Source organism: Castanea sativa, chromosome 12 (assembly GCF_040712315.1).
Source record: "Castanea sativa cultivar Marrone di Chiusa Pesio chromosome 12, ASM4071231v1".
Taxonomy (NCBI): Eukaryota; Viridiplantae; Streptophyta; class Magnoliopsida; order Fagales; family Fagaceae; genus Castanea; species Castanea sativa.
Genome location: NC_134024.1, coordinates 49,875,104 through 49,937,535, shown reverse-complemented (window position 1 = coordinate 49,937,535; position 62,432 = coordinate 49,875,104). Strand labels below are relative to the sequence as shown.

The following is a 62,432-nucleotide window of genomic DNA, read 5'->3' as shown; positions in this document are numbered from 1 at the left end:
ACGTCAGAGAGAGAGAGAGAGAGAGGAGGGAATAGAGAAGATAGCTAGACTGAGAGTAAAAAGACAAGTTGCGTGTGTGAGTAAAAAACATAAAAAGAAAAATGGAAAATCTAAGATTGCGTGTCTGAGTCAATGTATAGATAAAGATGAAAAGTGCAGAGAAAGATGTGATGAAGGATAGAAATAAAGGAGTCAGACAGAAATTAAGATGTGTGGGGATGAGAAAAAACAAGAGAAAAAGAAAAGAAAAGAAATGATAAGAAAGTAAAATATAATAAAATGTTGGAAATAGAGATGGTTTGACTTTGTGCAATGTGCCTAGCCTTGGGTTGCTAGTTTGTTGCGTTAAAAGAAATAATTGGTATTTTAATTAAAATAATACTAGTTTAATTGATTTGATTTGATTAATTTCTATCTTTATAATAAAAGCGTGAATGTGCACACAAACATCCAGTGTATTTGCACTGTGCAGCACTGTAGCTACAACAGTGCTTTAGTTTAATTAGTCACTTTTTTTTTCATTTATTCAACTACCCTTTTTTTTATTCAACTGGCATTGTTGTTGTTGTTGTTTTTCTTTTTTCTTTTTTCCAGTAATCGGTTTGTGTTTTTTTTTCTTTTAAATATTGATGTAAGTTGACATTTATATTGTTATACTGACACAACGAATTTCACAATATTTTCACAATTATTGACGAGTCAATTTCTTACAAGTCGAAATAAAATAATAAAATCAAATATAAGATTGGTTTTTTTTTTTTTCAGTAATCGGTTTGTGTTTTTTTTTCCTTTTAAATATTGATGTAAGCTGATATTTATATTGTTCTATTAACACAAAAAATTTCACAATATTTTCACAATTATTGATGTGTCAATTTCTTACAAGTTGAAATAAAATAATAATATATGAGACTGTAGCCAACCACAACTAAAAATAAATATTTAAAAAAAATGTTACAACACTTATTATTATCACAATATTTTTACAATTGTTGAGATCTCAGTTTCTTATAGATCAAATAAAAAAAAAATGTTAAGTCCACAACATTTTAACATTAATTTCTACAGTGCCTAAAGTTTTTTTTTCCCAGTAATCAGTTTTTTTTTCTTTTAAATATTTATATAAACTGGTATATATATTGTTATATTGACACAAAAAATTTTACAATATTTTCAAAATTATTGAGGTATCAATTTATTACAAGTTGAAATAAAATATGAGATTGTGACCAACCACAATTGAAAATAAATATTTTAAGAAAATGTTACAACACTTATTATTATCACAATATTTTCACAATTGTTGAGATCTCAGTTTCTTATATATCAAATAAAAAAAATATTAAATCTACAACATTTTAGCATTAATTTCACAACAAATCATAGGTAAGCTATTATTGATAGATAGCACTGGAGCTACAGTACTTTTGGTTTATTCAACTACAGTGCCTAATTTTTTTTTTCCCAGTAATCGGTTTGTGTTTTTTTTTTCTTTGAAATATTTATGTAAGCTGGCATATATATTTTTATACTAACACAATAAATTTCATAATATTTTTATAATTATTGACGTGTCAATTTCTTACAAGTCAAAATAAAATAATAAAATATGAGACTGTGACTAACCACAACTGAAAATAAATATTTTGAGAAATGTTACAATACTTATTATTATCACAATATTTTCACAATTGTTGAGATTTCAGTTTCTTATAGATCAAATAATAAAAAAATGCTAAATTCACAACATTTTAACATTAATTTCTACCGTGCCTAAATTTTTTTTTTCCCAGTAATCGGTTTGTGTTTTTTTTTTCTTTTAAATATTTATGTAAGCTGACATATACATTGTTATACTGACATAACAAATTTCACAATATTTTTACATATATTGAAGTATCAATTTCTTACAAGTCAAAATAAAATAATAAAATATGAGACTGTGACCAATCACAATTGAAAATAAATGTTTTAAGAATAACAATAATAATGTTATCAGTTTAAAATCAATAATAACTTGTCATTTAGAATTTGTTCTAAAAATGTTATGAATGCAGCATTTTTCTCAAATAAAATTAAAAATTTCTATTCAGATCCTAAAAATGAAGATATTGTGAAAATATTGTGATATTTTATTGTATCCTTAGACTTCTTCTTTAATATAGTCAAATTGGGTGAGCCAAAATTCATGGTTTCACACACAAAATCTATACTAATTTTCTCACTACTAGGGCAGCACGTGCCTTGCACGTGCAGCCAACACTAGTATATATATAAACACCATACTTTATTATGATTAGTATGTAATATAAGTAGTTCAAAGTTTCCTTCTCTGGACGCTATTGTCTCACTATCACTTAAAGGTAGGGATGGAGTAATGCTGTCTACACCACACCATGGGAAATTTTAAACAAGAAAAAGGGTAAATTTGCAATGACAATAATAGAAAAAAGAAGGCCCATTGATTCCTAGTTCTTGACCTCTTTGGTTCTAATAAACAAGTTGAACATAGGCCCCTAATTGATAAGGGCATTTTCGTCCAGTAAGAAAACAGACCTTCCTCATCTATTGGGATGAACAAACTTCGCTCATGGCTCTTCAACCAGCAACTGTCTACCTCCTAAGTTATCCGTCGGACATCATCCAGTTAAACTGACGTTTGGCCCATATGTAACAACCATCTGATGAAGGACTAAGTATGCCAACAGAGAGACGTCAAAACCCACGAGACCCTTGCATCACGTACTTGCGGACAAAGTATCCATGTCGACGGACAGAAGACCATGTCGACGAATGTGCATGGTAGGTCCCACCAGTTTTTGCTTGTCCGTTGCTCATGAGTCTCTACATAGAAATCACTTGCACGCCATGTTTAAGGACCCAACTATACATTTGTATCTTCCCTATATGGGAAGATAAAACTTAAGATCTTGGGACCTTAAACCCAAGATCTTCTCTACATAAAAAAAATTATTTTTTCAGAAAAATAATTATATGAGTAAGATATTTCCTAAAATATATCTTAAGTTTGATTAAAAATGGTTTCATTCAATTGTCTTTAGGGTTTTATTATTGTATTGTCACCAAACAAATGAATAGCAATAAGTATTACATTACAACATTTTGTATTCCTTGTAATAAGTATTCTTATTCTTATATGTGGCATGTCTTTATGTTAAAACCATTTTTCCTCTCTCTTGTATGTGTGTGCGTGTTTGTTTCTCAAAAAAAAAAAAATTCTTATTCCTATGTAATTACCATTATAGTTTACTAAACGTGCCCTTAGTTGAGAGAAGCTATTTCTATTTACTAGGGGAAAAAAAATTAATAGATTGATATTTAATATTATGAGCAATCTTCGTTAAGAGAGCAATTAGGTGTTAGTATTCCATTGACTTAATAATGATAATCCTTTGCTCATTGTTAGTGGTCAGAAATTTGCTTTTGAGAATCAAATAAAAATATGATTAAATTTTCTTCATGTATATACTATATTCCATTATTCATACTTTCTAGTTATTACTATTGTGAAATGGTTTTATAAAACAATTTAAAATATAAATTAAGTACATTCAATAAATGTACTATAAAAATATAAATATTTATTAAATATGATCAATTATGCCAATATTGCTATAAAAAAAAGATTTGATATTTTTAACTTATCTTTAATCAACAACCATATGCCTTTATAATAAAAAAACAATCATTTTGGTTCTGTTCAAATAAATAATATAAAAGATAAAGCATCTTAATTTAAGTTACAAGTTGTGAAGTGTAATGATTAAAACCTTAATTTGTTTTCTTTTATTTTTTGAGATAATTGTTAAGATAAATAAGTGATCATTATAATTTTATGAATGTCAACTAATTTAAGTAATTGGTATATACAATTTGTCACTAATGATATTTTGACTCTATTTAAACTAATTAAGTAATTGGTATATACAATTTTACAGCAGGGTTAAATTGGAACCATTTAAAGGTGTGAGATTTATAAATTTGAAAACACCTCTAAATTATGAGAGAGAGAGAGAGAGAGAGAGAGAGACACAGAGAGATTCATCCTTTTAAAACTATTGGGGAAAAATGGCCAAGGATCATATGGGTTAGTGACATTCCATCTTTTTATTTATTTTTAAAAAAAATTTCCGGAGTTTTGGAGGTAAAATTTCCTCAACTTACACTTGGAGTTAAAAAAAAGAAAAGTAAATTAATTAACTCATTATTTCATTCATTACTCATTAGTTAGTTAACCATATATTGATTATTAGTGCGTGAGCAATTAAGACAATTGGTCAATGAGCATGTGCATCTGGGCTGTGAAATTATAGATTTTGAGTATGAAATTGGAAGCAAAGCTAAAAGGAGCACCACCACAACCACAACCACAACAACAAAAATCAATCATTTGATTTGATGCGGGGTCAAGTCAATGAAGCATCCAATATATGCATTCAAATATTAATACTAATTATTTACTATTTCTCTTACTAAAAAAAGCTGGCATTTAATAACAACGTATGCGATGGGTTGCTAAACTTGCATTCTAAGCATTCGCCAACACAGTTATTTATTTATTTATTATTATAGCTTTGCTTCAGGGTTTAAAGCCACACAATGATGCCGAAAGTTCATAGATAGAAGAAGAAGAAGAAGAAGAAACTTCTGGTATGGATAATGCATGTGAAACTTATAGTTCTAGCCTCTACTCATAATTAAAAGTCATAGTTCATGGGTATGATTTAGAACCAAAGAACTAATTATGTTCAACTAAAATGGCGATACATTTTATTTAAATTAGCTTGTAACTCCATGCAAATACATGGATACACTTAAAAATATACAATAAAATGCATAATATAATATCTATATATATAATTTAAATATTATTGATAGTCATTTTTATATTTTATCAACTCTTTATAAAATTTTGTAAGGATATTATTAGGTATAAAATGTAAATTGTCTATATTTTTTTTAATTATTATGAAACACTTTTTTTTTTTTTTACGATTCATTTATTCTAAACTCTTTAGTTTTTGTACTTAATAACTCACTTAGATGAATAGTTAAGATGTGGTCTTACATTTGATTCTAAAATTAAAAAATAAAACTATTTAAGAATAAATAATGTAGGACACATGACATAAATTGGAATTCTAATTTGAGTTTTTCTTAACTTCACTTATTATTATATATATAGATAATGGGGGAAAAAAAAGAAGAAGAATTAGTGATAAAGGCTAATTAAGGTGGTCTATCTTGCTTGTCAATTCCAACATCAACCTAGCTAGCTAAAACCAGATACACCTTTTTTTCCTTTTCCCTTAACCACACACGTTCCTCTGAAGGAACCTAATATAAATCACTGCTGTCTTGCTAAATAAAATTCTAATTTTCATTATAGAACAATATGGTAGTAGGCTACTAGCTTTAAGGTCTTGTAGCTTAACTAATATTTACAGTGTTATCGATTAGGACATTCAATGTTGAAATGTTACTCCTCCAATCATCAAGTTACTAAAAAAATTAAATGACAATGCTGGCAAGGACTTGTGCTAGATAGTTTTGTCCAAGTACTTGGTGAAAAAGATTACAATCCAAAATTACTGTTTGATAGTAAATAGAACAAAGCTATTGATCGGTTGATTCAATAAGAAATTGGCAGTTAATTAGCACTCAAGTTAGATCACCTAACTACGATATATATATTTGGAGAAATTACTTATTGAAGTTAATTGTTTTCTGATTCACTTTCATGAATAAGTGATTTGAAAAGTTCAACCAACCCATTTTCAAAGTCTGAAGCGGATTAATATAGGTATTGAAAACGTATTTTAATTTTGTCCATCAATATAGATATAATACTGTTCATTTTATTTTGGATTCTATCATTGGCTCTTATCTCATATATTTCTTTGTTTTAATCTTCCAAACCTAACTATTTACTTCTCTTTTTTAAATCCAAATCATCCTATTCTAAAATAAAAAATAAAAAATAAAAAAATCCAATAGTCTTTAATTTGCTATTATTGAGGAATCCTGATATTGAAAGTTTTGAAGCACCCTTGAGCAACTACCTGTGGCACTCTGCCATCTTAATCGATGATCATTTTTTGTCAATTCTACAATATAACGTATGTGACAATCTGCCTGTTAAATTGTATGCCTAACCTATCACTATATTATTTGTTACTATTTTCTGTACTTATTTATACTTGTACGTCTTTACAAAAATGAAACAAAAGAAAATTCTCAGCAAATGCCGGCCTTTTTCTGTCGACTAATTCATACACCACACAACAAGAACTTTCCATTCAACAATTTATAATTATGGGTTATTGTTTACTATTGGCTCAATCAAAGGCAATCATTCTACGTTTTGAAGAAATTGATCCTACCAAATTTACTGTTATACTTGCATCAATATTATGATTTATGAGAATATATATCATATATACATGTGATACATATATTTTGAATCCATGGGCTATTTGTACTTTGTAGTTTTATAATATGCTTTTAGGGTAACCAAATTTACATCTCCTTTACAATTTCAATTTACAAAATACTAAAAATATAAAGGATTATTTGCCACTGTATTCTAAGTTTTGAATTTTTTTTTCTTATCATAAGTAACAAGATTCGACCCTTGGAACTAAAGGACAAGAGTAGATGTCATTAATTAGATTATAAGGTCACTCAAAGAGTATGAATGAGAAGTACCCTTCAATAACAAAAAATGCTATAAATATAGTGGCGCTTTAGAAACGCCAACATATATAGGTCTAGTTTTTTGTAGTGACAATATTTAAAATGGTAGATTATAATAAGTGCAACATTGCTTTCATATATATGTGATTATCATTGACATTACTTTTAATATTACAACAATCATAATTTACCATTTCAGAAAATAAGTGAAAGATGTTGCTTCAATAATTATTGCATGGAAATTTCAGACATAGAGTAAGAAAGTATGAGATGTAGATAAGGCATTTGCAGACAATGTTAATACTAGGAATGACAATTTTTTCCCGCCCCGCTTAACCCACTCCTCCCCACTTCACCCCGCGCGGGTTTTCCCTACCCCACAAAAGTGGTGGGGCGAAAATGAGGCAAGATTTTAGCCATGCACTATGGGGTGGGGCAGGCATGGGTTTAGACTTTTTAGACCCACCCGTCTCCGCCCCGCCCCGCATTACTAAGGGTTATAATTGTAAAAATTTTATACCCTAAACCCTTACTATTTAAACAATCATATCAATATTAGTTTATTTTATTCTACTGAATGTGGTTCTCTGCTGTTATTAAGTTATATGTTATACTATGAGATTTTTATTTTTATTTTTATTTTTATTTTTTTTATGATTGTCTTGTTAAACTCTTGGATTTATTATTCAATTTTTTTAAAAATTGATTTGATTTTATGGAATAAATTTAGTTGTAATTTCAAGTATATTTGTATTAATAAAATAAGTTTTATAAAAAAAAATTGTACTAGTTATATGTTAAATTAACAAAAAGTAAAGTTTTACGAAGTAGGACGGGGCTTCGCAGGGCCCTAAGGAGCTGGGATGGGATGAGAAAGTTTTTTCCGTCATGTGGGACAGGGCAGGAATGGGGCAAGACAAAGACCCCATCTTTCAGCCCGTCCCGCCTCGTTATCATCCCTAATTAACACCCACCCAACAGTGAACGAACATTCCATTTCCATGGTTCCCTATCCGTACATGTACAACATAGGAAAAACTAATTAATAGTCAGAGCCCCATCACAACGCCATTTACATACAATAAATATCTGACTGACTTGAAACAAACCAGGTACATATAATTTTATATCTGACCGTGTTAACTTTGAGGACCTAGTCGTCAACTACCACTAGATAGAGACAAAATATAAAGAAAGAGAATGTGCGTGTAATTAACTATGTTCTTCTTCATCGTTTATTTCTTCTTCAATATCCTTTTCAATTTTCATTTTCAACAACTACCACAGCAGCCAGAATAGGAAAAATAGCAGCTTTCTTTTTTTTGTTTTTGTTTCTGTTTCAGTAACATATATTTTCATCACTAACCGAAAGCTATAATAATCATTACCACTACCACCACGCTTAATAGTACCATGGCCATCATCATCCATTACATATAGCCTTTCTTTTTCTTACAGCTTCAAACTCAAGAAAAGAAGAACCCCACTTTTACTCATTACTCTCTCAGCAAATTGTCACCACCCCACCCAAATAAACACAATCATTTACTTTATTTCTTGTTACTCTTCTGAACACACGTCCTTTTCTCTTATTCTTTTGTTAAACCATAAACTTTCACTCCAGCCTTTGTGAGATCAGTCTCTTGAGTTTCTGAGGGACAAGAAAAATACTTGAAATTGGTTGCGGGATTCTGAGTTCATGAACATGCAGCGTTTCTGGGTTGGCTTCCTTCTTTTCTGTGGCTTTTTCGTTGTTGGTTTTTGTGACCAAGATGGTACGTTTTGTTCCCCTTGTGTGTATTTTTTTTTTTTAACAAATCTTTTTTTTTATATATAACGAATCTAAAAGTGTATTTAATGTCTCATCATTTAAAATTTTAAAATATCATAATACTCTATATTCTCTCAAATCAAGGACATAAAATCTTAACCATGAAATTGACTGTATTTATTTTTTTTATGGGGCAGAATACTGAGGGGGTGTTTGGTAGAGTAGTTTGAGATGAGTTTTTTGAAATACGTGTGGGTGAAAAAGTGTGTGAAAATGTGTGTAATGTTGTTTAAAATGTAAAAATATGAGTTTGAAATGCTAAACCAAATAGGCCCTTAATTTTACTCTTTGGAAGCAGATTTTTTTTTTTTTTTTGGGGGGAGGGGAGTTTGTCTTGAATTTGTACTACAATGTCATGCATGCACTGCTCTCCATTTGGTTAATATGAAAATTGACAATTTAGTACAAATTTTGCATGTCATTACGCTTAAGGCTTAGCACAATGAGGCATTTTGTTTGATACAGATTTTTGAGATTTGAAAACCATAATTTATCTGGAAATTTGCTTATTTATACAAATGGTACAGGTTTTTTGAGCATATCTTGCGGTGGAAATACTAGTTATATTGATTCATCAAAAATATCATGGGTCCCTGATGGTGCATATGTAAGCACAGGCAACATCACCACCGTGAAGTACATTGAGGGTACCTCCACATCCAATGTCCCAATCCGGTATTTTCCCAATACTCAAGGTCGCCAGTGTTACACATTACCGGTAAATAATGTGTCATCCTTGGTTCTTGTAAGAGCCAAATTTCTGTACCAAAACTATGATGGACTTGGGAAACCCCCTGCATTCTCTGTTTCCCTTGGGAGAGCTATTACTAGCACTATAAATCTCACTACTAATGATCCTTGGACAGAAGAGTTTTTATGGTCAGATAATAAGGAAACACTGTCATTCTGCTTGCTTGCTATACCGGACGGTGGATCTCCTCTCATTTCTTCACTTGAAGTAAGGCCACTTCCTCAAGGAGCCTATGCAAGTGGCATGGGAGATTCCCCCATTAAGTCACTTAGGAAGAGTTATCGAATCAATTGTGGTTATGCCAATGGCTCATTGAGGTATAAACATTCAACCTCAACCTCCTTTTCACATTATATATAGCTTGAATGATTTAAGTAATTTGTTAGAATAATGATTAAATTTTATGTGCCAACAGGGTTTAAGAAATGATTGAATTCACCATTTCTTAATCGCTTACACTTTTAGGACAATCACTATTTTTTATCTAAAACTTTCTGTGATTGGTTTGTAACTTTGTGTTAAAATGTAGGTATCCTTTGGATCCATATGATCGTATATGGGACGCTGATCAAAATTTTACACCCTCTCATGTGTCAACGGGGTTTAATATCCAGCGTAACTTCAATCTGTCTACTCTAAGGGAGAGTCCACCTGCTGCTGTTCTTGAAACTGCGAGAGTTCTGGCAAGAAGGGAAGTGCTGACATACAACCTTCCTCTTGATACACTAGCAGATTACTACATTGTCCTCTATTTTGCTGGGATTGTTCCTGTTTCACCTATGTTCGATTTATTAATCAATGGAGATGTTGTACAATCAAACTATACTGTAAATCTGTCAGAGATTAGTGCTCTATACTTAACGAGGAAAGAGATCACGAGCTTGAACATCACACTAAAGAGTATCACCTACTACCCTCAAATCAATGCAATAGAGGTTTATCGGATAGTTGATATTCCTTTGGAAGCTTCATCAACCACAGGTTCCATCGAGCTTTTCATTGTGTATTACTTGATAAGGTCAATATTCCAGTAGCTAGATCTCTACATCTTTCTTACTCATATATGGTCTGTTAAAACTTTCTTGCAGTTTCAGCACTTCAGGTTATTCAGCAGTTCACTGGTTTAGATCTGGGGTGGCAAGACGATCCGTGCTCTCCTACTCAATGGGATCATATTGGTTGTGAAGGAAGCCTTGTTACATCATTGTATGGACATATTGCACATGAATGTGTTAATTATGGGGATTATTTCTCATCCATGGTCTCATTTATGTGCCTTATTTCAGGGAACTTTCAGACATCAACCTTAGGACAATTAGTCCTACTTTTGGTGACTTGTTGGATCTCAAAACTCTGTAAACTCCTTTAACCTCAGAGAAATGCCTTAAATTAACATTTGGTTTGGTCAGATAGTTTCTTATGATATATTTGTTGTTATGCCCCAGGGATTTGCATAACACATCGCTTACCGGTGTGATACAGAATTTCGGTAACTTGCAAGACCTTGAGAAATTGTAATACCTCCTTGGACTACTCTTAAGTCTTAATCCATTTTTGCTTTATTTAGGAAAAATGAAAATAATCAAGTAATTGGAATTTTCAGGAACCTGAGTTTCAATGAGCTAACATCCTTTGGTTCAGATTTGGAGAACTTGGTTAGCCTTAAAATTCTGTAAGTCGTCTGTTTCTAGACCAATATATGGACTCAAAATGAGATACTGATAGTGCATTCTCTCTCTTCTCCTTTGCTTTTCTTCATTTTTCTACAGGGACTTGCAAAATAATAGCTTACAGGGCATTGTTCCTGACAGCTTGGGAAATTTAGTGAACCTTCACTTATTGTAAGCGAATATTAAGATCAAATAGATTCAATTAGTGATTCCTCTCCATTTCAAAAGAATTCATTTCATGGTTTGGATTAAATAATACATATCTAAAAGTGTATTAAGTGCCATGTCATTCAAAATTTTTAAAAAAGTGGCACACTATACATGGTTAGGTCCAGAAAATAAAATTTTGGTCGTGAGTCCATTTCCAATGGAATGGAGAGGATCCTATTTCTTGCAAGATACTCTGTATCTAATTTTGATAAAAGCATGTGCTTCACTAGATGAGATATCCTATCCTGCATTCTGCAGGAATCTGGAGAATAACAACCTGCAGGGTACCCTCCCGCAGTCTTTGAACAAAGAAAGTTTGGAAGTTAGGTATGGAAAAAGTATTGTTGTCATTTAAACTATTACTTTAGCATTCTGATAAATCAATTTTGTACAGAACATCGGGAAACTTGTGCCTTTCGTTCTCCACAATGACATGCAATGATGTTTCATCCAACCCTTCAATTGAGACACCACAAGTTACTATTTTCACCAAAAAAAAGCCGAGTAGACATAACCGTATAGCAATTATAGCTGGTGCAGCTGGTGGAGCAGTACTTGCTCTTATCTTATCTCTTGCAGTATTCCTGTACATAAAGAAAAATAGAAGTGAAGTTACATATACATCAAGTATGTGAGAGTTACCATTCTTGTTGCGCATTGAAGTTTTTACTTGACTCTTATATGAGCTATATGTTACTCTTAGGGGCAGCAGCAGAGATGCAAAACTGGAATATAGCAACTGATATGCGAAACTGGAATGCAGCAAAAGTCTTTTCCTACAAAGAAATCAAAGCAGCTACAAACAACTTCAAGGAGGTTATAGGCCGTGGTAGTTTTGGATCTGTTTACCTTGGAAAGCTTCGAGATGGAAAGTTAGTAGCCGTGAAAGTGAGGTTTGATAAAAGCCAACTTGGGGCTGATTCTTTTATCAATGAGGTCCACTATCTGAACTCTTCTTTGCATACACTGGATTCATGAGAAAAGTGGATTACGCTTCCTGTTTTATCTATCTTGAGAGTAATGATTCTCTTGCAATGTTACCTAATCTTTTTCAATATTATGGATTGTTTTTAGGTCTATCTATTGTCACAAATTCGTCATCAAAATCTTGTATGTTTGGAAGGATTCTGTCATGAATCAAAGCAGCAAATACTAGTCTATGAGTATCTACCTGGGGGATCATTGGCTGATCACCTTTATGGTATGTTATGCATGATACATATTTGGGACACCTTATTGCTTTTATGAGAATTTCCAGTTTTCATTGTTGATGTTACTTCCAGGTATAAACAGTAAAAAAGCTTCATTAAGTTGGGTTCGCAGACTGAAAATTGCTGTTGATGCTGCAAAAGGTACGTGCTTTTTCTATTATCAAACTGAAAAAAAAGACAACATAGGAAAGCAATCATCTTTGCAGATGGAAGAAACATGAAAGTCTGAGTTTCTATAGTTATATGATAAATTAGAATATAATAATTTCTGGATCTACATATGAAATAATATAGCTTTAACTGACAAAGATATGTTGAACACAAAAATGCTCAGACCATATAGTCAAATTTTACTTTATAGCAGTCGTTTAGTTCTGCATTATGAACAGATATGTGGGCAGCTATTTTATGGTTTTTAGGACGACTTTGTGCTTCTTTGGATCACTTATGTAATATCCTTCATCATTTACATAGTAACCAACTGTTTGATAATAAGTAGACCAAAAGCATTACCATGGAAAACAAGATGATTAGAATATCATAGCAAATTAACTTTATTCTTGTTAATTAATAGAAATCTGTAGAAGTCCTATTTCATTCTTAATATTCCACCATTACTATTGAAGGGGATAAATGGTTCCATTTCTGAGCCTCGTTTCTTTTGAAGGATTGGACTATTTACACAATGGAAGTGAACCGCGTATCATACACCGAGATGTGAAGTGCAGTAATATCCTTTTGGACATGGAAATGAATGCGAAGGTCTGTGACTTTGGCCTCTCTAAACAAATAACCCAGGCAGATGCAACTCATGTGACAACTGTTGTCAAGGGAACTGCTGGCTATCTAGATCCTGAGTAAGTTTTCAAAACAAAAAAAAAAAAAACCATAGACAGAAAGGATATTTATTGGTTCTTGATGATTTTGATGCTTAAAAGGAATGTCATGTGCAGATATTATACTACCCAACAGTTGACCGAGAAAAGTGACGTCTACAGCTTTGGGGTCGTTCTTTTGGAACTCATTTGTGGTAGAGAACCATTGAGCCACTCAGGAACTCCAGACTCATTCAATTTGGTCTTATGGGTAAACTGAAGCTCATCTTGTACTCTATGCCCAGTAATATTTGTCAATTTTCTGCCCCTGCAAGAACAAATGGTTACGATTTCTGAAGTAGCCTTGTTTGCTTACATTTGTAGTAATTCTTGGACTATAGGCTTAAATGGACATGAAAACAACCAGTTGAATATCTAAAATTTTCGTTTAACTTTGCTTGTTTGAACCATAACGAAACAATGATTTGTGCTTCCTCATCAAAGATTAGGAAATGGGAACAACTCCTAGTGAATGTCTAGGTCCTTAGCATAGATATTGATATAGTGTCAGTCTTTGTATTTGCATAATCTCAAATCTGAAAGTTAAGTAGTGAATGCTCCATTCAGAGGATGATATTGATGAGTGTAACATTGACATTGTGTGTTTTTGGATTTGCCAACTGCAGGCCAAGCCCTATTTACAAGCAGGTGCATTTGAGATAGTGGACGAGAGCTTAACAGGAACATTTGAAGTAGAGAGCATGAGAAAGGCAGCCTTCGTTGCAGTGAAGTCAGTAGAGAGAGATGCATCACAAAGGCCACCTATTGCAGAGGTATTGGCAGAGTTGAAAGAAGCCTATAGCATTCAGCTCTCCTATCTAGCATCTTTCGAGCATGGAAGCTGATTACTGGTCAATACAACTTATGAAATATTTATCCTCAAACTAAGACTTCTATTTATTTTTTCTTTACATTTCCTTTTTGAGTATGTAAATAGAATGAAGTCTTCTCAAAGTAAAATCAAGCAGAATTTCCTTGAATGCCAATATTAATAGAGATGTATTAAGGTTTACTATTAGTTACTTTTTGACAATGTTAAGAAGAGACTGTATATAACTGATAATGGCAGCAACTAAAACTTTTTTTTTTCCTGCAAGTTATCCTAGGTTCGACATAGTGGTTAACTGATTTGGCAGGACACAACAACAATTGGCCTGAGATATTCACATATTAAGAAACATACGCATGATGACAAGAATACATACTCGGCAAAATATAAAAAGACAATAATGCACTCCTACACTCACAAGCTCAACAATCATCATCCACTAGTGTCAGCCAGTCTCAGAGTAAAGCATTGTGTTATGAATTCACTCTATTCTCTGCAAAACCGCAAGCCCTTACCTGCTTGTGAGGCCATAAGGTTGCATGTATATGTATAACTACCTGTCTATGTGCCAGCTATCCATAGTGTGTAATGTATACCAAACAACTAAAAATTCCATGACCTCAAAATAAAGTACAATACCATAAGTTGATCATGTTTGTTGCCCCGATGAAGATGAAAATGGTAAGTCCCTTACGGTTCTTCAATTATTACATTGATCTGTTCTCCAAGAAAGTGTATTATATTAAGAAAATCTAAAAGAGAGAATACTGACAATGACACGCATCAATTAGTTGTATGCTAACTTTTTGCTTACAACAAGTGGAGTTAGGGGATTCGAACCCAGGTTCTCCCCACTCAAAGAACTAGATCGTGTTCTTGAGCCACAAGGCTTTCGACTACCTGTATGCTAACTTCGTACATCATTTTGTCACACTAATATTAGGCCATTTTCTCTATATGAATAACCCCAGAGAATTGGATAACAGTATAATTGTTCAACAAAAGGTTGCATTTACCTACAAAATGTGAATTAGAAGTCATATCTCAGTATGTACTAATTGATACCTTCTATCCTCTCTTTCTGGGTGCTACTTGATCGAGAAACAACTATGAGAACTAGGAGGAGTAGCGGCGTCGCAGGATAAGGAATAATGCCGTTGAAGCAGCCACAGCATACGGGAAAACAGTCCAAACTCCCTATATAGTTATAGAGGTTACATCCATTTATTTGTATAATAAGAACTTTTCAATGCAAACAGAAATCTGCTTACCACTGCTGTTGCAACTGTAGCAAGGGCAGCCACAGGATGCTCCCTCAACAAGAATCCAATCCCTAACTGGGCTCAGAAAGCCAAGAGTGAAAAAAACATTAGCTACTGAACTAAAAGCTTGCTATTGAGTTACTTTCATGTTAGTTTTAACTGTCATTAATAGTTACAAAAAGAAGGGAAGATTAAATCCTGAAAATTTGAAACTTGAGCATGTCTGATTTAACAGTGAGTGACTGTGCTTGACTTAAAATGAGCATGCACCCAGCAGGAAAACCTTCACACAGAATGATAGACATTAAACCTATAAAAATCGACTTTTTTTTTTTTTAAAGTTTTAGTCATTTCAGCAAGCGTCAGAAGTTGAGGTAATGACAGCACCTAAGATGTGATTATATCTCCCTTATTAAACATTCATGAAACATCATATGCATTAATGATACAAATTTTAGCCATAGGTGTCATAGTGTGTATATTTTGCTCTAGGATCCAACTTTCAATCAAGAAAACTCTAGAATGCAAATTACGCTAAATGAAAACCTCTAATTCTAAAAGAAAAGCAATAGAAATACAAGAATAGATTGAAAGCATAAGACATTACACACATTAATGACAGTTTTTGATGTATTGATTTTGATAAATTCTAAGAGCAAATGTAATGAATGCAATGAAAAGGACTTTGTAAACAGAACAGAAAAGTTTTCTTTTCTCCAAAGCTGCCTCCATAAATCTTTTAGTCTTCTTCAACCAATGAGACTTCTGGAAAGACCAGCAGAAACTCTTCTTCTCTGAAAAAATTTCAGCAGAGTTTCAGCTCTTTCTGCCAGGACGCACCTGTTTATATAGAGGAAGCTATGAGAGTGTTTTGATTTAACTTTGAATTTTAGAAGTCCAATCATAGAGATCTAGCCACACTTCTATCTTTATCTATAAATCAATCTCTTCTGTAACTAATTCTCTTCTATAGGCAGTGATTATTTCTATATAATAAAAAATCTTCTTGCTTAAAATTTGAGTGTCAGAATATTATCTTTATCAGCCTATTTTGGAGTGGGGAAGGAATGGAGTAGAATGGAATAAATTCAAAGGAATTTTTTTTAATAACATTCAATCTATTCTTTGTTTGGAAGTTTTTTTCTTTTTTTTTTGATAAGTTTTTTTGGAAGTTAAGTAGGAAGGAATGGAATGGCCATAAAGGAATTTTAATTCCCAAAAGTAGGAGGAACACCCGTATTCCTTCACTGAAATTGAGGTGAAATATTGATTTTCCTTCTATTTTGAAGAGAAAAAAAAGTGAAATATGGAGGTTAAAGTAAAATTTTTTTTTTTTTTCATTTTCCTTCTATGTTTTATGAACTCCCAAACACAAAGGAGAAAACACATCATATTCCATTCCATTTCACTCTCTTTTTTTTTTTCCGTACATAGTGTAAATGATTTGCGGACCCATTGTCCATTGACAATGGTTACAGGACTTTTTTAATTCTCAAATTAATCTAACATGCTCTTTACATGCAAAATTTTGGTCAGGCAAAATCTATTTCAAATTAATCAGCACATGACCTTGGTGTACTAAGTTTTACTTCCCACGCCATTTTAAGAATAGTAGTCCCCAATGAACTTACTTTGTTTCTTGAAATTTTTAGCCAGGGGCCTGAAATTTGACCCATATTCAGCTCCAATTTGATAATATTTTTGGCATTATTTTACCTCCCTTTAAAAGCACAAAATTTTTACTTATAAAGCTGCGTTTTTAAGTCTAGGCCCTTTTAATTTTTCAAAGGTTGTTTGGACTTTCTAAAGCTTTAAAGATATTTATCTCAATTATAAAACTCGGCTTTCAACATGTACAAAGAAATGTTTATTTAGTATGCAAAGCCTTGTCAATCTTGATGGGGTCTCACCCTTTTTTTTTTTTTTAAATATCTATTTTTGTGAATTTTTGGTAAAAATAATAGATATTAAATTAGAAGGATTTTATATGAGATAAAAAGTCAAAATATATTAATCTCCTTTTATGATGCTCTATTCTAAGCTAGCCCATATATTCATTGCTTTTTCACCATGCAAATTCAAGTCAAGAAGTTTGTTTTTTCAGAATCATTAAGCAATGCATTTTTGACTTGATTGAAGGAATTATTAAAATGTAAAATGACTTTCTTTCTTTTATATTAAAAATATATATATAAAAAGATATATATTTTAACAGATTAAAGAAAAGCCTGGGTCGATATTGATAACGTTATCAACACGGAAAAAAATACTAAAACTGGGTTTAATAATTATCAAATAATCCATAAAATTAATAAGAAAGGCATTTTATATCTGATGATTCATCAAGATCAGAAAATTCACCCATCCAATCAAAAAAAAAAATTGTTGATTAGATGGAAATGAATGAAGAATAAATTATTAGGGTTCACTATGAGTAAAATTTAGAAGATGTATAGGTCTGATCTTCAACTTTAAATAATCCTATCAATGTATAGAAAATCGATGAAACCCTTCATTGTTTATCCCTGTATATATAGCCACAAGTTCACCAACAGAATTGAACTCACCTGAAGGGGAAGAGTAATCAAGCCACCACAACAGACTCCAGCAAAGAAGCACTCTGGAGAAATACCCTGCCCTCAGATTAAGCACGTCATCCCCAAGATGATAATAGAATTTAACAGTCAGATACCGGTTGCATTCAATTCATACGTGTGTTTATGCCATCGAAAACAACAAACTTGTCAGTTATATCTAAGATGAATTATACTTGACGATGATCAAAGTACATTCTTCAGCTTTTTCTATAGTTATAAAAAATATAATAACAAAAGAATATTGTAGGATCTAATTTCCTGGATATTTGTTTGACAAATCCACAGCACCATATCCCCATATTATTTTTCTCATATGGTTATTTAGTCTCCCATAAAACTTTATTTCCTTATATCCTTAGATTAAACACTGTCTACCTTCCAAAATTGTTGCTTTAGCTTGACCCATTATGTTCCTCCTAAGGCAAGTTTCACAACTAGCATCCTAGTCCCCTTCCCTCTTCTTTTCGAAACTTGCTTGGTCCCATTTGCATAAGTTCCATTCCTGAGTATTATTAAATGATTGATCACACCCAACAACTTAAGAGAAATTGAAGACATGCCCAGCCTATCAAGAACACACATGTGATGCAAGTGAAGACCAAAACATAATAGACTTAAGTATTTTTATATCAGTCAATGTTTTCTCAAACATCAAGAAATGGCTTTTAAGAGCAAAACCCATTAAACATAAACAAGCCTACCATGCCACCCAGATTAGACAACTCATACAAAGTGGTAAAGTGGTAAGAGATGAACATTAAAAAACCAATGTTTCACAGTAATACTAACCATGGCCCCTGCTAGGAAAGCTGTTGGATTTCTCACTCCTAGGGAAAATCGTTCTACTGCAGATTAAAATGAATAAGAACATACAAGTTAGTAATATGCTCAAAGAAGCTTCATTATCCATACACACTGTTCACTTAACAATATGAAGTGCTTGATTGAACATATCCACTGTGTTTTACAGTAGCTAATCATGTTTAGAGAGTAAAACATGAAAAAAAAAAACATAATGATAGCTAAGTGAGTAGGGACAATATTGCTGTGGACCCTGTATTGATGTACAAGGGTACCGTCAAAGGCTCAAAGCCTAACAGGAATGCTGAATCATCCAATTACAATGCAAGGAAAATCTGTTATCCATATAAATTTTATAAAAGAAATGCCAATTATTGTAAGATATAAAATCAGGTAACATGTCCTCATGAGAGATACCCGAGACTGCGCATGCAAATTGAAAATTTTAATAAAATCTCACATAATTATAACAAAGCTCTTAGAGCTCACCAAAGCCAGAGAGATTGCGATATTTTTGCACCGTGTGAGTAATGTTTAAGGCCTTCTCTTTGCCAATCCCTAACTACAGTCATTATCAGGATTGTAATATTTCCACAGAATGAGAACAGTAAATCAGTTTAGTTTTTTTTAATGGTTGCAGATAAGAAGTCTTCATATGCAGATAGATATAATAATAAATGTTTGGGATTTTGTGGATGTACTTATCTATCACAATGAGGAATGAAAAAAATTCAGAAGCAAATAACTTGAACTTACCCTTGAACAAACATCATCAGATGCCCCTGATTGCCTGAAAAGCTTCCCCAGATAAAATGGTATCAGATCACTGATGCAAACTCCCCTGAAAGATGACTGTAACATTTCAGAATAACAAAAGAGAGCAGTAGACAGACAGCAAAAAAACACACTAACTGCTACAGTAAAGTACAGAGCAGCATTCTTGCAGACAATACTGGTAGGCTTCACTTCCCAAGTCAATTCTTTGGAAAAAAAAAAAAAAAGGTCAACTATGTAACAATGGCTGCAAAGAATTTAAGGTTAATATAGAGCTATAACTAACCAGTATACCCACAGAATGGTGGATATTATGTACGGAGCATTTCTCGAGAAAGATTCAGCAAAAGAGTGCCATGTCCCATCCAAAGTCAGCATCCGTGCTAAAGTTATGCCAACCTAAAATTTAAATCCAAAGGTCACTCATAAGTTCAAACAACACTGAATTATAAGACAATGTTGGTACAGACCAGAAACAGTACTAAATCCAAAGAGGTAATAACTTGAGATTGTGAATCAGAAGTACCAATAAAGAGGACAGACCCAAATATTTAGAGCCTCTTCACTAATGAAAAGTCCACACCCAGCAGCCATAAGTAACCAAAAGTAGATCCATCTGCATTGCAGTATATTTGTAAATTCCTCAAAACTTTTCTATTAATGAAGTAACAATGGCGAATGCAAAGCAAACATGATGATGGTTTTCAAGTTAAAATATAAAATTTAGCTCTAACTGAAAATGAACTCCCATGGATTGAATTTCAATATTAAACTATAATTTCACCTCCCCTACCAGCAAAAAAAAAATTGAATTAATAAAAAATCACAGTTTGCATCAGGATGAATTTTAATGGCAGATTATTTTGTTGCTGATAAGTCTAACTGGAGATAGATATAAAGGAGCAATCTGTTTCAGTGAATTATGTAAAAATTTAGAGACAGTTCTGGAAGGCCAGCTCAAAAGAAAACTAGAGCTTTTTTATTGAGTGGGGAGCCAGACTAATGCGCATACCCTGGTGCATATTCTGGAAGTACAACATTGTATCCAAAAGCTTTGAAAGTGAAACCAACAGGGGGAGCAACCATTACTGAAGAGGATGAACCTTCAGCCAGAAATTGAATTCCAAGCGACGATCCAAGAACAGGCCACTTGAGGCAAATAGATATTATCGTGACTGTTGCAGCTATGCCCAGCACAATTGCCACTTTAGCCAGGAATGAACCACGTCCATTATTCTCATTTCCAATCACCTCATCAGTTAATCTATCTTGCTCATCCAGAATATCTTGAGATCTAGCATCTTCATAACTCTCTGCATTCTCCTGTTGAAAGCTTCTAATCCTATTTGCAAAAACAAGATATATTACATTCTATGCTCAAAATGACAAAAATAAAAAAAGAACAGACGAACGATTGGAAGCTGCAAGGCATTACACCAAAAAAATTTGAAACATACATGCTTCAGGCATTACATGAAGGAAAAAATTATTGCCAGTTTTACTACAAAATGCTTACCAACTAATGTGGCAAGAATTTAATTAGTGCCACTTCAATAGCAGAATAAATACACGTACTAGTTACATTTTTGTGATAAATGAGTGGAGACGCATAAGTTTGTAAGACTTCCATAATAAAATGTGTACTTTCCCTAGTATCACTCTCACATGAAAACCATCGAAGTTCTACACACACAACACGAATTATTGGATGTTTGAGAATGGCATCTGTAAAAGCTAACTTGTCCAAATTACGTAAGAAATATATTACTTTTGGACAAAATTTAGCTACAAAATTGGTTGTAACATAATGTTACAACCTTACTCAATATCTTTTTTATTGGAGGTAAATTTTGACAAATCCACCATTGGATTACGTCTTCTTCTTATATCCTCCATGCTTATAAAATTTCTAAAAAATTAAAAATCAATAGCTATGTCATCAATAAATTTTTTAAATTGCAAATTATTGTAATTTAAAATTATGCATAAAATATAAATTTATAAATCATATACTAAATAATATCCGATTGACACAAAATTTGACATGTGTATTAAGAGCATAAAGAACATGCAATTCAATGATTAAAATTTCAAAATATGTAGTAATGTTTATTTTATTGAGTAAAATTGTAGCTGAGGTTATAACCAATTTTGTAAGTTACTTTTTGAAAATAAGAGAAATTTCTTATAATCGAGGTAAATATCAAGTTCCTGAAAACATATGAAGAAGCAGTGTAACTTAAGCGCAAGCAATTACTACATAATAGTACTTTGATTAGTAAAGCGATAATGAACCTGAAAACCATCATAGTTGTCATTAGGTCTAGATTATATTGGTCGATATACCAACACATAAATTCAGCGATCATTTATCAATCAAGAATGTATAAATTGCTCAAGGCATTGAATATCCACCCAAAACATCAAAACCCAGCATCAAATTCTGACACTTTTGCTGGCTACTGAATGTATATCAACTAATTGAGCACAAAAATGAAGCAACAGAGAAAATCAGTCAAATTCAAACTTTCACCACTGCCTTTTGTTTTTCATTCTTTTTGTTTTCTGAGCAACCAAAGATTAGAATGATTAAGAACCAAGTAAGCAGATGAAAGTTACCTCCAAGTTGAGGATTTGAAGAAGTGGGAAACCAACAAATGTCCATTATCTTTTGCAAACAACCTGTGATTGACACAGAGATAGCGTGAATGCTTGATGGGTTGTGGAGTAAAGGACTTATTATTAGAAGTTAAGGTGGGTGGGTGTGACAAAAAACACCCATGTGCTAGAACTGCAAATGGAAAGGTTTTTGAAGCCATTTTGTACGAGTATTGATGATGATGCCAGTAACAGAACAGAGTTATTTGTATGATCCTGCGATGTTGGTTACCATGTTAGAAAAATGAGGAGGTTTTAGTTCCATGTGGTGGGGAGTGAATGGCTAATCAGTTTAGAGTTAAGAGAATATGCCTAGTATTAGCGTGTGGTAAAGGAGATGCTCTTGGAAACCGATGTTTTAGGGTTTTTTTTTGCAAAATAACTATAAGGTCCAAACTATATTATTAGTTAGCTAAATTTGAAACTATTTTAGTTTCTAACAAATCAAGTCTAGAGGACTCGATTTGGGTTTATAAATCGAGTATAGCGTACTTGATTTTCCTATCATGGCTTCAGCTGAGGTGGACAAAGTGTCCACATAGGACTAGAAATCGAGTTCATTGAACTAAGTTTTGGGACATAAAAATCGAGTCCTTTGGACTCGAGTTCCTAGTTTGGTCCCACCAGGGCCTTTTTACACTCAGGTCACGTGCTTAGGCACATGGATCACTTTAAAGGAGATCGAGTCTACTGGACTCGAACTCAATTTTTTGTCAGGTCCCACCATTGCTTTTCGGCCACGCGGATGTAACTCAAGTAAATTAGACTCGATTTCTCTTCTTTTGAAAATCGAGTCTACTGGACTCGATTTTAGTGAATGGTCCATAGCCCGTCCACATGTCATGTGGGTCCCAACTGGACCTTTTTTCCCCCTTTACCCGGCTCACAAATTACTCTTCAGCTCTCACATTCTCTCTTCAGCTCTCACACAACTTTCCTCAAGCTCACACTCACATTCCTCAAGTCTCACACAATTTGTCACATTAACAACAATCTCTCACAGGTAATGTTTATACAATATTGGAAATATCTTTTGTTAGTTAATATTATGATCATTTGCTAGGTTTTTTCTTTTAAGAAACAATTAGAACGTATTAGGTAATTTTTTTTTTTTTTGTTAGTGGAAATATTGTGATTAATTTATTTGTTAGTATATTGTGATTAGTTTATTTGTTAGTATATTGTGATTAATTGCTAGTTTTTTTTTAAAAAATTAATATTGATGATGCGGAGAAAATCAGTAGGCTGGATGCTTCGGACTTGAAAGAACTACTTGCTGCCTTGGTGGTCTGAAAAAGAAAGAAAAGCGATCAAAGGTGATCGGGGTTGCCGGCCAAGAACTCTCCGATGGCAAAGTTAGTTTTTCTTTCTATAATTTTGGAGTTCTAACTTTTTAAGAAATGTAAAAACATACCTTTGTTTGGTTTGAATGAGCATTTATATAGTGTCCTAAAGACAGTTATCAAACTTGTAACCTCCCCTGGATTTGAGGAGGTGTGAGGCTTCAAAGATAACTTCCACAACTACTAGGAGTTATATACTTCTCACATAATGGTCACTGGAAGTTATGCGTGTAATAAGGAGTTGTAACACATACTCGGGAATTTTCCTAAGTGTGAAGGCCTCGTCGGAGGATCTTCCTGTTGAGCGTACCTCGCTTAGAAACAAAGGTCGTTTCCCCTATGGACGGCCTTTGTTCAGGACGAGGTTTGTGGCTCCCAAGGACGAGACGACGTGGTTTTGTCTCTTGATCATACGAATCTCGTCCAAGCTTCTTCCTCCATGGACGAGATAGTCATTGGCGAGGTTTCTACAATCCTTGCTTCGCTGGCCTTGTCCTGGACGACCTCTATGGACGATGTCAGAGTTGGTACTTTATCATACCCTATCAAATATTATGATTAATTATTGGGAATATATATATATATATATATATATATATATATATATATATATATATTGTTAGTGTAAATATTGTGATTAAATTATTTGCTAAGTTTTTTTTAAAAAAAATATTGTGATTAATTATTGGGAATATTTGTTTATTTTTTGTTAGTGTAAATATTGTGATTAAATTATTTGCTAGGTTTTAAAAAATAATAATAATGTGAATAATTATTGAGAATATTTAGTATTGGAGGAATATTTAGTACCAAATATTGTGATTAATTATGTTATTACAACATATTGGGAAGCGTTTGTAGTCTCCTTATTTTTTTTTTATACAAAAACCTAAAATACAGAAGCTATATATTAAGATTAAGGTTTTACTCAAGAAGAATTACATCAACAAAATCAAGAGTATAGCCTAAAACGAAAATACTAGAGCTAGATAATTATTAAGAGACCATTTTGCAAGAACATAAGCAATCTAACTCAATCCAACTAATGGGCATGACTATGCATTCAAAGCTAGTAATACCATTGACAAACTTAGAATTTTAGAACTGAAAAAAAAAAATCAACATAATGTAAAAGGATAAGAAGAGAATATAGAAATTCAGCAAGTCGTCAGTTTTAATTTTACCTTGCCTTCCCAAACAGCAGACGATCGATGTTCTTTTAGAAACCTTAACATCGAACAATCCTTGGGACCAAGACCCGAACTCATCAACCACCTCAGCAGCAACGGCAGCCATACTACACGAAGTTTAAGGAGTCAAGAGTAATATAAGCACATGTTCAAGATAAATTGGCAAGGATCTCAATGTATAGTCTAATTTCTTGCACAAACAATAAGTATGACAATCAACCACAGGGAATAAAGATATATATAAAAATTCAATATACTACCAACAATTGTAAAAGCAAAGCTTTATGTTAAGAGGTTGGTGATCAAAACTAAGTATACAAAGTAATTCAAAGGTGCCAATTTAATGGGTTTGAATTACTGTGATCAAAACCAACTAACAATCACTCCAAAATTATGGAAATTCATGAAGTAAGTCGTAAGTGCATTTGGCTTAGATTGGTAATTCAACATGTTTGATAAAATTGTAGATTATCCTTAATCAAAGATAGCCTCCATATTAGAGGGAGCTATATTAAATGTAAACAAAACCAAACATATTTCTCCAAATACCACAACGCACAGAAGCTCCACAAGAGATAATATTTATGTCAATAAGATAGAATCAACTGAATTGAAAAACTAGCTAAATAGAAGACATCAACTTAAAACTACTAGGTAAGTTCGGGTGACATTGCAAGGAGAAATTGGCATATAACACCCATCTTCAAACATATTCATTAGTTAACATCGTTTTCAAGCTAATTAGCAAACTAGCATCTCGAGTTTCTTAGACTTGATTTCACTGTACCAACTCGTGCCTCACAAACTTGAATTCCATGTGAACTCAACTCTTTTACACTCGTTTTCAAAGTAATTAGCAAACTAACATCCCGAGTTTCTTAGACTCGATTTCACTGTAGCAACTTGAGTCTCACAACACTCGATTTCCCTTAAACAAAAACAGCAACACAAAGATCAAAACAGAAACCACAACAGCCAGAGAGATCAAAAGCAGAATCATGAAGCAACAAACCCAGTGAGATCAAAACAGTAACACGAAGCAACAAACCCAAGCTCTAGACGGCGATCGGGATGGGGATGGGGATGAGGTGGTCATCTCAATACTAATTCAAGACTAGAAGCAGTTGACACTTTTATTGTTGTTTATACAGTATCTTTCAGCTTTTAGCGACACAGAATACAAGAGGCTCATCAGTTGACTTCAAATCATCTTTACAATAGGGCACAAATTTTTTTTGTCCAATCTAATTAATGCAGTCTGTTGGCTTTTTCAGTTAGCAGGAAGTCTTAAATTTATGTTTATTAGCATTAGATTAGGTTTAATAAGTTTTAACTGTCGGGCATCTCTACAATTTCCAGCATCTATCGACATGTGTTGTACACATGGAAAATGTAAACAAAACCATGATTGTGAAGAATGAAGCTTTCCTCATTTTACCAAATCTTACAATCCCAGGAAATTCTCCATAAAACGACTGCTAATAATACAAACCTAATACCCAAGAAATTCATCCAACTTTCTATTCTGCAAGCTGAAAGATCATTAGAAGCTCCTATGAGAAGTTTTTCTTCTTTTTGAGACTTGGTTAATAAAGCTTGACCCATTGTTATCGGAATTTCAAAAACCACTTCTTTTAATTAGCAGAATTTCAAAACAACCAAATAAATTGATCACCAAAGTTTGTAAATATAATTTTCAATTGGCTTATAGTTCATACAACATCTAAACTTTTTTGGTCTACCATTTTTCTTTTTTTAATTATCTCTTACTCAGTTTTTTTTTTACATAATTTTTCTTACCTTTTCATTTTATTGATAACTCGTATTAATAACTCAATCAAAATAAGTACATTAATTTCAAGTTTCAAACTCATATTCGGGGATCAATTAAAATAAATTAAAAAACAACAAACAATCATATGGGTCATAATCACAAATAAAAAATAAATCAAACCATGGCATAACTATTACGAAAGTAGAAACAATAATTATCAAAGGACTTTATCTCATAAAGAATAAAAATTATCACTTTGTTAGTGAGAGTGAGAGGGAAGAGTGAGATAGAGAGTGAGACGGTGTGAGTATTTGAATTTGAGTGATCTGTACAAAACCCTTAAAAAAAAAAACAAAAACAAAAGCAAGGAAATTAGTGATAGAATCAATTACCTGAGAGTGAGAGAGAGATAGTGAATGACCCAACGAGGCTCGAAAAGATGCTGGGCTCACAGAGATGGTGGGTTAGAGAGATGGTTAATATAAAGGGAGAGTCCGATGAGGAGAGGAGCTAACAACGACAGAATGAGCCACCAATGAGGCCCAGCCGCCGATAAGTTGAGAGGAGAGAGAGAGAGAGAGAGAGAGAGAGAGAGAGAGAGAGAGAGAGAGAGGACAGGTCTCGTGCTTAAGTGGGTTTAAGCATCTAGGTGTTTTGAGAGTGAGAGTGAGAGATTGTGAGAGAGATGGTGTGAGACTAAGTGAGTGTTTGAATTTGAGAGTGAGAGACTGAGAGTGACGGTGTGAGACTGAGTGAGTGAATTTTAGGGATCTGTGATAGTGTTTTGAGAGAGGTGCTGTTTGAGAGTGTTTTGCTGAGAGTGATCTATGATTTTGAGTGATTTGGGACACGTGGAGGGCTGAACAGAAATCGAGTCCAATAGACTCGAGTTCTTAAAACAACTCCAAACCACTCGATTTTGATATCTATGTGGACTCCTTGTCCACCTCAGTTGGTGCCACGTTGAGGAAATCGAGTACATTATACTCGATTTATAAGCCCAAAATCGAGTCCTCTGGACTCGATTTGTTAGAAACCAAAATAGTTTTAAACCTTGGCTAACTAATAATATAATTTGGATTTTATAGTTATTTTTTAAAAAAAATCCGATGCTTTAAAACATTCTTTTCAAGTCTCACCTATTTTAAAACAGGGACATAGACTTAATAATTTCAAAACAAGAATATATTACTAGATGTTTTAAAAAATGAGGGCAAAAGTCCAATTTTTCCAAAAAGTGCGTTGTAAGTTAAGACTACAGCATGTTATAAGTTAAGGCAACGATCTTAATAAAATAAACATTATTGAATATTTTTTAAAAATTTAACCGATTAATTACATATTTTTTTCATTTTAGTGTATGTTTGGCTAGCTTATTTTTTGCCAACTTATTTTATTATTTAGTTTATTTTTGCTACTATTCATGGGTTCCATTGCACTTTTGGGTACTATTTAGGGGTCTCACTGTACTATTTCAACTAACATTTACCTTTATCTACCGTACTTTCAGTAAAAAGTTTTCAGTTTCAATAAAATAAGCAGATCTCAAACAGACCCTTAATACACATGTCAAATTTTGTATTAATTAGATATTATTTATCATTTGATATATAAGCTTATATTTTATGTATAATTTTAAATTACAAAAACTTGCAATTTAAACAAGTTATAAATGACATAGCTGATGACCTTTAATTTTCTAAAATTTTTGCAAGTATGGAAGATATTAGAAGAAAATGTAATCTAATGATGAATTTGTCAAAATTGTTCTCTAATAAAAAGATATTGAGTAAGATTGTAGCCTAAAATTCCAACTAATTGTATAACTAAACTTTCTCTAGGATTTTTTATCATTCTCATTCTGTCCGGCTTCTTTTTTCACTTTTTTTTTTATTCTTTTTATCCTCACCTTACATCCAACCTGAATTTTTTAACGGAGATTAAATAATTTACAATCTTCTCTGATTTTTTTTTCTTTTTAAAATAAGGATAGGAAAGAAGCCCCATATTCACAAGAATCACAACCTTTAATTAATACCAATTTCTATAGCTGCATTTCCAATATTCTTTTTCGGTTCTGTTTTCTCGCTTCTGCTTCTCGTCCTTTGTTCTTTGCTTCTCTATTGATAACGGTGGTTGGTATTGGCAAAAAAAATGTCTAAGCCTGTTCAATGTATTTGGGGCCTTTAGCCAAAATTTTAAATAATTTTTCTTTTATATTCAAATATTTATTAAATAATTTTATTATTTCTTACTCATATTAAAACACATCTACAACTACAAGACGCTGCCTATTCACATTTTTCCAACTCAACACTATGTGTTGACCTGAATCGTCAAAAATTATTTAAGGATTATAGGTTTTACAACCCCTTTTACTCCTATAATTTTTTTACCTAAACCCAGTTTGACCCATACACATTTGGTTCAAACCCGAACCCATTCGACCAACATATTTGCTAGGTCTATTAAACTATTCCTTAGCCTATGTAATAGCCTTTAAAAAAAAATCTTAAAAGCTCCATTGTTGGCTTCCTCTTGCTCCAAAGAAAGAAAAATGTGCCTCTCTTCTCTGAATCCCTCACTTGTGTATCAGGCTCAAGCCCACTTTTGAACCCGTTGTACTGTCATTGTAGTGTACTATACCATTGTATTGGCATTATACTACTAGGTTAACTAGCTTCTATATTTAGATACTCAAAAAGTCTAGGGCCACACCTTTTACTGCATATTTTACCACAACCTGCTTTAGTGTCAATTGCTGTTTGAAATGCTTTAAGTGGTGAACTCACGTGTAAGTGATACAATCCAATTACTAACTGACACCTAAGTAAGTTGGGGCAAGTGTATACAAAAAGGTGTCCCTAGAAGAACTCTCTAGACACTCTCTGTACAACACTATCCATTCGTTAAGTACTACATTAAATTTTATTCTAAAATAGTCACTAAAAAACTTAAATGATACAAAATTTAATAAATAGATAACTTGAATATATTAACATCACAAAAAAAAAAACACGAAGTATTACAATTTTCTTCTATTAACTAAGAGAAAAAGGAAAAAAGAATTAATAAGAGATAAAGTGAAAACTGAAAATACTGAAAATAATAAGTGAGAGATTTTGAAATGATAATAGAAAAGAGAAAAAAGGAGAGAGAGAGAGAGAGAGAGAGAGAGAGAGACGAATGATACTTGCAACAACTACGAATTGAGTTACTAAAGAGAGCAAAATTGTAGTGATTGTAAAGCCAAAGAGAGCATAGCTACCAACATTGCCAAGGAGAACTCGCGACCACAAAGTTTTTCTTGGTACTCTTTTTTTTTTTTTTAATAAAAAAAATGAAATCAGAGATTATTTTTATATAATAGGTTGAACGAGTTACAAATTTGAATGTTAGAGATTTTTTTAAAAGGCTTTTTAAAAAAAAAATTTATTCACTTGTTGTTTGGTCTAGTCTTTTTAATGTTGTTATTTAACCCCCCCCTTTTGTTTAAGGGGTTAAAGATTATGTTTAGGGGCCATAATTATCTTTAGAGTAATGCTACATCCACAATATTTTCATAACAATTATTATATAACAAGCTATTATTGGTAAGTATAAAAGTGATGTTAGTATTGAGCCTTAATTAGTATCAATAATAGTTTACCACATAAGATTTGTTGTGAGATTATTCTAAAAATGTTGTGAATGTAACATTATTCTTATTTTTGTTGACAACCCAGCTTGCAATTGCAATAATAAGTCAAGGGACATAACATATTTCCTAATTGTTAACATGATTTTTTGTGATTAGTGTATAAAAAAAATGTAGTGTCATGATGGTCTCATGTAAAACTATTTCTTCAATCACATCTACCATCTTAGAGCATTAGCATTGGTGATACCAAAAATTTAGCAATTTGGCACCATAAATAGCTAATTTATTTATTTTATTACATCATTTTACAAAATACCCAATATCAGCAGTTTTATTTTAACATTCAACATAATAAAATAATATATCTTTTAATATATATATATATATATATATGTATGTATGTATGTATGTAGTACCATTTTAACTACTGTGCATATCCATCTCTGGCTATGCACTGTAACTTAGCAGCAAAAAAAAAAAGGGTTTTTACTCCAGTGATACAATCCACTTTTACTATATTTTGATGATAAATTTAGCATTTTAGCAAAATACCTATACCAAAGTTGTATAAAATGTTGACAAAAATATTGTAACTTTTGGAATTTCTCTGTTTATACAAGGTAAATTTTCAAATGTACATCACATGTGGTATGGACCCCTAATATGGCATCTTAGTTCTCATGGTCTCAAGCAAACAAGAATTTATGACCACTCATATGCATACCTTATCTTTCCTTGCCACCTGTGATCATCGTTCTCTCATGTTTATTAAAAAAGAACAAAAAAAAGAAGAAAAAGTGAGAAGAAAGAGTAATTACAGCAATGGAGTTTTCTATTAATCTCATTGTTCATCTTCGACTGTTCTACGGCTGACATAGGCATTGGTCGAAAAGCATCAATGATCAACCTATAGAGATTAGCTTCCATTCTCTCTCGTAAGCATACCATACCTTCCCCAGCTTTCCTTTTATAGTCTCAATAGCTTCTCTGGACATATAAGCACGCAATGAATAAATTGAGTGAATCTCAATGGCCTAAGCGAAGCTTTTAGGCCAAGGAAGCAAGCAATCATACACTTGGAACAGAAAATAGGAAATGTAATGTAAGTATATTCTACCAAAAAATTAATTTCTCATACTATATATGAACATGGCTCATTTGGTAGCAAACCACTGCATTATTCCAAAAAAACTATGTATAGAACCTTCAAATGGAAACACACGTGGTCTTAAACAAAGTAGGACGAGTAATTGTTTGATGGGTTATGGAGAAAGTTGGAGAATTAATGCAGGTCTTCAAAGTGGGAAAATATTGATGAAAGCAAGAAGATTTGTGGTGCATAGTTCAACCTCATCAGCTGAGGAAGTGGGTTTGGTTGGGGATGGAAAATGCGCTGAGGGACAATTTGGATATTTAGTAAATGAGTATGGATGGAAGGTAAGAAGGCTGGTTGAGAATGCTGATGAGATGAGGAAAGCAGCTCAGGTTCAAGCTGAAGCATTTCATGTGCCTTTAGCACTTTTCAATGACTTATTCTTCGACTTCTTTCAGGTTTAATTCTCACCCTTCATGTTTAATTAATTTCTTTGTTGTTTTTCTGCTTTATTTTCAATTTTTCTTGGCTTTCAAGATTTACATTTTTTTTTTGGCTGAGCAAAAAAAAAAAAAAAAAAATTGTAATTAATTTTGAAAATTTCTGGGTATTCTTGTTAAAGATTTACTTGAACTTTATATGTGAACTCTTGTTCATATATGAGTTAATGTCTCAATCAGACTTTGTAATTCATTTTTCTGAATGCGAAAGTTAATTCATACTTGGGGAAGGAATAAACATGATATGGTGAACTAATTGAAGTTTGAAAAGTTCATCAAGGGTATTAGAATTCATTGTAATTAAGATTAATGTACTATTACCGTCTATTTCACATTAATATCATGGTTAAAATTTTATTTTCTAAATCTGACAGTGAATAGATCGACACTTAATCTAAAGTTTTAGACGACAGGCAGTATATTATCAACATATCCTTATGTAACAGTTGTGTGTTGAATTGCTTCTAAATACAGGCTGAGGTGCTTTCTGGTCTTGTATACAAACTTAGAAACTCACCTCCAAACAGGTAAACATTGACCGTGTATAGTTAGGTCCATTATGTGCATATAAAAATTTTGCAAGAAGTAACTGTACTTAGATTTTGTTTTTAAAGCCAAAAAAGACATTTAAATTTGTTGATGAAACTAATAACAGGTATGCTTGTTTGGTTGCTGAGCCTACGACAAATTCTTCTGATTCACAAAAGCAAGTTGTTGGCGTTGTCGATGTCACAGTGTTGAGAGACAAATCTGTACTTCAGTATCTCCCAGCAGCTGAAGTAGAAGAGTATCTTTACGTCTCCGGGATAGCGGTTCTGAAAAGTTTCAGGTAAATACATACTGTATTTCAATCCTAAATTCACTCTTCACTTTTGTGGTATTTTTCTTAAATAATATTCTATCAATTTTCTTGTTTTAAAGTTTAATATAAATTAAGGAATAAAATGACTATGAAATGTTCCCCCCAAAAGAAGAACTCTTTCTTTTAATGAAATAGAGAAAAAAAAATACTACAATTTTATCCATATTTTGAGAAACAAAAAATATAAATAAATATTCCTTTCATTTTCATACCTCATTTTATGAAAGAAAAAATATATTGAGTTGGATTGCTATTCCATTCTTTTAAAAACAACCAAATTTAGTACTAGGATGATTGTTAGGTTTCTAGTTAGACCACTCAAGTCCAGCAATCTACTCCAACCTATTGTATCAGGACTTACCCTTTTCGATTTTTCAAAATTTTAAGTAATTATAATCTTTCTTACAATGTAAGTATTGTAATCTCGAATTATTCTAGGGCATAGTTTGAGATTTTAGTCTATCATATGTTGAAATTCTTCCACGATCCTAAGCTTCTATAATGGAGAATTGCTCAACACACAGAGAAGTGAAATGCAGAGCAAAGAAGCAGGAAATGTGAAAATGAATTCTTGTATTGATAATTAGCCTACTCTGTTCTTTATATACTAGATACAGACTACAGAGGAGCAAAAGCTGTAACAGAAAACTAACCACATAACCTACAATTTCTATACACGTGGCAGCTAACTAAAGTATACAACCTACTAAGCTACAGGTCGTTTCTTTTACAACTACTACATGTAGTTTACGTACACCATTACAGAGTTAATTACAAACTAAACCAATCTTCAACATCATATATACTCTTCATTTGATTCATTATAATGTAAAAGTAAGATGTAACTGTATTTCGAATATCTTTAAGATTAAATCAGATTATTACTTGTAGTCGAAGATATTATGGCTGATGAGTGATGAGGCCCAAATCAACTTGAAAAAAGTTCAAAAAACTCTTTTTTTTTTATTTATTTATAAGAAATAACTCAAATGCTTTAAGTAACACCTACTCTCTTTTTCTTTTTCTTTTTCTTTTTCCTTTTTGTCTCTCACTCCTCTTTATTTTCTTATTGTTGTTCTCCAACTCATATATATGGTAAAAAAGGAGGCAGAAGATAGCAACTTTGTTGCTTAAAGCTTGCGATGTGCTTTCTGTTCTGTGGGGTTTCGAGTATCTTGCACTGAGGGCCTATGAAGATGATTTTGGAGCACGTAAATTGTATACAAATGCAGGTTATCGAGTTGTCTCAGGTGATCCCCAATGGATGACTACATGGATAGGAAGAAAACGACGTGTTCTTATGATTAAACGCTCTAATCTTCATACATTTAATCAAGCAACATAACTTGGCTTTTAGTTTAATTTCTTCATGCCTATTATGGCTTGTATATTCGTTACTGGCTATGCCTGCACGAGTTTTTTTTTTTTGGAACGGCACATGAGTTTTATTTGTGCATCATAAATAGTTGCCAACCAACATGTAATTGTATTTGTTAAGACATATGTGTTTCACTTGTTTAGAACACATGTCATTCATTATTTATGTAATTGGCTAATCCTTTGTCAAAACGCACTTTACTTGTAATTTGGTAGATTTAGGATATGGTTAATGCTTCAAGAAATAAGGTTTCAAGGTCAAGTGTTAAAGTCATGCAAGTCTGTTCAAGAAACAAGTTGAGAAGTGCTTTTCATTAAAGCTTGACAACTGACTTGACAGCTGCATCTATCGAGCTTTAAGAATCTGTTTTGCCCTAAGGCTCGACAGCTGCTCTACAGCGCCTCGACACCTGTAGTTGTCAAGATTTATGAAAAATAGATTCCTAGTTCTATTTCAATTCAAATCCGTGGATGTGTCTTTGGGACTTCTTTTCTTCTAACCATAGACATATAAAATGATTATTTTAAGGGCCGTCAAAGTGTGGCAAGTTGCACAAGTATTGAAAAATTCTTGTTCATGCAAATTGTAACTTGAGACGAAGTTTTTGTCCTAGTTCATCTCTCTTGTGAAGAAGTTGCTGTGTCTTTGCACCGTTGGGTTTTGTAACCAAACATCTTCTTGATCTTCATCATGTGGATGAATTGAAGAACTTTGCAGCCAACAAATCTTCTCTAGTTCGTGATTGAAGTTGCGTACTGGGGTCCGCGCATTGGTTAATCACGTACTTGGGAGCCATGCATCAAAAGAAGAGACTGTCACTACAGAACAAGTCCAATTGAGTATTGGGGTAAGGGTCAACTGTAGGTTGGTAAGGTACTTAGGATTTCTTTACTTGTAACCGCTTGTTGTAATAATAGTGGAGTTTCGGGAGTGGTGACCTTAAATTCACTCAGTGGGATTTTTGCCGTGTAGGTTTTCCCCATTCGTAAATAAATCACCGTGTCATTTATTTTTCCGCTGCATACTTTAGTCTATTGGTGATTTGGTTGTGCTACCACGCGTTTGCATGTTAATTTGATTAATTAATAACTTGGCTAATTAATTAACTTAATTCATCATAAGGGGTGAATACGTTTTTGGCCTATCAGTATTTAAGGCAAAAATACAAATATTACCCTTTTAAGTTTGGTCAGTTGTACCGCTTCCCCTTGGTGTGGTAGTCACTTTACAAGTATAAATGCTTGTGAGGTGTGGGGGGCAAGGGCCGGGATTCAAGTCTATAGAAGGGAATTTCACACACATATACACTTAGATTAGGTTAGAGTAAAAATTCTATCTTGTAAAATAAAAAATAAAAAAATACAAAATAAAAAGTCTAGTCAGTTGTCATTTTTGACCGTGAAACTTTAATTTTTTGTAACTTCGCATTTGCAATCATCATTAGATTTTCTTAATGGCGACTTTTTACACAGAATAAAGAAATGACTAATTGTGACAGTAAATGTGAACTTACCCACAAATCCATGATATGTTAATGTGGCATGAGTATTGCTAATAAAATAGTGTCATGTGGCATGAAAAAAGAGTCTTCCAATAATATGTTAACTGATTCGCTCACTATGTTCTTTCAAAAGTCTCTGTCTCTTCTTATATATATGGAATGGAAGAGCCAATGGACCAAAGTTGCTACACACTTTACGATATACTATTTATATGTAAGGAGATTTGAGATTCTAACTCCTATTCTTCCTTAGTTTTAGCAGGCAAGAAATATTAACATAACAAATACTGTCTAATGATTAACCGTTTTTAGTTGGGGAACATTAATTGTTTATTTATTTCATATTATTTTTACTGTTATAGCCTTTTTTTTTTAGAGAAAACTGTTATAGCTAAGTGATAACTTTGTTCAATCATGACATTCGTTTTTATTGTCTATATAAATGCATGGTAATATTTCAAATGGAAATTTTTTTATTAACTTAATATATATATATATATATATATATATATATATATATATATATATATAAATCACTTATTTTATTGTGGATATATCATATGATGTTCTTGAAAGAAAAATTCTGGTTTTGTATCTCATACAAAACACACAGCGAAAGCAACAAACAAGGATCTATTTCATTCATGATTGATAACGTACACTATGTAAATTTCAGAATTTAAGAACAAGATAGCGTACCTTGGTGTGGTGAAATTCAAAACCAAAGATTGAAGTACTCGGAAATACTTTTAATCTTCACTCGGATTCCACTTTACGCCCAAGATGTGTGGTCTCTCAATCAGTTTTTCAAAGGGAGAATGAAAATGTGTCTCACACTCTCTCACACACCGTTTCTTTTTCTTTCTCTTCTCTTCTAAAAAAAATTCTGTGTATTTCTCCCTTTATAACTAACTGATTATCTAATTGGGCTGGCCTATTGGGCTTTAGTGTGTGGCTTAGAGTGAGACCAAAAAGGACCAATAAGACACTAGCTCCAATAGGCCTTGGGCTTTTCCATCAACTCTTGACAAGTCCAAAGTTACCATTAATTATATTTAATACCACTATATAAATATAATTGCACTCTAGGCTTTATTAATAATTATATCCCAAGACTTTATTATACATTCAACCCCTTCATAAAATATTCGTAGTAACACAAAGTCATAAATGTAGACTGCCACTTTGTAAATTACTACATCTTATCCTTGAGTACCCGGTTTAATTCTTTAAAGTTATTCATTATATATTTATGAAATCCAATTTCATAAATATATACTTTAGTAATTTCTTACTAAAGTGGTTAGGCCTAACTCTCTGAATAACTGAAACCATTAAACTTATCTCAAGGGAATATTTTATATCTCCATCAAGAGACTATGAATTCCATCTTGAGAATATATGTTCCATCAACACTAAATGTGGCTACCCAACATACTGAGGTTTTGACCGTCACTTCATATCTCACTCCTGATATATCAAAGCAACCTACACTTCATGATCAGGTCCATTATGTTCTCAAGATTAATAGTTCATGCAAATAGAAGTCGTGAGATTTATTATTCATTTGACAGTCGTTAGGAGAATAATAAATCTTACAGCGGTCCTGTTCAATATGTCTTAACTCTTAAAACATATCAATATATCAACTAGAAGTCTCCACTTCCATGATCAAGACAAATCATCTTAGTTGATACGTTATAGTCTTCGCAAATGAAATGCCCAATTTCATCACCGACTACGAACTATAAATTCTGAGTTTACAAAGAACTTGTGATTTACATCTTCTGTGACTTTTCACATAAATCACATACAATGCATCTTATGGACTATATGATAATGTCTCATATTCATATTACCATTATTTTAGATAATAATAAAATAACCTTATCAATCACAATATTAAGTCATATATCATGTCATACATAATGTCATACATAATATCATACATAGCATCATACAATAGGATTTAAGGGCACTAATCCTAACAGTTCTCTCATTGATTTGTTGGGCTTAATTATTTTCGCTCTTCAACTTTTCAGCTTATAAGAGCTGCAGGCTTTCTTAAGGCTACTAGTTGGTGATTTGAAGAGCTTTTCAGTGGAAACTACTCTTATAATATTAGAAATAATGTACATCAGAAATAATGTGTTTTCTTTTTTTAATGTCAGTAATAATGTGTTAAAACTCTTGGAAATACTAAACTACTTGATATTCCAAAGATTATTTTTGGATTTATTTAAGAGTTACATTTCTCATTGTTTAAGTTTGATTTAAATTGTCAAGAGCCTTGTAAATTAATTGGTATTTCTTGATATTCCCAACAAAAAATTTTAGGGTTCTTGCAAATTAATTGGTATCTCTTGATATTCCAAATGAAGATTTCTAGGGTTCTAAGGTTCAAATCTCTTTATTCTTTCCTCCAAAAAAGGGGGGGAAAAATCCCTCCACCCCATTGTAATTAATAAATTATTAAAAAAATTGATTTAAATTTTTTGGGATATTTAATTTTTTGTGTTTTTTTTTTAGAACCAATATTTTGGGGTAGTGAATGATAGTTAATTAAGGTATTTCATCAAACTATGTCAGATGGTTAGGTAGGAGTTGGAGTGGTGTGGGATTAAAATATTTTGGCTACATCTTTTGAGAAGTCATGTGTGCATCTTTCTTTCTTTTTTTTTTTCCTTTAATTATTATAAATGTACTATTTATGTTTATATTGGAGTAATGTAATGTGACTAATATATTAAACTTATGCAAGATATGTAAATTTTATTTATTTGTGATATATAGCAGTAACCTTGAAAATGTATATTAGTATCAATCGGTATCGAAATATTTCGTTTTCTTAACTAAATCAATCTCTGATACGGTATTGACTCTCTTGATTCATAAGGGATGATTATTTCTTTTAATAAAAATATAATCAAACTAAAAAATAATTAAACCATAGAAATAACTATTACATTATGTTGTTTATTAGAGTCTACCAAATATGTGGGTTCCAGTTAGTTCAACTAGTAAAGTTTCTGATAGTTGAATAAGAGATTTGAGGTTTAATCTTGCCTACACCAAAAACTGATTGGTGTCTTGCTCTGATGATAAAGAACATCATCAGGAGCAAACGCTATAGGTTGAAACTCTCTAAAAAAAAAAAAAAAGTCTATCAAATATGTTTTTTTTTTTAAAAAAAAATTATGCTATTAATTAAATGAGTTATATTCTATCATAACAAATCAAATAACGTTACTTTGGTGTTCTTCTAAAAAAAAAAAAAATTGGTGTTTGCAAGAAACCTCAAGGTCTTGTGAAAGTGGGGTTTTAGTTCATCTTTCTTGGGTCAAATTTTACTAAAGATATATGCTTGATAGTGTTGTAAGGGCACTCAGGCGTGATTCTCCTGTATTACGGTTCCTTGTTTGTTGTTTTAGTTTGTATTTCCTTAAGGTTTATATTCTAGGGAGAAAAAAAAAGAAAAAAACTCTCGTGACCCAGATTTCGAGTAATTATTTAGTACACCTAGAGGACTACACCAACAATGTTTAGTAATTCTCTATCCTTCCATCCTATTAATAACATAACTATATAATTTCTTAGCATTTAGATTGATTTTTAGAAACTCGCTAATTTGGTTTTAACCTTTGGATAGAATTTAAATATTGTTTCTCTTATTGTTATCGGACCTAATATTTTCTAATTAATTTAATCATGTGATTACATTAATCAATAAATCACATAATTGAATTTAAGTGTTTGTAAAGAGTAGAGGCAGATAACATTTTTGTACTATACTAATACACATAGTCAAATTTGAAAAGGTGTCTGAGGTGGTAAGGTAGCTTTTTTTGGTTTTGGACAGTACGTACTTAGTCTCGAATTCCATATTGACCTTGGATATAATCTTAATTAAAAGGGAACCTACGTAAGTCTGAGTTGGGTCAGCAGGTTGCCCATTTTTTAACACATGAACTTTTTAATGTGTTTTTTTTTTTTTTTTTTGCCCTCACTGTTCAGAACAACTTAGGTCTCTACACTTTTATTTCTCTAATTTTCTTTATACAACTTTTAGTTATTTATTGACCATTTTTCATTGTTTACTATCTCTACACTTTTATTTCTCTAATTTTCTTTATATAACTTTTACTTATTTATTGACCATTTTTCATTGTATACTAATAATATTAAAATTTTGCATTTTAGTTAAAAATATTGATGAAATTACTCGCCAACTTAAGGTGTAATTTTTAAGTATGAATATTTCCACTATTGGATCTACAACCAACATTGCGATGCAATTTGTGAGAGGAACGAATCTTTCTTCAATCAGGTATTGTTCGCTTTGGGAATGAGTTGAGGGCCAATGCCACCCTGATGGATTTGTTCAATCCCACGTCGAGGAGGGACGCCTCTCACCCTTGCCTTATAAGCATTGAGCCTAAGGAAGGGTGTATCAATCATGTGTAGTACTCCACATACTACACATGATTATAAAAAAAATTGGATACAATCTTTCCCCATTATAACAAATAATTTTTTGGAGGTTTGGGAATTTTGTATGAGAAATTTTGCAAATCACATCCAACCCATTGAAATTTTGATTTTGAAGTCAAAATTTTGATTTTGAAGTCAAAATCTTGTCATGCAAGAAGGGTGTAAATTGTTAGTTAAATATTATTTGTAATAAAAATTATCAATTCTTACAAGTTACAACAAAAAGAATCAAATTTTAGTTTCAAAACACACTTAGGGAAGCTTCCAAGTTAGCCTCAGTTTTAATTCTGTTAAAGTTAAGTTCAAGTACAACTCATCCATAATTTATACTATATATAAGAATATTATCCATCATATCAAAAGAGAAATATATTCTCTATCTCAAAAGAAAACGAAATAAAAAAAGCAATTATATAAAGCATTTATTCTTTCTTGCCAACTTAAATTTATTCCCTCCCCTATCTCTTTTATTTAATCTTATTTACCCATGTCCTCCTAGCTTCATACTACCATTTTCTTTTTCTATTTTTCATTTTTTTTTCCTAGACTGCCCTTACTAAATTGTTTGTTTCTCAATGTTAACAAGGTAAGTAGAATTTAGACTATAGCTTCGAAACATCCAAATTTGAAGTTCAAAATTTTCTTACAAAGGAATGCATCATTAATAAATTCTACTCACATTACTTTTGTCATGCCACCAACCAATTCACCATTATGCTTAGGACATTTTAACTTTCTAAAATGTAACACTTCTGCCAATGTGTTCAACATGATAGCCCTCAGGATGGGTTCAAAACTTCAAAATTATTTAGCTAAAGATTGATTATGCTTATTTCAACGTGGTGTCGATGGCCTCATCTTTTCTGCTTTTCCTTCTCGGGTTGGATCTATCCATATTAAGACAAATCCCAAACCCAAACGTTGAACTTTTTTGGGTTGCTGGTGGGGTTTTCTGTGTTGGCTGGCTTGTGTGGAAATACAACCTTATGTGTTGAGCATAAAAAAATCTACAATTTGTGTTGAGCGTTAGAACATGTGTTACTAATCACAATTAGATAATTCAAATGTGTGTTGAGAGTTAGAACATGTGTTGAGCATCCGATTATAGGAGGAGGTTACCATTTCCTTGAAGAGTAGCACTAGAGGTACTTTATCTAAGCACTAGTTAAATACTTATAGCAAGAAGAATCTAATTTTGGCTTCAAAACACATCTAATAAGGAAACTTCCAAATTAGTTTCAATTTCAATTTTGTTAAAGGCAATCTCATATAGAGCTTATCTATAATTTTTACTATATATAAGATTACTATCTATCATACTAAAAAAGAAATATCTTCTCATTCTCAAAAGAAAAGGAAACAAAGAAAGAACAAAATAAATAAACAGGCAAGACATTTATTCTTATTTGCTAACTTAAATTTATACTTTTCTCTTTTTCATTTATTTGTCTATATATACCCTGACTTTTTACTTTTGGGCTATCACATTTTAACATGTATAAATAAGGTAAAAACATGATAAGAAGGCAGAACAAAACTTCGTACCATACAAGTTTTGACTTCATATCATCTTTTTGTTCAACATGATAGCCCACAGGACAAGCTCAAAATTATTTATTTCATCCTGGGCCTCATGGCATCGACAACGTGATGGCCCAATCGTTGGCCGCTCATTTGTAATGGTAAAAAAAAAAAAAAAAAAACCTTATCTTAATTATAAAAAAAAATAAAGATTGAACTCAATTTTTTTTTAATATATATGGTTTAAAAAAAAAACTCAATTATATATATATATATATATATATGGATTCAGATCCTCTAGAGTTCTTAGGGTACTCTACCAATAGAGTTCATTAAATCCTAACCACTCTCTAATGATTTAATGGTTTAGATTCTGCCATGTCAGCATTTCATTAATAATATTCTTGAAATAATAAAATAATGTTGTAAACAAAACAATTAAGATGATTGTTAATGAAATGCTGACATGGCAAAATTTAGACCATTAAATCATTAAAGAGTGGTTAGGATTTAATGAACTACTGGTAGCAGAACTCTGAGGATCTGAATCCTATATATATATATATATATATATATATATATATATATATACTACTATTTAAGGGCTTCTCCTGTTTGGATTCCTATTTTTTTAGTTCAAAAATGCCTTTGCAGTCCTATGTTTAAATAGAGACAAAACTAAAGGATAATTTGGTAAAAACTCATTTTTTTTAGTTCAAAAATATCCCTACAGTCTTATGTTTAAGTAGAGACAAAACTAAAGGACAATCCGGTAAAAATGCAACTCTAACTTTCACTAAAATATTACCTAAAAAATAGGACTACTCTTCTATTAATTTTTAAATTAATTTATTCACTTATAAATTAAAATTTTAAAATAAAAATTATATATATAAAATAATTAAATACAATTTTTTTCTATAAAATAAGACCACTAAAAAAAAAAAAAAAAAGTCTCATGACACGCGCAAACCGCGTGTGATGAGGCTAGCATATACTTGTGTTTCTTAAAACGAAAACATAGATGATAGAGCAGTTGGGGTGGGCGAATAGAGAGAGACAGAGAGAGAAAGCCGAATAACCCTAGAAGATATCTTGATGGATCCTCCACCGGAACAAGTCAACTACATCTGCGGAGGTATCGTAGAGTCTTTCTTCGGTTTTCTTGGCAAACCAAACACAGACTTATGATTTTAAGATAGTGATTAATGGGTTTTGCTTTTACAGATTGTGGGATGGAGAACACTCTGAAGCCAGGTGATGTGATACAGTGCCGAGAGTGCGGTTACCGCATCTTGTACAAGAAGCGCACTCGCCGCAGTAAGCTACTACTTTTTTCTTCTTTCTTTTTTTCTAAAACTAAATAATTAAATTAATAATTATACCTTTTTTTTTTGTTTCTTTGGGTATGAAAATTAAATTATATTTTTGCTATTATGGAATTTTGGGATATTATTTATGTTGTAATTATGATTGAATTGAATTGAATATTAGCTTTGTCTCGTTTAATTGCGCTTTTGTGTTTTTGACTCTGTTTGAATTTATTTATTTGATAAACTGTAAGGTTGTGCTGATTTATATACTTGTTGGGTATGGTAATAGAGGGTAAGAGAGAGTAGAACTGCAGAGAAGAATACATACATTTTGTGAGAATTTGTACCCAACTCCATAAATTTTGTGACTAAGGCTTGCTTGTTCTTATTTTGTTTTTGTTGTTGTTGAGGGTTTTAAGTAGTTAACGGAAGTACAAAATTTAGGTACAATACTTTAGGTGCTGCTTCTTAGGTTTCTCACTTGATATTGAGTTATATGGCTCTGTAACTAAATCCACATGGCAGAATCTTAAGAGGGGAGCCTAAGAAATAGCACCTAAGTACTGTACTTAAGTCTTGCCCTTAACAGAAGGATGCGGAGACATATGCTTTATTTTAGACTTAGTGGGAATGGTGGCTGCTTCCTATAAGTTGGTATTGGCTAGGGTAATAATTTGAGTTTTTTTAGTGTTAATTAGCAGAACATAAGACAGGTGCATTATTTTAAGAACTCAAGACCGAGTCGTTCATATTAGATTCCACCTTTGGGGTCATTGAGTGGTGTTCAGGATCAGATCTACGGAGTTAGGACTGGTGCAAGATTGAAAGATTCTACAGACTCCAAAAAGAAAGCAATGAATATGTAGGTTTCTTTTTAAAACCCTAATTTTTGTTAATAGAATCAGGGCTAAATGCTAAAATATATGCTGTTTTCTTTTTTGGAGACCTCCCCTCTAGAAGTGAGAAGTGTCTTTTTTTTTTTTTCTTTTTTTTTCCTGCTTTCTAATCCCCTCTTTGTAAAAGATAACTATGTGATGTTGTCTGTTAGTGTCTCTGGTGGCGTACCTCATCCAACAAGACTCTAGTTCTTGTCTTGTAATGTGGAGGTTTTCACTAGTATACCAACTTTCATATTTAGAGGATTAATGTAAAGAATGGGAAAGGGATTTAGAGAGTAGGATTCATGGTCAGCTGGGCCTCCTAAGAACAAGAAGAATAGAGAGAAGATTCAAGAGAACAGAGGAAAGAATCACTGAAGAATACATTGATTTGCTTAAATTCCTTGTGTATACAAGTTGTTGCCTATTATACTACTCCCTTAGCACTTTACTTCTGTAACTAACTCCATCCAGTAACAACCACACAGCTATTAACTAACTTATTATACCAACTGTCAATGTAACTAACTATAACAGACTCATATTCCAGCTATCAATGTATATCAATGTGTAATCAAGTGTATCAATGTGTGACTCTAACAATACCCTTCCCTTTAGAAGACCTTGCCCACAAGGTGAGGGAATCTTTGCTGCATGATATATAAACTCTCCCAAGTAGCATCTTCAGGACCTCCCCCCTGCCATTGGATTAAGACTTGAGTGATAGTTTGGTATGAAGCTGACGAGTTCTTTCTTGTAGCGCAACTGCTGGTTCTGATGTGACAGCTCCATCCAAATCAGAAGGTGGTAATGTTGGAACAGAGACCACATGTTGCCCCAACTTAGCCTTTAAGCAAGAAACATGGAAAGTAGGGTGGAGCTTAGAATCTGGGGGTAAATCCAACTTATATGACACCTCACCAACCCTCTGCAGAATCTGAAATGGGCCATAATACTTAGGAGATAATTTCTTTACTTGGTGGTGCTTTAGGTATTTCTGTTTATAAGCCTGGAGTCTGAGAAACACCTAATCACCCACTGCAAAACTCCTTTCAGTTATGTGTTTATCAAAATACAACTTCATACTTTCTTGAGCTGCCACCAGATTATGCCTCAACAAGGAAGTTAATTGTTGCCTTGATTTTAGATGGCCGTCCACACTTTCAACCTTTGTTGTTCCATTAACATAATCCATAAGCCTAGGAGGTGGATATCCATACAAGACTTCAAATTTAGTAAGCTTGAGAGAGGTATGAAAATTGGTATTAAACCAAAATTCAGCAAGAGGTAACCATTCCACCCAAGAAGCTGGTTTATCAGCCTCAAAAGCCCTCAAGTAATGCTCAAGACTTTTATTCACAACCTCAGTTTGGCCATCTATCTGAGGGTGATAGGCTGAAGACATGGCCAGTTGCATGCCTTGAAGCTTCATCAACTCTTGCCAAAAATGAGAAGTGAAAATAGGGTTACTGTCATTGAAAATTGAAGTAGGCATACCATGCTATTTGAACACGTTGCATGTAAAGGGCTGCGACATTAGAAGCAGTATATGGATGAGACAAAGCTACAAAATGAACAAACTTAGTAAACCTTTCCACAACAACTAAAACCACATCCTTCATCTGAGATTTTAGAAGGCCCTAAATAAAATCCATGCTCATAGCTACCCAAGGCTTCTATGTATAGGTAAAGGTTGTAACAATTAACAAACCAGCTGGACTGCAGGTTTCATGCTTGAGCCTTTGACAAGTGTCACACTCCCTAACATACTTCTTTACATCAACTCTTAACCCAGGCCAATAAAAGTCCCTTTGGACCCTGTGTAAGCTCTTGAGATAGCCTGAATGACCTCCCAAAGGACCATCATGAATTTGCTGCAAGATTCTGTCTTCAAAGAATTACAAATACCCAAATAAATTCTGCCGTTATATAAAAGCAATCCATTCTGTAGAGTAAAGCGCTTAGGACCATCCACCCCTGATTGAAAAGCCTTCAAGATACTCTGGATAAATGGATCAGCAGCATAACTAGCCTTGAGTTGGACTAACCAATCAGGAGTTGGAAAGGAAATCACACACAATATACCATCCTGAGAAGGAATTTCACCAGCCTCAACCTGCCTGGACAAAGCATCAGTCACCACGTTCTCCTTTCCTTTCTTGTATTCAACAATAAAAGCATACCCTAACAGCTTTGTAATCCATTTTTGTTGAGCTGGATTACCAATCTTTTGCTCCAAAAGGTATTTAAGACTGCTGATCTGTCTTCACGAGGAAAGGCCTTCCCACCAAGTATGACCTCCACCTGTGTACAACAGTAACCAAAGCCAACAATAGTTGATAAGGCCAAATTCCTACCCTTAAGGGCTTGGCTGTGAAAGGCTATAGGCCTGCCCTCCTGCATTAACACAGCCGTCAACCCTCTACCAAAAGCATCACACTCTACCATAAAGGGTTTATCAAAATTTGGTAAAGCTAAAACAGGTGGATTGGACATAGCTGACTTAAGATGTTGAAAAGCTAAATTAGCTTCTTCTTTCCAAGAAAAAGAATCTTTTTTTAATAGTGCAGTCAATGGGGCTGCAGTCTGTCCATACCCCTTTATAAAGGGAAGTGCTAGTAAAATACACTGATAATCAATATTCAAGGAATGCTCAAATGCTTCGATTGCAAAATATATATTTGTTTGACATTTTGATTTGTGGAGTTCAGTAAACGATAAAACAAAGGGCATGATTTTGGTTTCTGAACTGTGTTAGGTTCCAATTTCATTCTTGAATTATCAATTGTGTCAATTTAGTACCTAAAGTTTTGAAAATGGTTTACGTTACCCTTGCCCCCACTTTCCTTTCTGAAATCAACTGATTTTTGCATATGATTTTGATAATTAATTTCGACAGTGAGGGTAAGAGTTATATTGAATTTTTTTCAGAATCTCAGGGACTAAATTGACATAATAAGTAGTTTTGGGATGAAATAAACTTTGATGCATAGTTACTTATCAAAGAAATAACTATGCTGCTTAGTTCAAGGACCAAAATAATTGCTTGACCTAAAACAGACCTCACACCAAATGTCCGGTAGCATATGATGTGCTCATAGAACATTGTTGGTTCAGTTTCTAAGAGTCTTCATTTGACATCCTTGGTTTAAATTTTACGAATCCTGGTTTCATGAGTTATTCTGTTTTGCATATACGGTGCCTGCATTTGGTTGATAGCACTGGAGGGATAGTGCTAGTGTATGATGTGCAAATTATTGGCAAGCTTCCATGTGATATATATTTTATTTTTTTTGACAAGAAAGAAGTGTCTATATTGAAAAAACTACTTTATGCAAAAGGAGCACAAAGAAGTCAAAAAGTACAAGGAAGAAAAAGAAGAGAACAAAAAATTAGTTACAAAAGAGAAGAGAACTAAAGAACTGAGATTGCTATGATATGCTAGACATACACCGGTAACCCTTTTCCTAATAGTTCTACCTTTTAGGATTGATGGTTTTGAACAATTTTATTCCAAAGGTGTAGTTCAAGCAGAGCTCTTTGGCTCTTTTTTTTTTTTGGATATACCGAACCAACTACCTCACCATTCACCTTATTCTTATTCTTATCTGGAGTTTTAGAAAGCCCTTGTGCTTTCAAACAGACTTCACTAACAGATGTCTTTTGTAAATTTAAAAAATAAAAAATAAAAAACTATTTAATGTAATATGGTTAGAACATGGTTAGTGTTGGGTGGAATTCTAGGTTTTATATTCTGCTGTGCATCTCAATGTTTTCTTATTTCTTGTGATCTTGTTGGAGCAAATCTTGTTCTTGTAAACCTTGTTGAATTATCTGGTTTTGCAATGCATGTTACGTTGAACAGTGAATTAATATGGTGCTTTTCTGTTGCAGTTGTTCAATATGAGGCACGCTGAAGAAGAGAAGTGGGGAGGCATGGGCATGCAGCAGCAACAACAAAGACTATCTGAATTGGGTCCATTTTACACCTTGTTAATATGGTGGTTTAGTATGTAGTCATAGAAGACTAAATTATAAGGTGCACTGTCTAAGTTTGGGATCATTGGATTTGATCTTCTATGATTAATTTATTTTTTTTTTTGGACCTTAACGTTATATAGTACTTAGATTCCGACTTGATTCCTTCCGTTTATGCCAAAGGTTCTAAATTCCGATTCGTTCCATTGCTCACGAATTCCAGCAGTTCCAGTCTCAATTCCAAGTTGTTTCAGATTGCGTTGGATTTTTTTTTTTTTTTTTAAATGTTGACTAACGGAACTCAAGTGAATGCACGTGGTTAAAAAAAAAAAAAAACCATTGGTGTTGGGCCTTTTTTATGCCATGTTTGGAAGTTTTGAGAGAGAGAGAATAGTTATCCTCCATCTTATTTGGATGTTTTTAAAATTAAGTAAGAGGGAAATGAATAATTAGTCTTTACATTTGTAATTTTGTTAATATAGTAAGAGCAAATTTGGTAATTCATTTGATCAAGTATTTTTATACTTCACTCTCCTTCCAAATCTCTCCAATTTTGGAGAATTAAAAATAAAGAGTTAGAAGTAGTTCAAATCCTTCTAAATTCCTCTCACACCTTCCTTAAAAAAACATCCAAATAAAGTAATTTAATTACTCTCTTTTCCTCTACTTCCCTTCCTTTTCCCAACATCCAAACATAGCATTAATCTTTTAGAGCCTATGAGTGTGATAGAGCATCTATCGACAAAAGAATCATTCCATCAATTTCAAGAGTTTCTATTGATTGAGAGAAACTTTTGGTGTTAGGCCTTCTTTCATCCTTTAGAAACTACGAGTGTAATAGAGCTAGGGCTGTAAATGAACTAAGCTAGTCATGAACAACTTGGACTCGATTTGATAAAAACTCATTCATGTTTGTTTGTTTATAAAAAAGATTGGCTTATTTATAAACAAGTCGAGCCAAAGTAAAAAAATTTGTTCACGAACAAGCTCGTGAGCTATTAAGCTTAATACAAAATAATTTAAGCATAAACTTATTTATAAATTTATATGTGTTAGTTATATATACTCATTACACATATCTTAATAATGACATGACCAACATGGAACTACTACCTATTACCTTAATAAGCTTAATTTTTTCTTTCCCTCAAAATTGACCAATAAGCAATAACCACTTTAGACTATAGTTATACTAACAAATAAATAAATTAATTAAATGTGTCACATATAATCCTCTTTATCAATCATCTAAAGTAAAGTTATAAAATATGTTAGTATTTTCTCATATATAATAGTTATAAACAGGAATTTTTCTAATTCCTCCCATTTAATATTAATGTAAAAATTATACTTTGAACAATTACTGAAGTTGTAGATAAGGAATGATGAATAAATGAATTTAATTATCTAAAATTTTAATTTGAATTAATAATGGCTAATCATAAGTATGACTAAATGCATGATAAAATGAGTATACTATTTTCTTTTTCATAATTTTAGAGATTTAAGTATTTGATAATGTAATTTTTTTAGATGTCAAGCTCAAAAACTTGGCCTAAGCTTGAGTTCAAGCTTGATATTAAGTTTGAGCTTGGCTTGACTAATTAATCAAGCCAAATTCAAACTTTTTGGCTTTCCTATAAGGTCAAGCTCAAATATTATTTTTAGGTTTGTCACAAGCTCGAGTTAAGCTTGAGTTTCCTGACAAGTCAAGTTTGAACATGCACTACTCAACAAAGTTTGGCTCATTTACAACCCATATAGAGCATCCGTTGACAAAAAGATCATTCCATCAATTTGAAGAGTTTCTACCAATTGAGAGAGAAATTGGGTTTCAGTTTTGATAGAGAAAGAACCCAAGGGGAGAGAGAACTGTAGATTGTCAATCCCACCAAAAGAATTTACAACTGCCTACCTTCACAAAATTGTAAACCGCAGCCACATGTCCCTAGAAAAAAATAAATAAAATAATGGAATATTGAAATTAAATAACAAGAAGAATAATAGAATCTTGAAATAAAATGAGAAGAAGAACCATAGACCGACCAACCCAATCTAATAATTGAACTTAAATTTACGTTTTGTTTTTCTATATATATATATATATATATTCTTTTCTTTTCATTGTTTTCAATTTGTAACTCAAATCTCAACCCAACTCATACCAATAACAGCTTATTATACCAAAACTAGTAAACTTTTGAATCTGAAATCTAAGATGGTAGGACTGATGCATAGGTATTTGTTGTTGCGGGGTTCGATGGAACCATGAATGGTGCCGTCGGGAGCATGAACGGCAAGATCAACAACGATGTCTCTCTCCTCAATTTTTTTCTCTCTCAACTGAAACCCAATTTTGAGTGAAAACTTCACAGATGGTTTTTTATGCACCTACACGTGTGTTGCATGATCACGGTTGGTCAATTTAAACAAGAGACTAATGAAAGTTTCAATTTAGCACATTTGTGAAGTTCATGTACTAAATTGGTTAAAATAAAAGTTCAAGGGGTGTAATGGTTGCTGCCCAAAATTTAGGGAATGTCATGGTATTTTTCTCAATTATATATATATATGGTGTGCAATCTCGAAATGATGCACTAGTATACACTAATACTGAAATATTCTATTCTAGTATTTAATCTAAAATGATTTTCAAAACCTTGGTTTTATTCCTGTCATTACGATGGGTGTTAATTGTTAAAGGTTAACTAATTTCAAAACAACTTAGTTTAAATATGCTAAAACTACATCGTTTGAGTCAAATGTATAGGTTTTTTTCTTCCTTTCATTTTTTTGCCTTTTATTCATTATTTTTTTTTAACTCGTTTTACTTTCCTTTTCTAGTTTATTATTTGGTGGATTTTAATCTTTTCCATTTTTCTCTTCAATGGTTGCCACTAGCTCTCGTTAATGTCATTTCTACTAGACTTGGTAAATAGGTCAATTTAGGTTGGTACAAGTTCGACTTGAATGAGTTTGGGTCAAACCGAGTATGATGGGTTAGGCAAAGGTTGGACTGAAACGGGTTACAAACTTGTGATCATTCTCTAGTTTTAGACAGATTGAGTCAAACTAGTATGACACGTATATTTTTGCATAATTTTTTTAATAAAAATAAAAATAGTAAAATGTTTTAGCATATTTTGCTTTTCTTCCTTCCAATATAAATAAAACGACAAAGAAAGAAAACACCTAAAAAATAAATGTTAAGTAATACACAAATTCTTGAGTTTATAATTAAATGTTTACTAGTAATAATTTTACAAAAAAATAAAAGAAAAATTGGAACATATGAAAAACCTTCAAAATAAAAGCTCATCATTATTAAATATTTCCAACTTTTTTATTACTATTATTATCAATTATATTTTTGAGATAGGTAGATAGTGGAAGAGGGCAAGGTGGAGTTCGAATTACATATATAAGGGCACTATAAAGGATGCCATTACCATTAAGCTATCACTTAACTATATTTCCAATTTTACATAACAAAACAAGATAGCTACAAATATGAACAATAGTAGACTCTTAGGGTCCGTTCGGTTAGAGGAGTGAAAAAGTGGGAGGATGAAAAATATTTAGTTTTCCCTCTTGTGTGTTTGGTTGGAGGGGTGGAAAAGTTGGAGGGTGAAAAACTCTTTTGTTTGGTTGGAGAGAAAAAGGGAAGGATGGAAAATGTAATTTATATAAATTGACTATTATACCCTTATTACATAATATGTAAGAAATAAATTTATTTGTACTCATTAAATAATATAAAATTTACCACATCATATATATAAATTTATATTATTATTTTTATTATTATAATGTAAAAATTATAATAGTGTACATATAAAAGAGATAAACAATAGAGGAAAGTGATCATGTCACGTTGAAAGAAAAAAAAAAAAAAACAAAAAAAAAGAGAGAAGAGAAGGTCATATAGGTCATGAATGAGAGTAGGTAAGAGAAAACATTTGTGTAAAAGTGTTGTGAAAGCACTTTTCTCTCCAGATTTTCCTCCCAATTTGGGAGGATAAAAAATGTGGGTCCGGGAGAGAAAAATTTCTCCTAGGTTTTCTCTCCTTCCTATTTTCCTTCCCCAACCGAACAGTGGAAAATAACATTTTTCACCCAATTTTTCTCTCTCTATTTTCCATCCTCCTTATTTTCATCCCAAGCGAACACACCCTTATGTTGGCATTTAGAATTGAAAGTATGGTCAAGAGCATTTAGCAAATTAGTTGGCATCTCCATATGTTTCCAACAGAGACATCAAAGATTCAAATCAAGGGAGTCAATTTCGTACAAAATGCCATTTTGGTTTGGCCAAGGGAAAGAAATGTTTTGGTACTGGTTGATATTAGTGTATCGTTTCAGGACTACCATATATAATTCAAATTGTTAACATTTTTTTATTATTTATTTTATTAAACCAGCCGAAATACCCAAAATATACCCAATACAGTTGGTACAGGCCAGTACAACCCAATATTGTTTGGTACATTTTAGAGGATTACCGATACTGATACCGATTTAATATTTAGTATGATATATTTTCCCGATATGACTGGTTCTAGTACGTTATTAACTTCCCTGAGTCAAATGTCCCCTCCCTTATATTAATTTAAAAAAAGGCCACCAATAATAACCAATAACAACTTGTCACTTAAGATTTGTTGTGAAAGTATTGTGAAAATGTTATGAATATAACATTTCTAGTATTAATCTATCTTCCTTGCTCTTTGAAAAATAGGAACATTATATGAAATCAACTACACCATTGTCATTTGGGAATTTATCAAAGCCAATAAAAAAATAGCTTGTCAAGCGGGAAAACTAGAAATTTGTTTCCTATGTCGAAAAAGGAGAAATAAAAATGGAAAAGAAAAACCACATTTACCTTCAGCATTGAACAGGAATAGATATAGATGCCCTTTACTTTTGACTTTTTTTAAAAAATAATTTTTCTGCAACATTTATGGATGTAAGAATTGCATAAGATACTACCACATGTATGATTCACGATCCTACAAGAAAGAATATAGGCTAAATTGCAAACTATACTTTTAAAGTTTGAAAGTATTTGGATTTTACTTCCTGAAGTTTCAGAATTTAAATTTTACTCCTTAAAGTTTAGGGGCGTTTGGATTTTACACTTTAAAATTTGAGAGTTTTTAGATTTTATACTCTGAAATTTCAGGATTTGAATTTTACCACCTGAAGTTTTATTCCATTTATATCAGTAGCCCTTCCATCCATATTTTCCATTAAGTGTCACATAAACTTGTCACTCATGTTTAGTTTATCTTATAAAATGACGCCACATAATTTTTGTAGCCTAAAAAAAATTAAATAATTAAAAATTGCATGACATAATAAAAATGACTTGACATTATTTTATTGAATGAATTAAATACGAGCGATAAGTTTATGTGACACCTAATTAAAAATATAGATGGAGGGGCTGCTGATGCAGATAGAATAGAATTTCAATGGGTAAAATTCAAATTTTGAAATTTCAGGTGTAAAATTCAAGTAGTCTTAAACTTTAGAGGGTAAAATTCAAATTCTGAAATTTTAAGGTATAAAATCAAACACTCCCAAATTTTAAGGAGTAAAATTGAAATTTTAAAATTTTAGAATGTAAAATTCAAATACTCAGTATACTTTGTAATTTAGCGAAGAAGATGTTACTGGAGATTTTAATTTAGTATTAGCTGTGGAATAGTTGTCGTAACTCAAAAATTGATAAGCATAGGTAATTGGCTTTCACTCATGCTAAAGCACAGGTTTTCCACAAGGATGGTGACCTTTTGGCCTTGAAGTATACAACATGTGGTTTATAATATTTTGAAAAGTTTGGTGTATGTAGATTCTAAATAGATATCTTTTAAATCATTTTAGTCTTCTAATTCATTTAGAGTGGGCAACAAAAATCCTTATTTTATTTATCCAATTTGCACATTATTTATTACATCCCAGTCTTTCGGTAAAGAAGTGATTTTATCTTATCTTTTTCGTATGTATATTGTTAAACGCAAAATTTAGGTACAAATATATTAAATGCTGTATTTTAGGTTTTGTAATTAAATCAATATCATATAATTATATTAAATTGAAAATGATTATTGAAAAAGTTTATATGGTTTGTGTTGTATTGGTAAATGCAGTCACTTGTCAAATTGACAAAGAAAATTAAAATAGTGCACTGCACTTAAAGCAATTGTTCCTACGTTTTGTGATTTTTTTTATCCTAACAAATTTCTAATATATATATAAAACAGTTCAATGCCATTAAGGCATTAACAAGCTGTGTGATGGCTAGATGCTATACTCTACTTGGTTGATTAAATTTTGTGTTTGAAAATAGAGATGACAATGGAGAAAGGGCGGCGCTAAAGGATGGAGTTTCCACCTTGCTCTGAATGGTTTTATTTTACTTTGCTCTCGCCCCACTCTCATAGTGGGGCGGGGGCGAACATGCCTTACCCCATCTTTGTCTTTGGGGCTAGGGTTGGCTCAACAACTTTAGGGGGCTAAGGCGAAAATTTTAAACGGAGCCATTTTTTATTTTTTATTTAAAATCTATTTTTCTTGCTTTTTTAGATGCAAAATTACTAATTAAGTTTTTGTATTTAAGTTCCTCTAACATTTCTTTTTTAATTGATAGACTAATCCACTTAGTCTTTCTTGTAACATAGTAAACCTTAAATAAGATTTTATTAATTTTAGTTTTGAAAAACTTCTTTATGTAGATTCAACCATAATAGGTATTTTAATTAATATTATATAAGCAATATTTGCATTTGGAAAAAAATCTAGCATTTTTAAATAATTAAGTACATTAATTGGAGTATTTTCATCTATTAGCATAATTAGGTGTGATAAATTATTATCACTATAATAAAAATGGGTTAATATGATATACATCAAATTATTAATTGGTGTGATAACTTATAATAATTGATAAAGTAAAAAGTAAAAGTCGAAGAGATACGTGTACAGTGCAGTGGGTGTTATGCTAGGAGTATACATTGAGATTGAGCGTGGGCCATGGGTTAGTGTGTGTGGGCCAGCTAGCTAGCTATGAGCTTTGGTGTGGCTATGGCCTTTGTGTGCTGTCCTGTCCTGTCTTTTTTAATAACTTATAATAAATGATAAAGTAAAAAGTAAAAGTGTAAAAAATACGTGTACATTGTAGTGGGTGTTATGCTATGTGTCATGTCCCAAACCCGATACCCGGATTTGTGACCATGTCCGGCATGTTGATATCAAGCCTAAACCCAGTATTAACAGGAACTAACTAAAACTTTTTACAAAAGCTTCCCTCTTTCTTATCATGCTTGTTTCTTTACTTCTTGATATAACTTTTCACTTTATATTCAGAGCATCTACACTGTACTCAAGGAATAATAGAATCCACTAGTTATTCAAATTCTGAATTTCACATAACACATCTCTTAATACTTTAAGGTACACAACTTTCATTAGATCCTAAAATACACAATACTACAAAACTAAACATCAAATTGTTAATTTGGGATCTATACCTTTAAAACTAAAACCAGCTCTTTCCAAAACTCGACTAAGGCTTCATCTGCTCCAAAATAAAACCTGTTGACTGAAAGAGTAGAAGGGGTAAGCTACACAGCTCAGTAAGAGTAAGATATACGAGAATTTAATAAGAATACATGTAAATCAAATCATTTCATTTTATAAATATTTAGATTGGAGAACATCTTTTCATGCGTAGTATTTTATATTATTCATAATAATAACTTATACGCTCTTCATAGGAAATAATTTTTCTCCTTTTTTTTATTAGAATAATATTACCAAAACCTTTCGGATTGAATTTATTTCATTTCTAACAAAGTCACCAAATATAATATTGATTGTTTAAAATCACACACACACACACACACACACACACACACATATATATATATATTCTTTTACGCAATAATCATTTTAACTTAAATCAGATAATTAGTAAATTTGTCTTAAACTAGAAACATCTTTATGAATAAGAAAACTTTTCTTTATAAACTTCTTCTTGTAAAATATTAGAACTTTCATAGTCATAAAACTTAACGTTTCATAAAAAACAGATATCTGATGACTTTTTAACGTAAACTTGTACTTTCATCAGAAGTTTTATCTTTATAGAATACTAAAACCTTTTCATCAGATTCTTTAACTTTAAAGCACAACAAAACTTTAGAAACTTTTATCTTTAAAGAACAACGTTTCTTTTCATCATAAACTTCTTTTCATCATAAACTTCTTTTCATGAGAGCTTTTAACTTTTCATAACGCATTTAAATAAAAATCATTCTCTCATGATCAATAACATAATATAGTTGTTCATAACATATTGGTTAGTCCATATTTGGTAAGTTTGTACTTATTTTGTGGTGCATATGCACGACATTATATGCTCTGGGATGTCACAAAGATCATTCCCTCACGGTTTTGTTCCTCCCTACGTCACACAGAACATTAGGGAGAAGGCCTCATCACATTTGGGTGTCTTCGTGTGTATGATATTGTCTTCTTTAAGAGGCCTGATGGCACATCCCCTTAAGGTTTTGTTCCTCCCCACATCACACAGAACATTAGGGAGAAGGCCTCATCACATTTGGGTGTCTTCATGTGCATGATATTGTCCTCTTTGAGAGGCCTGATGGCACATCCCCTCAAGGTTTTGTTCCTCCCCACGTCATACAGAACATTGGGGAAGAGGCCTTGTCTAGATTATAGTTAAGGGCAACCCATTTCCTCCAACTTTCAATGGCTAAACAAATAACATTTTTCATGGAAAGCCAATAATTTAACCCCTACTGACCGAGTTTAGATTACCAGAGGACATAACCCGAAAACATTTCATAGTTATACACCATGCTGAAATTCATAGCATTTCCATTATTCTCTTTAAACATCATGTTCGTGGAATTAGTAATAGTATCAACATGCTTAAATCATATACATAAGATTTCGAAAACTCACAAACATATCTTTGTCTGAAACATGATTATATGTCATATCTTTAATAAAAAACCTTTTAATGCATAAAACACTTTAAAATAACCTCATGACTTTCCAAATGCTCATATAACTTATCCCTTACTTGAAAGCAGAGGAATCGAAAGCCTACAGTCGAAGGAGCTTAGACTTAGGTACTAATAACACCTAAACCAAATATCAAAACTTATTACTATCAATTATACCTTAGAATAAACTTACACATTCATCCCAAAGCCTATCTTTTATAATCAATGAAATCCTAATCCCACCTCAACGAGGTTCCCACAAACATAAGATACATTCATCAAACACCATGATGAACCAAATCATAGAAAAACCATCATTCTCATATTTATACCATATCTCCAGAAGAGCCAACTTTATTTCAAAAGGTGTTTTGAAATTAGGGCAATAAGGCATGCATAAACATAAAATCCTTTAAGCATGGTCATGTAACCATATACGCTCACATGGAAACGTACAACACGTTGAACAAGACAGCGATATGAAAAAGAAGTAGATTGGTTTAGAACCCCTCTTTTGAGGATTAAACCTTGAATCAAGTTATAAAGAAATATATTTATGATCCAGACATACCAAACGATGAGCATATTAATTTATAGCTCAAATCTTTGATCCTAACTTTAGAATTAAATTCTCAAAGTTAGGTATGTCAATTGCTGTTCACTGTTTACTCCAGCAGCATATACTTCATTTATAAAATAAACATTGGCTATCAATTCACATCCAATTTTCATGCCAATTTACAAAGCCACTCCTATGGATGTCTAGTAGATTCCATATCATTTTCAAAACCAAATCATAAAACCATGATTTATTAAAAATCATACAAGACAACATGTTCAAATCTATCATGACAGAATTTCATGCAACTTAGAAATTAAACCATTATTTTTATATTGATCCAATGGCTGTGATACCACTTCCATTAGAGCCATATGTGTCTTAGAATTCAAAAGAACTACTCCTAGTATCCTAATTTACTGTATATGATTTAATACATAATTTACCATGTGTAAACATAGAATTTGTCACAGTGACAGCTTTGAAATGTTTTCTTGTAAAATTATAAAATGATTGCAAATAGTCTTATTATCATATGGGGATTTTTATGCACTCATTATAGATGTTAGAAAACACTTATATACAGTCATTTAACCATTTATAACAAAATTAAATACAACAAAAATCCTAGCAGTAACATCAAAAGTACTCACCCTAACTCTATCTTACTTCCTTAATCATATACAATCATTAATTAGGAAAAACCCTAATCTACCTTCAACAAACCATCAACACAGTTTCAAAGCTTCTTAAAATACTATACATATATATAGACTTACAAGTTCACAATTCCCTAATTTCACAAACCACAAACACCATTACTAAAAATTCTTTGAATGAATCATGTATTCTAAGATGAGAGTAGCTAGAACCCTTACCAAGTTTTTGGTTCTTGAGGGGAAAAATAGGAATAGAATCACTCTTGCATGAAAGGATTTCCCTTTCCTAGTGGTTGGACCCGAAAGTATGAGAGGTAGAGAGCTTGAGAGTCTTCTAGTTTCTCTGGGAGAGTAGAAAGAAGAATGAGGTGGAGCTTTGTCTTTCTTTGGATGTGTGGACCAGTGGGTATGAGAGAGGGAGAGAGCTTCTTGGATGCTCTAGTTTGTTTGAGAAAGTCAAAGAAGAATAGGATGAGGTGCTATTGGGTTTGAGAGAGGGAGAGAGCTTCTTGGATGTTCTAGTTGTTTGAGAACGTCAAAGAAGAATAAGATGAGGTGCTGCTGATAAGAGCAAAAAAAGAAGAAAACAAAGGAGCAAAGAAAGAAGAGTGGTGTAGCAAAGAAGTCAAGGTTAATAACTTGGGTGAGGCACGTGTATGCTAAGGGGAATAGTGAGTCGATGACTCACCTTACAACCTTTTAAAGTTTACTTTCCACCCCATTTCACAAGCTTATATTCTATAAAGGCCCAAACTGTGAAATAACTTTGCATATAAACCCTTACCTTTATACTTAATTAAACACCAACAACTAAATATCTAATAACTTAACCACTTAATATAGTTTTGTACATACTTATACTTAGTATATATATTCATAATACAATTAGCCATTCAATTACTTATAATATTTACAATTCTTATTCAATGACATAATAAAATAATATGTTTATTAAATACTCTTATATTAATTTTAGAAAGTAAGTGATTCAAATAACAATTAACCACTTGAACACATAAGTTAATTATAAAGTTGGATCAGAGTGTTACACTATGAGCATTCATTAAGATTGAGGGTAGGCCATGGGTTTGTGTGTGTGGGCCAGCCAGCTAGTTGTGAGCTTTGGTGGGCCATGAGGATCAGCTTGTTGATATATTTACTAAAAGTCTTTCTTCTTCTCGGTTTATGTTTCTTCACTCCAAAATCATGGTGTCTCTAGCCCCCATGGTTTTGAGGGGGATGATAAAGTAAGAGAGGACTTGAGACCTGAAGAGCATTGTGGTTTGAAAATAGAGGAACAAGGCAACGACTAGTTCTGTCCAATGGTAACTGGATGCTAAGGTCAAAACGGTGTCGTAAGTGAGACTGAGTTTAAGTGAAGTTGGAAAAACGCCATCGTTTCAAAATAACAAGAACGGTACCATTTTGACCTTCTTCTATTACGGTTCTTAAGACTTGCTCTGTTCTCCACAATTGCTCAAAACTTGTTACAGAGACTGATAATAGAACTCATATGGTAACAGTATGATAACCGTCCTCCCTTAAAATCCTAAAGTGGTTGTAGAGCTGTTAGGATTCAGTTATGATAGGACCTTCTAGAAGGTTCAAGATTGTATTTATTTGTTTGTGCTATATAAGTAGTGATTTGTGTAATGTATTTTCTTGAGCTTGTAAAAATACTTTTTTTGATTCATTGTTCAATAGAGTTCTCTCTTTTCTTATTTCTCTCTACACCTTCTTTGTTAAAGTTTTCACCATTGTTGTCCATTGCAAAGCTCAGAATTTCACACTCAGGACCTTGAACTCTTTTTTGTTACAGCATGGTCAATTTGGTACAATAGGAACTAGGTGGTCCATGAGTCGGCTTGCCAGTCCCCCAATCAAATTTGGAGCTTTGCCAGAAGGTTTTTACCTATGAAGCACGGGTGTGGCAAAATGGGTGCCGCACCCTCGTTCGACGCGGCCCAACTCGCGAGTGACACCGCTGCCCGCGCGTCGGTGCCGTGTCTCTCTCTATTTTTTTTTCCGGATTCGCGCAGACTCGGCTTTGACTCTCGCCGATTCGTGCCGAACCGGGCCGATTTGACCAGAATCAAGTCGTATCGGCCGAATCGGAACGTATCAGCCAGTAGCCGAAACAGACCGAAACAGCCGAAATCGGCCTTGGATCATGCATTGCACCAGAAAAAAACCTGAAACTAAAGCATTTGCTGTCCAAAAACTGAAACCTAAGCCTTATCGTTGAGTTGAAACGCACGAGAGAAGAGATAGCCATTCAACGACCAACGTACGAGTTTGCTACTCTATTTTTTTTTTTATGGGAACTGGCCGAACTGCTACTCTAAGTCTGAGTTTTAATATAAACTTTGACTACCCAAAATGCCCTTTGTTTTGTATTCTATTGGACCCCTTAGTTGCACCCAAAGTTATGTGGCTGTTTTGGTCATTTTATCTGATATTGTTGATACTTGGCATGATTAGGTGAGAGTGCAGGACATTTCTTTTTGTTTTGTGTTTCTTGCTTCCTTTTTTATTTGTTTTTGTGAATCTAATGTGTTTTTAAAAATATTTTAATAGTAAAAATATATAGAAAATATAAATAAAAATATTTTTAATAATTTTTTAATCACCGCACCCTACTTTTTCAAAAATTGCCGAATCTCGCACTTGCACCCGAATCCGGAAACGCACCCGTGCTACATAGGTTTTTATAGGACTACAAGGAGGCAGTATCGCCCTTAAGCTTTCTTAGGTCTCATGAGGGAAATAAATGGGTAGCCCCAACAACTGGTATGGTTAAAATTAATGTGGACGGAGCTACTTCAGAAAATGGAAGGAACTCAAGTGTGGGGGTGATCATTAGAGATTCTCAAGGATTGGTGGTTGCAGCATGTTCAAGGTACCTTTCTGGCCTCTGAAATAGAAGTACTTGCTATTGAGTGTGGCATCCTTTTTGCCCGAGAATTGAACTCTCACAGGTAATCATAGAGTCGGATGCCTTGTCAGTGGTGAAGAGTATAATTGATAAAGAAACTGATGGGACTCGAAGCCACTTGTATTCTGGTATTGGTCAAGTCCTTGAGTTTTTCAGCAGGTGGGAAATTAAGCATGTAAAAAGGGAATGCAACAGGTAGCTCATGAGCTCGCCCAACTTGCCAGGAGGAATGAAGCTTCTAAAAGATGGATAGGGGTCTCCCCTCCTATGTTAATTTCAAAATCTTATTGTTGTAAAATTGGTGAAATAATTTGTTTACACAATGTTAAAGAAGAGAGAAAAGAAAATATGACACAAAAAATTTACGTGGTTTGACAATATACCTACGTCTACAAGAGGCGATAGAATAAATTTTCACTATAACTTTAGAGAATACATCATTAACTTAAAGACACTCTCACAAATTCAAACCCCAAATACACCCTTAGTTCTCTCTCAGAGAACATCCTAAGACAAAAATTGGATGACACTAACTTCCAACACTCCGTAGCTCAGATCTCTCCAGAACACATTTGCTCCACCTCTATTTATAGCTACACTTCAGCCGAAATCTCACCACCATGAAACTTATCAAGTCAACAAAAATAGCTAGCATTTATTACCAATGGAGTCATACATTTCGGCTAGCATAAATTGATTTACTCGGGTGTAGTTTATTGATAATTCATGAATGCTAATGAGTCATACATTTCGGCTACATAAGGTGAAGCATGGCATGCATGTCAAGTGTTCCGTGAGAATAATGCAAGACCAAGACTTCTATCAACAAAGAAGTCAATAACTTCGGCCAAGAGTCCATGCAACATTTAATGCAACTCCTTCCATTTCTTCACGCGTGAAATCATGCAACTTCCTGATGGTTTGTTTTCTAGTGTCATTTAATGATTTGTTGGCTAATGTCAAGCCACCAATTTGACAATTCAAGCCATTCCAACACTTATCTCAGAAGATTGTAGTTAGCTAGGAGATTCCTGGTTTTTTTGAACTCTGTTGTACTCACTTTTCTGTCTGCTTGTATACAGCTTCATATCAAAATAATAATAACAATAACAAGGGCTAGACTACAACCTCAAAATATGAGATCAAAATAATATTTTTGTCATTTATATACTGCATCTTTATTGAAATTCGGCTTTAGATATTTTGTTTATCAAATAAAATATCCCGCACGTATAGGGACTAGTAGAGTAATGCGACTGCTGCATGGCTGGCATATAGTGAGGAAGATGATGATGCGTTATTGCATGTGAGCTGTGAATATTCAGAACGAGACTGTACTGTAAGTTTGAATAATATTAGTGTGGCTCCAAATAATATAAAGAAAAACTAGTAATTAGGTCTTAACGTCAATCAAGTCCAAGTCACTTGGACACTTCCTAAATTCCAAAAATCCAACTTTTTCCTACACTCCGTGAAAGTGCAGATATCCTCCTCCACAATTATTAGAGATTATCTAACTTCTTTTTCTTTTTCTTTTTCTTTTTCTCTTAAAAAAAAAACCATTATAATGCACCGCTAGTAGCTGCAGATTCA

The 62,432-nt window shown here is 32.6% G+C and overlaps 5 protein-coding genes and 1 long non-coding RNA gene across 16 annotated transcripts in view; 4 read left to right on the top strand and 2 right to left on the bottom strand.

Annotated features, from left to right (window-relative positions):
- The first annotated feature begins 8,021 nt into the window (after positions 1–8,021).
- On the top strand, positions 8,022–14,328 carry LOC142619757 (putative LRR receptor-like serine/threonine-protein kinase At5g48740). 3 transcript variants are annotated; one of them, XM_075793021.1, is made up of 16 exons: positions 8,022–8,492; positions 9,076–9,616; positions 9,829–10,280; positions 10,388–10,505; positions 10,586–10,654; positions 10,745–10,813; positions 10,903–10,971; positions 11,069–11,140; positions 11,438–11,506; positions 11,574–11,806; positions 11,892–12,115; positions 12,254–12,380; positions 12,463–12,531; positions 13,058–13,247; positions 13,344–13,476; positions 13,892–14,328. In XM_075793021.1, the coding sequence occupies exons 1-16, from the start codon at positions 8,417–8,419 to the stop codon at positions 14,108–14,110; spliced, it is 2,730 nt and encodes a 909-aa protein (XP_075649136.1). In that variant the 5' UTR covers positions 8,022–8,416; the 3' UTR covers positions 14,111–14,328. The 3 variants fall into 3 exon arrangements, with proteins under 3 accessions (XP_075649136.1, XP_075649135.1, XP_075649134.1); XM_075793020.1 differs by having other exon boundaries at positions 11,889–12,115; XM_075793019.1 differs by having other exon boundaries at positions 11,883–12,115.
- Positions 13,395–22,430, bottom strand: LOC142619758 (uncharacterized). Of its 8 annotated transcripts, XM_075793025.1 has the most exons (12): positions 22,148–22,430; positions 20,541–20,870; positions 20,072–20,144; positions 19,815–19,927; positions 19,511–19,595; positions 19,244–19,316; positions 18,743–18,798; positions 17,924–17,989; positions 15,366–15,431; positions 15,160–15,291; positions 14,734–14,811; positions 13,396–13,533 (listed from the first exon to the last, which is right to left on the bottom strand). In XM_075793025.1, the coding sequence occupies exons 1-10, from the start codon at positions 22,345–22,347 to the stop codon at positions 15,211–15,213; spliced, it is 1,143 nt and encodes a 380-aa protein (XP_075649140.1). In that variant the 5' UTR covers positions 22,348–22,430; the 3' UTR covers positions 13,396–13,533; positions 14,734–14,811; positions 15,160–15,210. The 8 variants fall into 8 exon arrangements, with proteins under 8 accessions (XP_075649139.1, XP_075649140.1, XP_075649137.1 ...); XM_075793024.1 differs by lacking the exon at positions 14,734–14,811 and having other exon boundaries at positions 13,395–13,533; XM_075793022.1 differs by having other exon boundaries at positions 14,734–15,291.
- Positions 22,431–30,894: 8,464 nt separating this feature from the next.
- LOC142618943 (GCN5-related N-acetyltransferase 10, chloroplastic) lies at positions 30,895–35,153 on the top strand. 2 transcript variants are annotated; one of them, XM_075792003.1, is made up of 6 exons: positions 31,119–31,235; positions 31,425–31,684; positions 32,201–32,253; positions 32,382–32,555; positions 33,693–34,074; positions 35,115–35,153. In XM_075792003.1, the coding sequence occupies exons 2-5, from the start codon at positions 31,448–31,450 to the stop codon at positions 33,931–33,933; spliced, it is 705 nt and encodes a 234-aa protein (XP_075648118.1). In that variant the 5' UTR covers positions 31,119–31,235; positions 31,425–31,447; the 3' UTR covers positions 33,934–34,074; positions 35,115–35,153. The 2 variants fall into 2 exon arrangements, with proteins under 2 accessions (XP_075648117.1, XP_075648118.1); XM_075792002.1 differs by having other exon boundaries at positions 30,895–31,684.
- A 7,318-nt stretch (positions 35,154–42,471) lies between these two features.
- On the top strand, positions 42,472–47,854 carry LOC142621297 (DNA-directed RNA polymerases II, IV and V subunit 12). The gene is made up of 3 exons (XM_075794617.1): positions 42,472–42,617; positions 42,707–42,799; positions 47,565–47,854. Exons 1-3 carry the CDS (start codon positions 42,578–42,580, stop codon positions 47,585–47,587), a joined length of 156 nt encoding a protein of 51 aa, XP_075650732.1. The 5' UTR covers positions 42,472–42,577; the 3' UTR covers positions 47,588–47,854.
- Positions 47,855–55,059: 7,205 nt separating this feature from the next.
- LOC142618212 (uncharacterized) lies at positions 55,060–58,459 on the bottom strand. Its single transcript, XR_012841214.1, has 2 exons — positions 58,124–58,459; positions 55,060–55,254 (listed from the first exon to the last, which is right to left on the bottom strand). It is a non-coding gene; the product is annotated as an uncharacterized LOC142618212 (long non-coding RNA).
- Positions 58,460–62,360: 3,901 nt separating this feature from the next.
- LOC142621296 (putative metal-nicotianamine transporter YSL7) overlaps positions 62,361–62,432 on the top strand; it is a 6,396-nt gene continuing 6,324 nt past the window's right edge. The window contains exon 1 of the mRNA XM_075794616.1: positions 62,361–62,432. This exon is cut by the window's right edge and continues 467 nt beyond it. The gene's annotated coding sequence lies outside the window, so the exon portion shown is untranslated.

Excerpts from the sequence above, each read along its gene's own strand:
- LOC142619757 (XM_075793019.1), top strand. The coding sequence starts at position 8,417 with ATGAACATGCAGCGTTTCTGGGTTGGCTTCCTTCTTTTCTGTGGCTTT. Across the intron at positions 8,493-9,075 it reads TGGTTTTTGTGACCAAGATG|GTTTTTTGAGCATATCTTGC; the intron begins GTACGTTTTGTT and ends CAAATGGTACAG. Across the intron at positions 10,814-10,902 it reads TTGCAAGACCTTGAGAAATT|GAACCTGAGTTTCAATGAGC; the intron begins GTAATACCTCCT and ends TGGAATTTTCAG.
- LOC142619758 (XM_075793024.1), bottom strand. The coding sequence starts at position 22,347 with ATGGCTTCAAAAACCTTTCCATTTGCAGTTCTAGCACATGGGTGTTTT. Across the intron at positions 20,871-22,147 it reads TTCAAATCCTCAACTTGGAG|GATTAGAAGCTTTCAACAGG; the intron begins GTAACTTTCATC and ends TTTTGCAAATAG. Across the intron at positions 15,432-17,923 it reads TGATTACTCTTCCCCTTCAG|TTAGGGATTGGATTCTTGTT; the intron begins GTGAGTTCAATT and ends TTCTGAGCCCAG.
- LOC142618943 (XM_075792002.1), top strand. The coding sequence starts at position 31,277 with ATGAACATGGCTCATTTGGTAGCAAACCACTGCATTATTCCAAAAAAA. Across the intron at positions 32,254-32,381 it reads AGAAACTCACCTCCAAACAG|GTATGCTTGTTTGGTTGCTG; the intron begins GTAAACATTGAC and ends AACTAATAACAG. Across the intron at positions 32,556-33,692 it reads GCGGTTCTGAAAAGTTTCAG|GAGGCAGAAGATAGCAACTT; the intron begins GTAAATACATAC and ends ATGGTAAAAAAG.
- LOC142621297 (XM_075794617.1), top strand. The coding sequence starts at position 42,578 with ATGGATCCTCCACCGGAACAAGTCAACTACATCTGCGGAG. Across the intron at positions 42,618-42,706 it reads AGTCAACTACATCTGCGGAG|ATTGTGGGATGGAGAACACT; the intron begins GTATCGTAGAGT and ends TTGCTTTTACAG. Across the intron at positions 42,800-47,564 it reads CAAGAAGCGCACTCGCCGCA|TTGTTCAATATGAGGCACGC; the intron begins GTAAGCTACTAC and ends TTTCTGTTGCAG.